The sequence below is a fragment of the Pinus tabuliformis genome, chromosome 4_1, assembly GCF_031772625.1.
Source record: "Pinus tabuliformis cultivar Carrire ecotype Pingquan chromosome 4_1, CPIR1, whole genome shotgun sequence".
In the NCBI taxonomy this organism is placed as follows: Eukaryota; Viridiplantae; Streptophyta; class Pinopsida; order Pinales; family Pinaceae; genus Pinus; species Pinus tabuliformis.
The window spans coordinates 696,791,077-696,858,166 of record NC_142303.1 but is presented as its reverse complement, the minus strand read 5'-3'; the positions used below and the strand labels follow the sequence as shown (position 1 = coordinate 696,858,166).

Genomic DNA, 67,090 nt, shown 5'->3' with positions numbered 1-67,090 from the left:
CTGTTCACAGGTCCCGGAATTCGTCCTCCAATGTACGGGAACGGGGCGATAGGGACGGTGACCAATGGTGACAAATTACTGTGTAATAGATGCCCCCTAAAGCATGAAGTCCGAGAGGGAAAGAGAGGGGTGAAATGCTTTATAGGAACACACAAGAACACATATAGCTGCCGCCGAGGATCTTCATTGAAGGACACGACTGATAGTTCAATTACATGATGTACGTGGTATGGTCGCAGCCATCCATAAGAGAGTACATAAATAATCTAGATCCATAGTATGGACGCAGCCACCTGGTTAGGATCAATGAATTGACTCAGGTATGGTTGCAGCCATCCAGTGAATGAGTCATGTATCAAGAATCATGCCTGGATTACAGCAGACACAATCCAGGGTATTGCGCTCCATCTCGACCCAAACAAGAGTACAAGTTCAAGCATGCAAATATATGAGCTAAAGTCGAGCATGCATGAACATCGTCTGATTACCAGTCAATAGTGGAAACTGTTAACAGACGCGAGAGGTACCACCAATAATGACAATGGCCCTCAAGGTACTATAGGTACAATCTACAACGTGCGAATTAATGAGCTGGCATCGAACACCCGTAGAATCATTCGATCGGAGGCCAAGATGAAAACCTCACGTCGAACAAGAAGAACCTGCCATTGAGGCATGCAGGCTCCAAGGCACCGGAAGGGAGTCTCTAGATCAGCTTCCTGGATAATGAGCTGAAGTCGACAGGAAGTGACCTTGATCAAAGGTGGGCCATAATGTTTCCCACATCATCGACACGAGACAAAGAGATAATGTTGTGAATCAAGATCATGTGAACTATCAGATGGAGGTTGTTTCTTTTCAGAGGTCAACTTCTCTTGAACATATCGGCGGCACGATAGTGGAATTGGCAGTATTTGACATCGATGGATCAAAGGTCATGATGACGAGGCAATGAGTAGATGAGAGGTCAAATAGGGTACCCAAGTCCATGGAAGCAAGTGAAAAATATGAGATGAGATATCCCCACCCTGGACACGAAAGCAGAGAAGTGCCATGTTCAAGAGCGACATACTGCCGACACGACGGTAACTATGGTTCCTTTTTTTTCCCCCGCCATTTCTGGCGAGTACCCCAATTATTTTTAACAAGCTTGATGGGGATAGCATATGCTTGTGGTACGTCATTTCGACAAAATCCGATGTCATCAGGTTTTAACGAGTCTGACAAAGGAAGAACTCGGAGTCTTTTCATGTTCAGAGAGTTTGAAAAGACAGCAGAAAAGGAAACTCCAGGGGTGTCCTTTTTCATAAAGTTGTGTCTCTCGGGCCCGAAAAAGTATAAAATAATGCCCGAAAGAACTGCCTGACCATTACGATCGAGGAGTACTTTTCATAAATAGTGATTCCGACCTGAAAAATTAAAAAAGCGGTTGAAATCACGTCGTTTCATGACCATTAACGAGTTTGAAACGACAAAAACCGGTACTCTTTTTATATTTTAACGGTCGATAAAAAAGAACTTAAAACGACCGCCCCTTATTAACGTTTAACGATTGAAGAGGAGTAACTCAGCAATCTTTTCCTATTTTACGAGTCTGAAAAGAGCTTAAAGGAGACTCATCCTAGAGGAACGAGTGGTATAAAGGGTAGCAACTGGTTCCGGCAATGGTGGAACTGCTCAAAACATGAAATGGTCAAGAAGCTGGCTAATAAAATCACTCATCGCTGCGGTTCCTCAGGAAAGGATAAACAACCAAGTGAAAGCATATGGTCGGCCAAAGAGATGGTGGCGATGGAATGAAACAACCAAGGCTCATCTAGTAGAATTTAGCAGATAAAAGGCAATCACGGGATGTAAATCAGGTATGGGTTCATTTTTACACAAGCTTGAACCATGGATAACTTTGCTTGGATTCGGTTTCATGTTTACACAAGCTTGAAACGAAAAAACTATGCTTGCTAAAATTTGCATGCCTCCAGCATGATAATGCAAATCGAGGTACATGCCCCCCAAGCTTCATGGCATTCACGGAGTGGATGAATTGAAGGTTCACTTGGAAAGACTCGATTTTGAAAAGGAGGATGCATGCCCCCCGGGTTTCAGTCACGCGCTCGGGTCAGCTGCCTTCATCAGGAGGACGGACTGGATGTTGAGGCATTTCCTATGGAAATAGGACCATTTAGTAATGGTAGATGACTATATGTGAAGTGTGAACCGGGGAACGAAAGTTGGTCTACGACCCTGATCGTCCTTCCTTCGTGCGGAAAGCACATCACTCTAAAGAGTGAGGACACAATTGCGCGGATGCGATAAATATAGTCTCACCCAAGGAGTAAATTGTAATCTAACGGACCTTGGACTACCATGATGCCCATTTGAACGGTCTTCCCTTCTAATGTGATAGGTACATTGGGAAGAATTCCTAAAGGTCGAATGGTTTCTCGATGAAAACCTATAAGGTTTCTCATCTCAGGCAGAAGCAGTGGCGAACCAAGTGCTTCCCAAGATGTTGAAGAAAGGATGCTCACAGGAGATCCCTCATCAATAATGGTACCGGCCATAACCATTCGGTAGACTTGAACTATAATTCGAAATGGTATGGAAGCTGGTAACCGGGGATTTCCTAGTTGATCCCAATTGAAGGAAACAACTAGGTTTCTTGGAGGTGGGACCGGATAAACGGCCGGATATGACTCTGATGAACTTCCTTCCTGCTGCGAAGGAATGAGAGGGATGCTCACTTGATCATAAGAGTCTGTGTTTATGAATAGAGTTTGGATGGTGTGGTCTTCATTCTTTACACTGATAATATCATCTGAGGATGGAACTTCTGAAGGCAAAACTGAGTCACTTGTCATCTGGACCTCTTGAAATACTGGGTCACTTGTCATCTGGACCTTTGGACTTTCGTCTGGTTTGGATTTAGATTCTGAAGGCAAAACCGGGTCACTTGTCATATGGACCTCTTGAAAGACCAGGTCACTTGTCATCTGGACCTTTCGACTTTCGTCTGGTTTGGATTCAGATGGTTCATCCTTGATGAGAAACATTCGCGAAAAAAAGTGGTGCATAGACGATGAACGTAAATCAACACTCTTTCCGACCAGGGACTGGTCTGGGACAGGCTGAGCACAACCAGGTTCGGGAAGAGAAGGCAAGACAAGAGAAGGCTGGACAAAAGAGAAATCGGAAAAGGGAGCCGTTGCAGCAATAATCTCAACGTAGTTGAGTTCGGCAGGACTCAACGGTATTTTGTCGCCCCAAGAATTTACTTGGTCAATGGGAGGGATGATCCACGGATCAGAACAAGTAGTGATCATATTAACAGAGGCGACGTTAGGAGGTGGGAGCGGAAAAACACCCATAAGGGCAGGATCTTTAAAAAGTCCGGCCCCCAAACTCTCGGATAATTTCGGAGTATGCTCCACAAAAGGGATGTTACCTTCAGAAGAAGAAGCGAAAAAAGATAGTTGGTCCACGGTAACAATCTTCCCTTGATGAGGGAAACAGATGATACGAAACAGTGATGAGGCAACAACTTTCATCGCGTAGATCCAACTACGCCCGAGAAGGAGGTTGTAGGTAAGAGTGGCATCAACGACTTCAACCTCCATCTCGACCGTCTTCCCTTCTAAAGTAATGGGCAAACGTTGGAGTATACCATAAGGATGAGAGGCTCTTCCATCAAAGGCTTCCAAGGTTGTGGGAGACTGACTCAGGGTAGGAGACCCAATAGCTTTCCAACAGGCGACAGACATGATGCAAGTTGAAGCACCTTCATCGATGACCGTACGGTGAATTGTTTTGGAATCAATGATAACCTGTATAAGGAAAGCAATTTGAGGAGGCAGTTTCTGCGTATGGCGTTCCAAGTCAAAAGTAATCAGATCCGAATTTGTCGGGTCTATGCTACCAATAGCAGATAGCAAGGACTTCCTCTGAGAAGGGCAGCTCTAGAGAACTTCTAAAGCGGACATAGCAGACGGAGTCTGTGCTAAGTCCTCAATGATATTGTAGTGCTAAGCGGCACGAGCATTAGGGTTGTAAGAAGATTTCCGGAGTACTCCTTTTGGAGGGGGTCGAAGAGGCGTCTCAGTTGTAGGTCTCTCAATATGGAGGGGACCCGAACTGAACGGAGGAGCACTAGAGGGTATCTCAGGCTCCTTCCCGGTAGATGGCGGATAATCTTTTGTTCGAGTACTGATATTGATGGGTATCGTTCCAGCCATAAATACTTGAGAACCAAAGGAAGAGGGAGGCTGAGAGGGGTCAGCCACCATTTGAGTTTTTTGAGTTTGCTGTGAGGGAAAGGGTTCTTTAAGCACCGCAGGAGTCCTGGGAGCGCCTTTCAACAAACGACTAACTTCGGACCGCCTAGGGTAGTCCTTTGTATAGTGATCCTCATCATAGATAAGACACAGATACTTGGGTTTGCGTTTGGCGCCCTCCTCGGGCGGAGGGTTAGGGGCTTCCTGCTTGGGTTGATCTAGCTTATTCTTTGGTTTCCCTTTCTTCTTTTCTTTCGAGGCTTTGTTTGCCGTGGTGGATTGGACGGCATTGACCTCGGAAGTAACATTTGAAGTAGGTATTACCTGGGAGGTGGGTTCATTCGAAATAGACGGTTTTTGTTTCCTAGGTTTCGCAGAATTTTTCTTTGAGGATGAACTAACAGTACCAATAATATCGTCGATAGTTGGTGTTGGCGGGGCTTTGGATGTTCCTGGTCTAGGGGCATTAGGTAAATAATCATACAATGTACCTGACTGAGAGTAAACCAAGTCAAGGTACTGAGCTCGCGCGATAGCTTGCTCTTCAGTGACACACGCTCCCATGGCGATATCCCGAGCTATTGGAGGCACGAACGAAGTCGTAAACCAATCAGTAAGCAGCTGGTCGGGAATCCAAAATTTGATCATAAGTCTACGCCGTCTCCATTCATGGATATGATCAGAGATATGCGTAGCCGTCGTTTTTCTCAAGGATGTGAGGAGGTGTGTACCCGTTTCACATCGAACGGGCAACTGAAAATGAGTAAGAAATGCCATAGCCAAGGAGTTAAAATCCTAAAAGGATCCGCGATTGAGTTCGATATACCACTTAGCGGCAGAGTGGGTGAGAGTCCTTTGAAAAAGACGCAGCCGAATGGAATCATCAAGCCATGAATTGGATGAGCACCATAGGTGATAAGTCATGACATGAGCTTGTGGGTCCTCATTAGGCTTACCATCGAATTTGGGATAGTCACCGGGAATCTTTGTTGGAACCGGAGGACAATATGGATTATGTAGGATAAGATCATTAGTTAATTTATAGACATCCGGTAATTCTAAAGTCGCTAAGAAAGGCAATTGAGGATTAAAGGACATCTGAGGCTGCTGTTGGGATGGAGCGCCAGGGTTCCACCCAACTGGCGGATGCCCCCAAGGGCTGGGTCCAGACGGATTTGGCCTCATAGGGTTTTGTCCGTAAGGATTTAAGTTTTTCCCCCCCGGCACTCCATGGATTACCAAATGGTCCCACAAAAGCACCATATGGTTGCGAATAATAAGGATTCGTCTGCGGTTGTTGGTAATTTTGATACGGGGCAAACATAGGTTGCCCTTGAGGTTGCTGATAACCATATGGTAGCTAGGCTCCAACGTGAGGCGGAGGAGTGGGCAGAGGTTGATAAGGCGGCTGGACTCCAAATGGAGGCGGAGGAGTAGTCGGAGGTTGATACGGTGGCTGGGTTTGAAACCCGGCTTGCGGTTGAAACCCCAACAGTTGTTGGGGTCCAGGATGTCCTGTAGGTTGGGCTATCTGGCCGGAAGGATAACCTTGTTGATATTGTGGTTGACCCCCTTGTCCTAACTGCTGGGATTGGAGCTGTTGTTGCGTAGCTGAAGGTTGTCCTAAGGAACCAGATGGCTGAATGGGTTGGGCAGTTGGTTGGCCTAACTGGATTTGAGGCTGACCGGATTGCCTAGAAAGTTGATTATACTGGACAGTAGGCTGACCATGTGGTTGAATAACTGGTCCAGATATTGAAGCATACTAGACATTGGGTTGGTTTAGGTTAATAGTTTGTTGACCAATTTTTCCAGTGGGATAACCTTGCTGGAGACCAGGTTGGGCTGGTTGAACAGACGACTGACCTGAGTTGCCAGAAGGTTGCACAAAAGAAGAGGAAAGGGGAGCACCAGTAGTGAAAGGGTTTCCACGAAAGGATTGCCCTTGTTGGTCTTGAAGGGGTTGTCTTGGCGACTGCGCAGATGAAACTTGACCACCATGGAAAGAGCTGGAGGTCCAATCAATTGACAATGGAACTGATACCCCAACAACCGGTTGGGATGACAAAAATGGATCGTATGGCCCATGTATGGGGACATTTGTCATGGGATCAAAAACTCCAAACAAGGAAACCGAAGGACGACTAAAAATAGGAGTCGAAGAGGCTGCACAGACCATTGGAGCGGTTGTGAATGAGGTAACAGCTGGACTGCGACTTTGCGGAGTAACAGGCTCCGTAGTAGGAAGAGTGTGTGGTGACCAAATGGAACCCGTAAAAGGAGTTCCAGAGGGCATAGTATCTCTTAAAGCTTTATAGCCTGGTGGGAAATCTGTAGTAGTAGGTGTACTACTAACATGTATAGGGTCCGCTGAGGTGGGAATTTCACCGCTCGTCGCAATGGACTCATCGGTCGTTGTAGGGGACAAATCATCCATGCCAAAGGAAAAAGGCGGGACTGACACACGAGGAAAAGTATAGTCCCAAAAAGGTACACTGCCCTCAGAAGGTTCCCACGTAGGGTTCCAATGAAATTGTTAAGTCTCGTCGCCTGGGGCACGAGAACTAAGTGGTTGTATACTTGGAACCACAGGAAGACTCACAACCGGTATCTCGGCAGAAGACGAAATTGGTAATTCCGCTAGGATGGAACTTCGCAAACCTAAGGAATCTACCGAGACAACCCCTACTCAAACTACCGCACACAAAAATTTAATCGGGTAGATGTTATCGTGGCCAGATAAATTTTAAGACGCAAAGACATGACTTGACCTTTTCATGTTTTAAGAGTCGAGAAAAGGACAAAAGATGACTCTAGTCTCCTTCAAATATTTAATGAGCACAAAGTGACAAGACGCTCACATGCACCTTTTCTTTTAGGGAGTCCGAAAAGGATCAAAAGTGACTGCTCTGGAAAACTAGGCAAGAGGTTTACCAAACAATCCGTAAAAACTGCTTATACACCTCGGCAATCAGATGAAAACCAAGGACTTCCCGTACTGCAGTCAATCTTCCCGAATGCTGTGTTCAGTGTATTATGGCTTGTAAGGCGGCAGACTCGGCTTCCTATGGATAAAAGGTTTTAGTCCTATAGGGGTCCCCCAATATATACGCGACGGTATGTGGGAGCTCAGTCCGTATTGGCACGTATCGTTTCACCGTGGAGGAATCACCCAACCACTCAACGGTAAGCTACCAGGTTTAAAGACGCCGGAACACGTCTCTAACCTAGACCTCTAGAATGTTTGCGTTAGGTTCCAATGCGTTGTTATGTTCATTGAGTTTATTTTAAAGTTTATCTTCAATTATGTTTCAGTTTTTTGGTCCTACCGTATGTGATATCTCAAAAGCTTCTTAGATGCAAACTACATGCCAAAATTATACCATTTCATTCAATGAATTCTATCTAAAGGAGGGTTGAGATCTTTACACAAACAAAATGATCAGTCAGCAAACAGCAAAGATCCTGATGCAGCTAATAACAAGAAATGAAAATTTTTTCTTTTTCTTTTTAATAGCAACAAATAACAATAAACGCTAACTAATATGATGCAAAAGATCTTTTGTTTTTCTTTCCTTTAAGATGGCATGATGCATTTAAACAAATCTTAAGAGATATTCACAAGTATAAAGAAACCAATTCTGAAACACCAAGATGAACTATGCAAGCAAGGAGAAACACAAAGACTTTCAATGAACCATGTAATCTAAGTTCAAATGAAGTCGAGCAAAATCTAGAGAAGCTAGAAGTGAATCACCCAAAGCATAGAAGACCAAGCTTTAACAATCACTAGATAGGTGCAGAACACAACCAACAAGTTGACTGGAAAATCAAAAGATCGAAACTTCCCACAGAAGGCTAGACATGCGAAGCCACTAGATGTTCTAGGGCTGAGACGAAAATCAATAGAAATTAGCAAACTACTGAAGTATAAAGGCCAAAACCAGTCAAACAAAGGTTCAACACACTTCCAGAGGCTGCAAGAGATATAAAAAGATAAAAATCTGGGTCGAAGGAGCTTCCAACCGACACACAGGCAAAATTCACAGGGCTTGCGCGACTGTCAGCCTGTAACTTGCGCTACCAAAAGATTGGCGCGAGTTGCTGTTGGGCAACATGTGCCAACTGACGCGACTGTCAGAATAAAAACCGCGCCAACTAAGCTTGCCCGCTAAAAAAATAAATAACACGACCCCAGGTCGGGTCGACAGTGCTCAGATGGATCAAACAGCAAATAACAATCTCAAAACTGACCCAGAAAGCTCATTCACTCAAGCAAGCAAGAGAAAATTAACATGCAATACAAATTCCTAATAGCTTTTCCCCAGCGGAGTCGCCAAATTGTTGGACAGGTAAATCCCCTGTGCAGACAGAGGCGATCCCACTAGCCTAAAACAGAACTAGCCACAATCGATTCACGCTGCCACGCAAGTTCCTAGTTGTACATTAAAGGTGAATTAAGAAGACCAACCTGGAATCCAACGCTATAGTCGAAGCAGAGTTGGTATTCCATCTCCCTCGCTCCGGCAGGTCACAATCCTTGCGATCCTTGCAAACGGACACCTGCACATGCAACGAAAGAAACAAATACAATCATAAAATCCACCAAGGCACAACTATATTTCAGTCAGAAAGGAAATAAATCAAACATCACTATAATAGACAATGAGATTGGAACTATAATAGCAGTCGTTCATTAATGAATAATAGACAGGAAAAGTTACAACCAAGGTTCTGATGTTGAACCTCTCCTCTAGCTGGGCGAGCAACTATATGTGTCTTGCAATGTACCTCCTCTCCGGCAGCATAACCTCTCTATGCTTCACTATCACTCACGACAAGCATAATCACAACTAGCATTCCTCCAAGAATTAAAAACTTCATGTCTAATGCATGAGGACAGATACTTATAGATGGAGAAGGGAGAAAGATTCGATGAACCAGGACACCCATTGTGGATTGGCATTATCTCTGAAAAGCCACTGTGGATAGATATCAAGGATAGATGATGACTCTCGACCTCTATCAGATGGATTTTTCCCTCAAAAGACTTCATGATCTGAAGGGAAAAAACAGACGGGCGTGCGTTTAGCAAAAATCATTACCAAACTGGGATGGCGCAGGTGTTGTTCTGTGACAAAGCACCAATGGTCATGCCCTCTTTTGAGGATCTCAGTGATTGGCGCGGGTAAGATACTTGTGGACCTGCGCCAATGGAAAAAGAGTACTTTTCAGGGATAATTTGCAGAAGGTGTCTTCAGGGAACATGAAGTACACACTCAGGGGAACATAATGCATGTGTTTTTGGGTTATGTCACTGTTCACAGGTCCCGGAATTCGTCCTCCAATGTACCAGAACGGGGCGATAGGGACGGTGACCAATGGTGACAAATTACTGTGTAACAATCATCTTTATTTCTAATACAATAAACCCATGTTTTTCTATTTACATCATCAATAAAAGTAACGTAATAGTGAGAGCCATGAGAGATGATACCTGACCAGGTCCCCATACATATATATGCACAATATCTAAGTTTTCACTCTTCTTTTCTTTCTCAAATCTGAGAAATTTGACTCTCTTCTATTTTCCATAAACACAATTCTCACAAAAATCCAAATCAACATACTTCAAACCCGGAAACAATTTTTTTGAGTGAAGAATTTTCATTCCCTTCTCACTCATGTGCCCAAGCCTAATATGCCACAATGTCATATATGCTTCTACATATGCTAAAACATTAGAAAAATTAGAAATAACATTGAATAAATACAATGTACTAGCCTTTTCTCCTTTTAATATTATTGAGGCTCCTTTAGTGACCTTGTAGGTTTTGTTTAGAAATTTAGTTATACATCCTCCACCTCCCAACTTCCCTATTTAAATTAGAGTTTTTTTAGATCTAAAACATGTGCTACCTCCTATAGCAACCACTAGTTGCATTCTATTTTTTTATAAGTACCTTTACCCATTCAAATAATTTTACACGGTTTATCATCACCCATAATTTTATTAATAAACACTTAAATAAAAGTTACAAAACACTTTTTAAAATATTATAAAATTCTTAGGGTTTAGGGTTTAGGGTTTAGGATTTATGGTTTGGGGTGTAGGGTTAAGTGTTTAGGGTTTATAACAATTTAGCAAATTCTTTGAATAAACACTTAAATAAAAGTTACAAAACCCTTTGTTGGGTAGGTAAATCCCCTCTGCGGACAGAGGCGATCCCACTAGCCTAAAACAGAACTAGCCACAATCAAACCACGCTGCTACGCTAGTTCCTAGTTATGCATCAAAGGTGAATTAAGAATACCAACTTGGAATCCAATGCTATGATTGAAGCAGAGTTGATATTCCCGGTCCCTTGCTCCAGCAGATCATAAACGAACACCTGCACATGCAAAGGAAGAGACAGATACCAACATAAAATCTACCAAGGCACAACTATATTTCAGTCAGAAAGGAAATAAATCAACACATCACCATAATAGACAATGAGATTGGAAATATAATAGCAATCGCTCATTAATTAATAATAAACAGGAAAAGTTACAACCATGGTTCTGACGTTGAACCTCTCCTGGCTGGACGAGTAACTATATGTGTCTTGCAATGCATCTCCTCTCCGGCAGCATAACCTCTCTAGCATTCACTAGCATTCCTCCAAGAACTCAAGAACTCAACATCTAGCACTCCATGACTAACGACTAGCTTGTCAAATGTATAAAGACAAGCTTATATAGATGAAGAAGGGAGGAGGATACGATGAACCGGGACACCTATTTTGGATTAACATTATCCCCAAAAGCCATTAAAGATGGAGATAGGATATAACTCGACATAAGACTGATTTTTTATCCTCAAAAAGCTCCATGTAATGAAGGAAACAACTGTCGGATGTGCTTTAAGGCAAAAAGAATGAACAAACTTGGTTGGCGCGACTGCTGCTCTAAGACAGAGCGCCAATGGTCGCGCCCTCTTTTGAGGATCTCCATGATTGGTGCTGGTAAGATACTGTGGACCTGCGCCAATGGAAAAAGAGCACTTTTCAGGGAACATGAAGTACATACTCAGGGGAACATAATGCAAGTGTTTTTAGACTTTGTCACTTCTTAAACTCCCGGGATGAGTCCTCCAAGGTACGACAAGAGGAGTAACAGGGATGGTGACAAATTACTGTGTAACAGATGCCCCCTAAAGCATGAAGTCCGAGAGGTGGAGAGGGGTGAAATGCTTTACAAGAACACATAAGAACACATAAGAACACATATAGTTACTGCCGCCGAGGATCTGTGTTAAGAGACATGACTGATAGTTCAATTACATGATGTACGTGGTATGGTCGCAGCCATCCATAAGAGAGTACATAAATAATCTAGATCCATAGTATGGACGCAGCCATCTGGTTAGGATCAATGAATTGACTCAGGTATGGTCGCAGCCATCCAGTGAATGAGTCAAGTATCAAGAATCACGCCTGGATTACAACAGACACAATCCAGGGTCTTGTGCTCCATCTCGACCCGAACAAGAGTACAAGTTCAAGCATGTGAATATATGAGCTGAAGTCGAGCATGCATGAACATCGTCTAATTAGCAGTCAATAGTGGAAACTGTTAACAAACGCAAGAGGTACCACCAATAATGACAATGGTCCTCAAGGTACTATAGGTACAATCTACGGCGCGTGAATTAATGATCTGAAGTCGAATGCCCGTAGAATCATTCGATCGAAGGCCAATGATGAAAACCTCACGTCGAACACGAAGAACCTGCCATTGAGGCATGCAGGCTCCAAGGCACCAAAAAGGAGTCTCTAGATCAACTTTCTGGATAATGAGTTGAAGTCGACAGAAAGTGACCTTGATCAAAGGTGGGCCATAATGCTTCCCATATCATCGACACGAGACAGAGAGATAATGTTGTGAATCAAGATTGTGCGAACTATCAGAGGGAGGTTGTTTCTTTGCAGAGGTCAACTTCTCTTGAACATATCGGTGGTACATTAATGGAATCGAAAGTATTGGACATCAATGTATCAAAGGTCATGATGACGAGGCAATGAGTGGATGAGAGGTCAAATAAGGTACCCAAGTCCATGGAAGCAAGTGAAAGATATGAGATGAGATATCCCCACCCCAGACACGAAAGCATAAAAGCGCCATGTTCAAGAGCGACATACTGCCGTCACGGTAATAATTATGGTTCAAAAATTTTCATTTCCCCCGCCATTTCTGGCGAGTACCCCAGTTATTTTTAACAAGCTTGATGGGGATAGCATATGCTTGTGTTGTGACAAAATCCGATGTCATTAAGTTTTAACGAGTCTGACAAAGGAATAACTCGGCGTCTTTTCATGTCTAGAGAGTTTGAAAAGACAGCAGAAAAGGAAACTCCAGGGATGTCCTTTCTCGTAAAGTTGTGTCTCTTGGGCCCGAAAAAGTATAAAACAATACCCGAAAGAACCGCCTGATCATTATGATCGAGGAGTGCTTTTCATAATTAGTGATTTCAACCTGAAAAAGTAAAAAAGCGGTCAAAACCACGTCGTTTCGTAACCATTAATGAGTTTGGAACGAAAAAAACCCGGTAATCTTTTTACGTTTTAACGGTCGACAAAAAGAACTTAAAACGACCGCCCCTTATTAGCATTTAACGAGTCAAGAGGAGCGACTCGGCAATCTTTTCCTCTTTAAATGGTCAGAAAAGAGCTGAAAGCAGACCTCCATTTTTATTTTCTTTAACGAGTCAAAAAGGAAAAATACTCGGCAATCTTTTCATATTTTACGAGTCAGAAAAGAGTGTAAAGGTGACTCGTCCTGAAGGAACGCGTGGTATAAAGGGTAGCAACTGGTTCCGGTAATGGTGGAACTTGCTCGAAACATGTAAAGGTTAAGAGGCTGGCTAATAAAACCACTCATCGTTGCGGTTCCTCAGGAAAGGAGAAACAACCAAGTGACAGCATATGATCGGCCAAAGAGATGGTGGCGATGGAATGAAACAACCAAGGCTCATCTAGCAGAATTTAGCAGATAAAAGGCAATCACGGGATGTAAATCAGGTATGGGTTCATTTTTACACAAGCTTGAACCATGGAGAACTTTGCTTGTTAAATTTTTTGTTGCATGCCCCCAGCATGATAATGCAAAATCGAGGTACATGCCCCCCAAGCTTCATGGCATTCACGGAGTGGATGGAATGAAGGTTTACTTGGAAAGACTCGATTTTGAAGGAGGATGCATGCGCCCCCCCCCCCGGGCCTCAGTCACGCACCCGGGTCAGCTGCCGTCATCAGAATGACGGGGTGGATGTTGGGGCATTTCCTGTGGAAATAAGACCATTTAGGAATGGTAGATGACTATATGTGAAGTGTGAACCAGGGAATGAAAGTTGGTCTACGACCTTGATCATCCTTCCTTCATGCGGAAAACACATCACTCTGAAGAGTGATGACACAATTGCACGTATGCGATAAATATAGTCTTGTCCAAGGAGTAAATTGTAATCTAATGGACCTTGGACTACCATGACTCCCATTTGAACAGTCTTCCCTTCTAATGTGATAGGTACATTGGGAAGAATTCCTAAAGGTCGAGTGGTTTCTTGATAGAAACCTGTAAGGTTTCTCATCTCAGGCAGAAGCAGTGGGGAACCAAGTGCTTCCCAAGCTGTTGAAGAAACGATACTCACAGGAGATCCCTCATCAATGATTGTACCGGCCATAACCATACGGTAGACTTGGACTATAATTCGAAATGGTATGGAGGCTGGTAACCGAGGATTGACTAGTTGATCCCAATTGAAGGAAACAACTAGGTTGCTTGGAGGTGGGACTGGATAGACAGCCGGATATGATTCTGATGGACTTTCTTCCTGGTGCGAAGGAATGAGAGGGATGCTCACTTGATCATTAGAGTCTATGTTGATGAATAGAATTTGGATGGTGGGATCTTCATTCTTTGCAGTGATAACATCATTTGAGGAGGTAACTTCTGAAGGCAAAACCGGGTCACTTGTAAGCTGGACCTTTTGACTTTTGTCTGGTTTGGATTCAGGTGTAAGATCATCTAAGGCTCGAACTTCTGAAGGCAAAACCGGGTCACTTGTAAGCTGGACCTTTTGACTTTTGTCTGGTTTGGATTGAGGTGTAAGATCATCTAAGGATGGAACTTCTGTAGGCAAAACCGGGTCACTTGTAAGCTAGACCTTTTGAAAGACCGGGTCAACTGTAATCTGGAACCATGGACTTTCATTTGGTTTGGACTCAGGTGGTTCATCTTTGATGATAGAGTGATGCATAGATGATGAATGTAAATCAACACTCGTTCCGACCAGGGACTGGTCTGGAACAGGCAGAGCACAGCTAGGTTCAGGAAGAGAAGGCTGGACCAAAGAGGAATCATGCTTGATCACTTGGTTAGTGGAGAGATGATCTGCAGTTGCAAAAAGACGCTGATATCCAGCGGGTAGTTGGGGTAAGGGAGCTGACAGACTTTCCAAAAGACGGGAGGCTTCATCCATAAGTGGACAAAGGCGAAGGAGATGATTACCTTCACAAAGTCGACAATGGAAACAAACCTTTACTTTTTTCTTACCAACTGACAAGGAATCGTCGATTTGCGACGACAAAGGGTGAGTCGGGTCACGGGACCATATATCTAGGATCCTGGGAATACCAGGACAATCAGAAAGAAAATGGTCCTCCTTGCATAATCGACAAGGAGACTTAGCCTTCCGCGGAGGAGCAGAAGGTGGTTCCACTTCAGATATTTTCGTGGTAGATGCGACCTTTCCCTTAGGAGACTTCTTCTTTTTGGTCTTCTTCTTCTTCTTCTTAGCCACCTGGTTACTGGAATCCAAGGTTTCACCAGGCGAAGTAGAAGATGAGGACGCAGCAATGGGCGAAGAAGGGAAGGGGTCCACCTTAGAATCAACATGGTGTTGTTCAGGTGGAGGAGGTGGTGGCGGAACAGGAGTTATCACACTTGAGACCACCGAGTTTGAAAACAACCATTCGGGTAAACCAATGGTCAACCCAGGCAACGACAATGTTGTGATATACTGAACACCGACATTTCCAACAGAAGGAAATGGACGAGGGTTCCCATCAGGAGGAACACCTTGGCCGGTGGGCGCCGGGAAGGCTGCCATTAAACGAGAAATAATCCTACTCAAGCTAACGCAAACAAAATCTAATTGGGTAGATGTTATCGTGGCCAATAAATTTTAAGACACTGAACTTAACCTTTTCATTTTTTAAGAGTCGAGAAAAGGATAAAAGATGACTCTAGTCTCCTTCGAATATTTAATGAGCACGAAGTGACAAGATGCTCACAGGCACCTTTTCGTTTAAGGAGTCCGAAAAGGATCAAAAGTGACTGCTCTGGAATTCTAGGGGTGTGCCAAACTTTTCGCAAAACCACAGAATACTTTTTAGGGTACGGGTGGTCAATCTTCGTGAATGTTGTGTTCACTGCATTGCGAATCGTAGGGCGGCTAACACGGCTTCCTATGGATAAAGGATTTTTTCCTATAGGGGTCTCCCAATATATACGCGACGGTACGTGGGAGCACAGTCCGTATTGGCACCTATCGTTTCACCGTGGAGGAATCACCCAACCACTCGACGATAAACTACCAGGTTTAAAGACGCCAGAACACGTCTCTAACCTAGACCTCTAGAGTATTTGCGTTATGTTCCAATGCGTTGTTATGTTCATTGAGTTTATTTTAAAGTTTATCTTCGATTATGTTTCAGTTTTTGGTCCTACCGTATGTGATATCTCAAAAACTTCTTAAATGCAAATTATATGCCAAAATTATATCATTTGATTCTATGAATTCTATCTACAGGAGGGTTGATATTTTTATAAACGAAATGATCACTCAACCAACAACAAAGATCCTAATGCAGCTAATAACAAGAAATGAAATTTTTTCTTTTTCTTTTTAATAACAACAAACAACAACAAATGCTAACTAATATGATGCAATTTTTTTTTTTTTGTTTTTCTTTCCTTTAAGATGGCATGATGCATTTAAACAAATTTTAAGAGATATGCACAATCCAAGTTCACTCAATGAAATAGAACCAATTCTGAAACACCAAAATGAACTATGCAAGCAAGGAAAAACACAAAGACTTTCACTGAACCATGTAATCTAAGTTCGAATGAATTCAAGTGAAATCCAAAGAGGTTAGAAGTGAATCACTCAGAGTATAGAAGATCAAGCTTTAACAAATCACTGGATAGGTGCAGAACACAACCAACAAGTTGACTGGATAATCAAGAGATCAAAACTTCCCACAGAAGGCTAGACATGCAAAGTGACTAGATGTTCTAGGGCTGAGATGAAAATCAATAGAAATAAGCAAACAACTGAAGGATAAAGGCTAAGACCAGTCAAGCAGAGGTTCAACACACTTCTAGAGGCTGTAAGAGATATGAAAAGAGACTGAAAGAGCTTTCCACCCACACGCAGGAAAAATTTACAGGGCTGGCGCGACTGTCAGCCTGCAACTTGCGCTACCACAGGATTGGCGCGAGTTGATTTTGAGCAACATGCGCCAACTGGCGCGACTGTCAGAGTAATAGCCGCGCTAATTAAGCTTGCCGGCTAGAAAAATAAATAATACGACCTCAGGTCGGGTTGAAAGTGCTCAGATGGGTCAAACAGTAAAGAATAAACTCAAAACTGACTCAGGAATCTCATTCACTCAAGCAAGCAGAAGAAAATTAACATGCAAGACAAATTCCAAATAGCTTCTCCCCAGCGGAGTCGCCAAATTTTTGGGTAGGTAAATCCCCTCTGCGGACAGAGGCGATCCCACTAGCCTAAAACAGAACTAGCCACAATCAAACCACGCTGCTACGCAAGTTCCTAGTTATGCATCAAAGGTGAATTAAGAAGACCAACCTGGAATCCAACGCTATTATTGAAGCAAAGTTGATATTCCCGGTCCCTTGCTCCAGCAGATCATAAACGAACACCTGCACATGCAAAGGAAGAGACAGATACCAACATAAAATCTACCAAGGCACAACTATATTTCAGTCAGAAAGGAAATAAATCAACACATCACCATAATAGACAATGAGATTGGAACTATAATAGCATTCGCTCATTAATTAATAATAAACAGGAAAAGTTACAACCATGGTTCTGACGTTGAACCTCTCCTGGCTGGACGAGTAACTATATGTGTCTTGCAATGCATCTCCTCTCCGGCAGCATAACCTCTCTAGCATTCACTAGCATTCCTCCAAGAACTCAAGAACTCAACATCTAGCACTCCATGACTAACGACTAGCTTGTCAAATGTATAAAGACAAGCTTATATAGATGAAGAAGGGAGGAGGATACGATGAACCGGGACACCTATTGTGGATTAACATTATCCCCAAAAGCCATTAAAGATGGAGATAGGATCGACATAAGACTGATTTTTTATCCTAAAAAAGCTCCATGTAATGAAGGAAACAATAGTCGGACGTGCGTTAAGGCAAAAAGCATGACCAAACTTGGTTGGCGCGACTGCTGCTCTAAGACAGAGCGCCAATGGTCGCGCCCTCTTTTGAGGATCTCCATGATTGGTGCTGGTAAGATACTGTGGACGTGCGCCAATGGAAAAAGAGCACTTTTCAGGGATAATCTGTAGAAGGTGTCTTCAGGGAACATGAAGTACATACTCAGGGGAACATAATGCATGTGTTTTTAGACTTTCTCACTTCTTATAACTCACGGGATGAGTCCTCCAAGGTACGACAAGAGGAGTAACAGGGATGGTGACAAATTACTGTGTAACACCCTTTTTAAAATGTTATAAAATGCTTCGGGTGTAGGGTTTAGGGTTTATAAGGCTTTAGTAAATTCTTTTAATAAACACTTAAATAAAATTTACAAAACATTTTTTAAAATGTTGTAAAATCCTTAGGGTTTATAACACTTAAATAAACACTTAAATAAAAGTTACAAAACGCTTTTAAAAATGTTATAGAATTCTTAGGGTTTAGGGTTTAGTGTTTAGGGCTTAGGATTTAGGGTTTATAACACTTTAGTAAATTCTTTTAATAAGCACTTAAATAAAAGTTACAAATAGTTTTTAAAATGTTATAAAATTCTTAGGCTTTAGCATTTAGGGTTTAGGGTTTATAAATAAAAGTTACAAAACTCTCTTTAAAATGTTATAAATTAATTAGGGTTTAGGTTTTATTTCTTAGGGTTTAAGGTTTATAAAACTTTAGTAAATGCTTTTAATAAACACGTAAAAAAATGTTACAAAACACTTTTTAAAATGTTATGAAATGCTTAGGGTTTAGGTTTTAGGTATAAGGTATAGGGTTTGGGGTTTGGGGTTTTGGGTTTAGGGTTTAGTGTTTAGGGTTTATAACACTTTAGTAAATTCTTTTAACAAACACTTAAATAAAAGTTACAAAATGCTTTTTAAAATGTTATAAAAGGCTTAGGGTTTAGGTTTTTCAGTTTAGGGTTTAGTGTTTAGGGTTTAGGATTTATAACTCCTTAGTAAATTATTTTGATAAAAACTTAAATAAAAGTTACAAAACTTTTTTTAGAATGCTATAAAATGCTCAGGGTTTAGGGTTTATAAGGCTTTAGTAAATTCTTATAATAAACACTTAAATAAAAGTTAAAAAATACTTTTTAAAATCTAATAAATTGCTTAGGGTTTAGTGTTAAGTTTAGTAAATGCTATTAGTAAACCCTTACCACCCAAACTCATTGCCCAAACTATCTTGTTACACAGTAATTTGTCACCATTGGTCACCGTCCCTATCGCCCCGTTCCCGTACATTGGAGGATGAATTCTGGGACCTGTGGGCAGTGACATAACCCAAAAAACACTTGCATTATGTTCCCCTGAGTATGTACTTCATGTTCCCTAAAGACACCTCCTGCAAATTCTCCCTAAAAAGTACTCTTTTTCAATTGGTGCAGGTCCACAAGTATCTTACCCGCGCCAATCACTGAGATCCTCAAAAGAGGGCACGACCATTGGCGCTCTGTCACAGAACAATACCTGTGCCAACCCAGTTTGGTAATGATTTTTGTTAAAATCACGCCCGTCTGTTTTTTTCCTTTCAGATCACAAAGTCTTTTGAGGGAAAAATCCATCTGATAGAGGTCGAGAGTCATCATCTATCCTCGACATCTATCCACAGAGGCTTTTTAGAGATAATGCCAATCCACAATGGGTGTCCTGGTTCATCGAATCTTTCTCCCTTCTCCATCTATAAATATCTGTCCTCATGCATTAGACAAGCTAGTTTGTAATTCTTGGAGGAATGCTAGTTGTGATCATGCTTGTCGTGAGTGATAGTGAAGCATAGAGAGGTTATGCTGCCAGAGAGGAGGTACATTGCAAGACACATATAGTTGCTCGCCCAGCCAGAGGAGAGGTTCAACGTCAGAACCTTGGTTGTAACCTTTCCTGTCTATTATTTATTAATGAACGACTGCTATTATAGTTCCAATCTCATTGTCTATTATAGTGATGTTTGATTTATTTCCTTTCTGACTGAAATATAGTTGTGCCTTCGTGGATTTTATGCTTGTCTTTGTTTCTTCCTTTGCATGTGCAGGTGTCCGTTTCCAAGGATCGCAAGGATTGTGACCTGCCGGAGTGAGGAAGCGGGAATACCAACTCTGCTTCGACTATAGCGTTGGATTCGAGGTTGGTCTTCTTAATTCACCTTTAATGTACAACTAGGAACTTGCGTGGCAGCGTGATTTGATTGTGGCTAGTTCTGTTTTAGGCTAGTGGGATCACTTCTGTCCGCAGAGGGGATTTACCTATCCAACAATTTGGCGACTCCACTAGGGAGAAGCTATTTGGAATTTGTCTTGCATGTTAATTTTCTCTTGCTTGCTTGAGTGCATGAGCTTTCTGGGTCATTTTTGAGATTGTTATTTACTGTTTGATCCATCTGAGCACTGTCGGCCCGACCTGGGGTCATGTTATTTATTTTTTAGCCGGAAAGCTTAGTTGGTGCGGTTTTTGTTCTAACAGTCGCGCCAGTTGGCGCATGTTGCCCAACAGCAACTCGCACCAATCTTTTGGTAGCGCAAGTTGCAGGCTGACAATCGCGCCAGCCCTGTGAATTTCGCCTGTGTGTCGGTTGGAAGCTCTTTCGGCCCAAATTTTTATCTTTTTATATCTCTTACAGCCTCTGGAAGTGTGTTGAACCTCTGTTTGACTAGTTCTGGCCTTTATCCTTCAGTTGTTTGCTGATTTCTATTGATTTTCGTCTCAGCCCTAGAACATCTAGTGGCTTTGCATGTCTAGCCTTCTGTGGGAAGTTTCGGTCTTTTGATTTTCCAGTCAACTTGTTGGTTGCGTTCTGCACCTATCTAGTGATTGTTGAAGCTTGGTCTTCTATGCTTTGGGTGATTCACTTCTAGCTTCTCTGGATTTTGCTCAACTTCATTTGAACTTAGATTACATGGTTCATTGAAAGTCTTTTTGTTTCCTTGCTTGGATAGTTCATTTTGGTGTTTCAGGATTGGTTCTATTTCATCGAGTGAACTTGGATTGTGTATACTTGTGAATATCTCTTAAGATTTGTTTACATGCATCATGCCATCTTAAAGGAAAGAAAAACAAAAGATCTTTTGCATCATATTAGTTAGCGTTTATTGTTATTTGTTGCTATTAAAAAGAAAAAAAAATTCATTTCTTGTTATTAGCTGCATCAGGATCTTTGTTGTTTGCTAAGTGATCATTTTGTTTATGTAAAGATCTCAACCCTCCTGTAGATAGAATTCATCGAATGAAATGGTATAGTTTTGGCATGTAGTTTGCATCTAAGAAGCTTTTGAGATATCACATGCGGTAGGACCAAAAAACTGAAACATAATTGAAGATAAACTTTAAAATAAACTAAATGAACATAACAATGCATTGCAACCTAACGCAAACATTCTAGAGGTCTAGGTTAGAGACGTGTTCTGGTGTCTTTAAACCTGGTAGCTTACCGTTGAGTGGTTGGGTGATTCCTCCACGGTGAAACGATAGGTGCCAATACGGACTGTGCCCCCACGTACCGTCACGTATATATTGGGGGACCCCTATAGGATTAAAACATTTTATCCATAGGAAGCCGAGTCTGCCGCCTTACAAGCCGTAACGCACTGAACACAGCATTCGGGAAGATTGACTGCAGTACGGGAAGTCCTTGGTTTTCATCTGATTGCAGAGGTGTATAAGCAGTTTTATGGATTGTTTGGTAAACCTCTTGCCTAGTTTTCCAGACCAGTCACTTTTGATTCTTTTCGGACTCCCTAAAAGAAAAGGTGCCTGTGAGCGTCTGGTCACTTCGTGCTCATTAAATATTCGAAGGAGACTAGAGTCATCTTTTGTCCTTTTCTCAACTCTTAAAACATGAAAAGGTCAAGTCGTGTCTTTGCGTCTTAAAATTTATTGGCCACGATAACATTTACCCAATTAGATTTTGTTTGCGATTAGCTTGAGTAGGATTATTTCTCGTTCAATGGCATCCTTTCCTGAGCCCACCGGCCAAGGTGTTCCCCCTGATGGAAACCCTCGTCCATTTCCTGCTGTTGGAAATGTCGGTGTTCAATATATCGCAACTTTGTCTTTGCCTGGGTTAACCATCGGTTTGCCCGTGTGGTTGTTTTCAAACTCGGTGGTCTCTAGTGTGATAACTCCTGTTCCACCACCACCTACTCCACCCGAACAACATCATGTTGATCCCAAGGTGGACCCCTTCCCTTCTTCGCCTATTGCTACGTCTTCATCTTCTACTTCGCCTGGTGAAACTCTGGATTTAGATAACCAGGTGGCTAAGAAGAAGAAGAAGAAGACCAAAAAGAAGAAGCCTCCCAAGGGAAAGGTCGCATCTACCCCGAGTATACCTCAAGTAAAGCCACCTCTTGCTCCTCCGCGGAAGGCTAAGTTTCCTTGTCGATTATGCAAGGAGGACCATTTTCTTACTGATTGTCCTGGTATTCCCAGGATCCTAGATATATGGTCTCGTGACCCGACTCGCCCCTCGTCGTCGCAGATTGACGATACCTTATCAGCTGGTAAGGGAAAAGGGAAGGTTCGTTTCCCTTATCGACTTTGTGACGGTAATCATCTTCTTCGCCTTTGTCCACTTATGGATGAAGCCTCCCATCTTTTGGAAAGTCTGTCAGCTCCCTTACCTCAACTTCCTACTAGTTATCAACGTCTTTCTGCAATTGCAGAACGTTCCCCTGCTGACAAAGGAATCAACCAAGATTCCTCTTTTGTCCATCCTTCTCTTGTCCAGTCTTCTCTTCCCGAACCTGGCTGTGCTCAGCCTGTTCCAGACCAGCCCTGGTCGGAAGAAGTGTTGATTTACATTCATCATCTATGCATCACCCTGTTCCGGGAGTGTTTATCATCAAGGATGAACAATCTGAATCCAAACCAAATGAAAGCCCAAAGGTCTAGATGACAAGTGACCCGGTCTTTCAAGAGGTCCAGATGACAAGTGACCCGGTTTTGCCTTCAGAATCTGAATCCAAACTAGACGAAAGCCCAAAGGTCCAGATGACAAGTGACCCGGTCTTTCAAGAGGTCTGGATGACAAGTGACCCGGTTTTGCCTTCAGAAGTTCCATCCTCAGATGACATTATCACTGTAAAGAATGAAGACCACACTGTCCAAATTCTGTTCATAAACACAGACTCTTATGATCAAGTGAGCATCCCTCTCATTCCTTCGCAGCAGGAAGGAAGTTTATCAGAATCATATCCGGCCGTTTATCCGGTCCCACCTCCAAGCAACCTAGTTGTTTCCTTCAATTGGGATCAACTAGGTAATCCCCAGTTACCAGCTTCCATGCCATTTCAAATTATAGTTCAAGTCTACCGAATGGTTATGGCCGGTACCATTATTGATGAGGGATCTCCTGTGAGCATCCTTTCTTCAACAGCTTGGGAAGCACTTGGTTCGCCACTGCTTCTGCCTGAGATGAGAAACCTTACAGGTTTTCATCGAGAAACCGTTCGACCTTTAGGAATTCTTCCCAATGTACCTATCACATTAGAAGGGAAGACCGTTCAAATGGGCATCATGGTAGTCCAAGGTCCGTTAGATTACAATTTACTCCTTGGGCGAGACTATATTTATCGCATACGCGCAATTGTGTCCTCACTCTTCAGAGTGATGTGTTTTTCGCACGAAGGAAGGACAATCAAGGTCGTAGACCAACTTTCGTTCCCCTGTTCACAATTCACATATACTCATCTACCATTCCTAAATGGTCTTATTTCCACAGGAAATGCCTCAACATCCAGTCCATCATCTTGACGACGGCAGCTGACCCGGGCGTGTGACTGAAGCCCGGGGGGCATGCATCCTCCTTTTTAAAATCGAGTCTTTCCAAGTGAACCTTCATTCCATCAACTCCATGAATGCCATGAAGCTTGGGGGGCCTGTACCTCGATTTTCATTATCATGCTGGGGGCATGCAAATTTATAGCAAGCATAGTTTTTCATTTCAAGCTTGTGTAAACATGAAACCGAATTCAAGCAAAGTTCTATATGGTTCAAGCTTGTGTAAAAATGAACCCATACCTGATTTACATCTCGTGATTGCCCTTTATCTGCTAAATTTTGCAAGATGAGCCTTGGTTGTTTCATTCCATCGCCACCATCTCTTTGGCCGACCATATGCTTTCACTTGGTTGTTTATCCTTTCCTGAGGAACCGCAGCGATGAGTGGTTTTATTAGCCAGCCTCTTGACCATTACATGTTTTGAGCAGTTCCACCATTGCTGGAACCAGTTGCTAGCCTTTATACCACTTGTTCCTCTAGGACGAGTCTCGTTTAAGCTCTTTTTAGACTCGTAAAAAGGAAAAGATTTCCGAGTTACTCCTTTTGACTCATTAAACGTTAATAAGGGGCGGTCACTTTAAGTTCTTTTTATCGACCGTTAAAACATAAAAAGATTACCGGGTTTTGTCATTTCAAACTCGTTAATGGTCATGAAATGACGTGATTTCAACCGCTTTTTTGCTTTTTCAGGTCGGAATCACTATTTATGAAAAGTACTCCTCGATCGTAATGGTCGAGCGGTTCTTTCGGGCATTATTTTATACTTTTTCAGGCTCGAGAGACACAACTTTACGAAAAAGGACACCCCTGGAGTTTCCTTTTCTGCTGTCTTTTCAAACTCTCTAAACATGAAAAGACGCCGAGTTCTTCCTTTGTCAGACTCGTTAAAACCTGATGACATCGGATTTTGTCGAAATGACGTACTACAAGCATATGCTATCCCCATCAAGCTTGTTAAAAATAATTGGGGTACTCGCCAGAAATGGCGGGGGGAAAAAGGAACCATAGTTACCATCGTGTCGGCAGTATGTCGCTCTTGAACATGGCACTTCTCTGCTTTCGTGTCCAGGGTGGGGATATCTCATCTCATATTTTTCACTTGCTTCCATGGACTTCGGTACCCTATTTGACCTCTCATCTACTCATTGCCTCGTCATCATGACCTTTGATCCATCGATGTCAAATACTGCCAATTCCACTATCGTGCCACCGATATGTTCAAGAGAAGTTGACCTCTGAAAAGAAACAACCTCCATCTGATAGTTCACATGATCTTGATTCACAATATTATCTCTCTGTCTTGTGTCGATGATGTGGGAAACATTATGGCTCACCTTCGATCAAGGTCACTTCCTGTCGACTTCAGCTCATTATCCAGGAAGCTGATCTAGAGACTCCCTTTAGGTGCCTTGGAGCCTGCATGCCTCAATGGCAGGTTCTTCGTATTCGACGTGAGGTTTTCATCATTGGCCTCCGATCGAATGATTCTACGGGTGTTCGACACCAGCTCATTAATTCACACGCCGTAGATTGTACCTATAGTACCTTGAGGGCCATTGTCATTATTGGTGGTACCTCTCGCGTCTGTTAACAGTTTCCACTATTGACTGGTAATCAGACGATGTTCATGCATGCTCGACTTCAGCTCATATACTCGCATGCTTGAACTTGTACTCTTGTTCGGGTCGAGATGGAGCGCAAGACCCTGGATTGTGTCTGTTATAATCCAGGTGTGATTCTTGATACATGACTCATTCACTGGATGGCTGCGACCATACCTGAGTCAATTCATTGATCCTAACCAGATGGCTGCGTCCATACTATGGATCTAGATTATTTATGTACTCTCTTATGGATGGCTGCGACCATACCACGTACATCATGTAATTTAACTATCAGTCGTGTCTCTCAATGCAGATCCTCGGCGGTAGCTATATGTGTTCTTGTGTGTTCCTATAAAGCATTTCACCCCTCTCTTTCCCTCTCGGACTTCATGCTTTAGGGGGCATTTGTTACACAGTAATTTGTCACCATTGGTCAGCGTCCCTATCGCCCCGTTCCCGTACATTGGAGGACGAATTCCGGGACCTGTGAGCAGTGACATAACCCAAAAAACACTTGCATTATGTTCCCCTGAGTATGTACTTCATGTTCCTTGAAGACACCTCCTGCAAATTCTCCCTGAAAAGTACTCTTTTTCCATTGGCGCAGGTCCACAAGTATCTTACCCGCGCCAATCACTGAGATCCTCAAAAGAGGGCGCGACCATTGGCGCTCTGTCACAGAACAATACCCATGCCAGCCCAATTTGGTAATGATTTTTGTTAAAAGCACGCCCGTCTGTTTTTTTCCTTTCATATCACGAAGTCTTTTGAGGGAAAAATCCATCTGATAGAGGTCGAGAGTCATCATCTATCCTCGACATCTATCCACAGAGGCTTTTTAGAGATAATGCCAATCCACAATGGGTGTCCTGGTTCATCGAATCTTTCTCCCTTCTCCATCTATAAATATCTGTCCTCATGCATTAGACAAGCTATTTTGTAATTCTTGGAGGAATGCTAGTTGTGATCATGCTTGTCATGAGTGATAGTGAAGCATAGATAGGTTATGCTGCCGGAGAGGAGGTACATTGCAAGACACATATAGTTGCTCGCCCAGCCAGAGGAGAGGTTCAATGTCAGAACCTTGGTTGTAACTTTTCCTGTCTATTATTTATTAATGAACAACTGCTGTTATAGTTCCAATCTCATTGTCTATTATAGTGATGTTTGATTTATTTCCTTTCTGATTGAAATATAGTTGTGCCTTGGTGGATTTTATGCTTGTCTTTGTTTCTTCCTTTGCATGTGCAGGTGTCCGTTTGCAAGGATCGGAAGGATTGTGACTTGCCGGAGCGAGAAAGCGGGAATACCAACTCTGCTTCGACTATAGCGTTGGATTCGAGGTTGGTCTTCTTAATTCACCTTTAATGTACAACTAGGAACTTGCGTGGTGGCGTGATTTGATTGTGGCTAGTTCTGTTTTTTGCTAGTGGGATCGCCTCTGTCCGCAGAGGGGATTTACCTATCCAACATGTCTTATTCAGGAAAATCATGTACAAAGGTTTGCATTTATCCTTAGAGCGCTTGAGGAGGAGTGTCATGCCGGAGGAGTAAGTATCGGGTCTTGTCATCACCGCAACATTAATATTCACATGGAGGGGAGGCAAGCCTGGATGGCCGATCTCATGCCATTTGTACCAATGCATGTGCACCCCCATCGGGGGAAGTTGGTAGTGTTATGAAGGGAACTTATGAACTTATTTTTGGAATCCACTGATATGCATTTTCACATGGAATACATGTGTCATTTTCCTTTTGGAAAACCACAATTACATACTATAAAATTCATGTAAAGTTTATTTTATATTTTAAATGATACATATTTTTCTTTTTAATTAAGTTCAACAAATAGCATACCTCTCAACATGTTCATGTTTCTAATTGGATTATGGTATGCCAAGCATCTATGGTGTCTTTTAGATAAGTATATTCTTCGGCTATTACAACTGTTGTGAGTTACCTAATTTATGATATCTTTGTTTATGGACTCATGTAAATGATTGGTCGCTGCAAAGTCTAGTGGATTGATTTCAATGTAAAAAATATTTTCCAAGTAATGTTACTAAACATTCTCTACAAGAACGTCATCTTGAGTTTAAATTATTTATAGAGAAGGTATACTACCATGGTTAAAAAAATTGTTGTAGTTGGAAAATTATATTGTGGGTAGTGTTTCAACTTTCCTATCTCATAAATTTTATATCGACCTACCCATATATTGTCATTTTTTTATCCTATAAAGACATTCTACATGAATCCAAAGTCTTTCAAAAGTATTAATTTAGAGTATTGAGCTATTTAAGTATTGAGGGGTTTTCGCAGTGCATTATATTAGATATCGTTTTTTGGGATTCAACTACATTAAGTAAGTCATTCATCTATGACCATTTCCATGAGGGGTAGTCATAATTGACTAAGTTCTCATGATTTTTGAATATTCCACTTAGTTCACTGTGATTTCAATGATTGCATTTTCAAATTGGAAGTTGATAGTTTTTCACATTCTCCCACTCTCTAAACTCGACTTGTTGAGCTACTTGATCTATTGTTAAATGTTAGTTTTGTTGTGCTAATTTCAATTTCAGAATTATAAACAAATTCTTTTCAATTTCTTCATGTGTATGGTTCTGTTATGGTGTTCTTGATTGGAAACATGTAAATTTTATCAAGTTTTATGTGAAATACATGAGACAAATCGCATTAAAAACAAGTGTTGAAAAAAATCAATGAAAAGTACAGTAAACCATCAACATGAACTCTTAACACATTGTTTCGATGAAGGATTTCACCCATCCTGGGCTACATCTCCTTGGTCCAACTTCCATGGCCTGGGCCTCTGCATTAGCTTAATATGGAAAAAAATGTTGTTTACAAAGCTCTACGGCTCCTTAAACCTTCTTCAATGTGTTCAGAATGCTCAAACTAGCTAGGAACACATTTTTTGTCAAATTTTGCTCCAGTTGTGGTAAAAATAGATTTCCCTAAGAAAACTCCTCTAAAACTGGAGGAAATCCAGTTAACTCCACTAAAACTTGAGTTAGCACCAATTCTGGAGGTCTACAAGTATTTTCGGCAAGTTAAACTGGAATTAATTAATTTTAAAACACACTTAATTAACCACTAAACGTGATTAATGCAAACCGTAGTTTTACTAACTGTTAACTCCGGTGGTGTTCTTGGAGGTAGACACATGCAATGGCATAATTCTAATGGTTATGGTTTATGCAGCACATTTTATGGTGACCATTGAATACATATAACCATAACCACCAACATAGCATTCAGATGGGAGGGTTGGCCTATGGGCTAGCCCTCCTAACCCCCAACTTTATTTACATTAAACTTGAAATAGGTGCAGTAAACATAATGGTTAAGTTGTAATGCGGTGGTGTAATGGAAATGTGTTGCAGTCATTTGGTACAGGTCCCGTGTTCGACCCCCTGGAATGCCACAAAATTTTTTGCACTGCACACTGAACTGACCTTTGGGGAGGGACATGTGGTGACCTCTAGGCTTGCCACTTGTCCCCTCCTCATTGGTCCTCCATTAACCAAACAAATCATGCCACGTCACCACATCTGATAACCAACCAAAACATGACACTTGTCAAAGCCTAATTGGATTGTTGACCAATGTTGACCTTGCACAGTCACTTGCCACGTCAGCAGTACAGACTGTTGACTGTGCATTTTTTTTAAATTTCTTCTGTTTGGAAAAGAAGACAAAACGCGATATCTTCCTCATACGAACTCGATTTTCAGTTAAACGAGTTGCGTTCATATCCTTTTTCCGAGACGGGCGCGGTCATTGAGGTTTTGAGCCATTATGAGAATTTTGATTTTTTAGCTAAATATTGAGCACCTGATTAACATTTAAGGGTGGTAGCCAAGGATGCGTGGAGCGAAAAAGAGAAGGAAAAATATCTTATCACCACCACTACGAATTTCTCACAAATGAGCTTAAACCCAAGGGGTGTAAAATTTTGGAGTAGGATCAATGGCATCAAGAAGTAGCATAGCAACAAGGGTGGTGGGCCTTACGCTGTTGGGAATCACTGGACATGACTGCTTTATTTTGAGGCCTTACTTTCTAGGCCCATGTTTCAATTTAAGATCAAATGCTTCACATCACCATAGTTGCTTCTCCCAACCTTTAGAGGCCAATATCTCTCCCATTCATGCTTATTTTCTTCTTTTCTTCAGATCAATGTGTTGGTTTCCTCCACTGAATTATACCTTTAGGTTACAATGCACATATGACAAAGGATTTTTCTTTTCTTCAGCATGGAATCCATGAGTTCGATATGAGGTTAGATGATATGAACATCGTATTGAATATAGGGTTTGGTAACTTGGGATGGAGGAAAGCAAGGCCAAATCATGACGAAGAATATTGGTATCAGTGTTATGGCAGACAATTTTCTTGTAATGGGGTCGAGAATTATAACAAATGTAATCCCCATCAAATGGCAGTAATCAAATGGAAGAGAGAAAATTGGAACATGAACAAGGATAATCTCGTTCCACTGACATTTGAAATTTCATCTAATGGGTATTTGCAAGCCAATCACCATAAAACTAGACCTATTACCGGCTCACTCATATGGACATCACAACGCATGTAGAATATAAGATTCTTCATTTTCTTAACTTAGAAGTGGTGAGTGATGAAAATGGTTGTTGTTGATGTCAAAGGTTGTCCAAATGAAATAGGAATTACATAGTCAAATAAGATATTATGATACTTTTCCAACGGTATATGGAACTCCCTCTAATTCCATAGGAATGAGGAGATATCAAATATTTTTCAATATGACCCAACTGATTAGGTACTCTATCTTCAAAGGTTAATTTTCTCCAAATACCCGTCTGAAATGGGAGTGTAAGATATATGGTTAGAAATTTGTTTCCAAGACCTTTCCAATTATATATGGCACTTTTTATAACTCCTCAAGGTTGAGGATAAATGAATTTTTTGATACTCACTATATGTTATGCCAGTTGAACAAGTCATCCCAACTAGTGGACAATTCAACCCTGACCCAAAATCTAAACACAAATAAATAGGTGTGAAAATGAGCTTCTCTAACCACTCGACTCAATAATTTGGTTCTAGTTTTAGTAGATCCAGGGAGAAGGTCTGAAGTTCATACCTCATGAACTAAGAAGAAGTGAAGTATATCTATGTTGAATTAGTTTTCTATGGAAGGTCTTTGGCAAATATTTTGAAGGATTTTTGGATTTTTCCTTGGGGAGGACTTTTTCTATGTTTGATTTATGTTTTTTAGGGATGAATACTTTCATTTCGAAAGCCGAGTTTAAGGGGATGAGTTATGTGGTTTGAAGGTTGAGTTTCAGAGGACATGCTCTGACCTTTGAAGGCCATGTTTCAGGGATGAGTTATGTCTTTGAATATCTAGCTCAGGCCTGATTTGAAGTCCATGTCCTGGTTTATTGAAGGTTGAGTTCATGTTCTAGCCAACAGTTACTATATGTTGGTGCTTACAAAGGATTCATGTCTTCGCAAGAGAATGCAATAAATTAAATATTGTTGTCCCTCTTACCTCCTTGAAGATTAAGGAAAAGAAGTAGTATAGATTCTTATAAATTTTATAATTGGCCACAATGCTATCATCTTCTCACTTCTTTCTAACAAATATCAATCTTTTACGATCTCAAGAAAATGTTTCCTTGTATTGAACTTTGGCTTGAACTTTGTTAAAGGTATCTAACCTCTCAACCTCAAGAGTAATTGTCTTCCTACTTGTAGTTTTGACACGATATGAATTTTTATCTCTCAGACATAAAACCAAGTGAAGAGTTGATTCATTTTAGATGTTATCATAACCTAAGCAACAACCATCATCTACTTTCTTTCTAGAAAGTTTAAACATCGCCAAGAAATATATATACCATCGTGTCAAATATTTTCCCTCACATTATCAATGGTGTATGAGCTCTCCAACTCAAAATAATGGTTTTGCTACTCCAAATCTCAATAAATCTTTTTATCCCACCTGCAAGATGAGGTAGAAAATAAGGCATAAAATGATTTTGTATATTTGATCAATTAAGGCCCATCCACGCTGCAATTGATTTCTAACAAATTTTGTTGTTGAATCTTGACTTTCACATAGTCAATAATGTTATAACTCACTACATTTAGAGTTATAGTATTTCCAGTGAATTAATTAATTCCCTAACTATTTCTAGAAAATGTCTTCACAAATATCTACTTGTTAGCAACTAATGATACAGAAAAAACCTAACCTATAAAAAATGGTATGATATAGTCTATATATATATATATATATATATATATATATATATATATATATATATATATATATATATATATATATATATATATATATATATATAGATATAGATATATAGATATATAGATATATATAGATATAGATATAGATATATATATATATACTGTTGTGATATAGTTGAACAATAGTGTCAATAAGAAATTCAGAAAAGTAAGAGATGCCATTTCCTTCTTTATCCGTAGAACTATAAATAAACTGCATTTCGAATACCCGGTTTAAAGGTTGAACATCAATGTCTACAATGACCATTGAGTACCACACTAGTTTGCATGAATATTAAATAGGAACATGCAATCAAGTTAATTCAATCTGATTTTAATTTAAGCACGTGTAATGTTCATGGTGAAATGCATACTTTGATAAAACTATTAAGAACATACCTAAGATCAAATTAAAATGTGGGTATGAAAAAAACATAAGTTTCAAGAAGCCATATCAAAATGGGACGTTGAGAATAGTAGCCATGCAAAAGAGGGAAATCTCGCATGCTAAAAAATGTTCAAGTCTTCTATAGTGCTACATCTTGTTAGCAAATTAAGCACAAAAAAATGTTTTTCACTGGGCTAACTATAACAATGGAAGAGTAGAAGAAATTTAAATACTAAATAATAATTCATAGAAACATATATCTGACTTGCTGTGGAAACAAATTGGTTTAATAGATTCCCATCCATGCAAGCCACTCATATGCTATTAGATCTCAAATCCAACTACATTAGGGTTGAGTTGACACAAATTGGTTTAAAAAATTCCCATCCACCCAAGCTCCTCATATGTAGTTAAATATCAAATCCAACTACATTAGGGTTGATAAACAATATTTAGTTACATTTCTAAAAGCCTTTAGTAAGTTTATTTCCTAGAAAAGTAAAATGGACAAGAATCCTACTCCAGTAATAAAGAGAAATTTTTTATGGAAGACACAAATTAATTATGAGTTTTGAGATGTTCATGATTTTTTTTTGGCTTGGCTATGTGAAATATATCATGAGGTGAGTGTTTTGATGTTCATTTGAGTTTGCTAGCCATTTCATTTATATGGCTACACTAATTCTTATATTCTTATATGTCAAGAAGGATGCTCCTCGTTGTAAAGATTCGTACACAAACAATTTTCTACTTGCCCTTTAAAACTTATTAAAAACAGTTTTGCAAATTTGTCAAGACACTTACCCTAAATACATATTGCTTTGAAATTTTAAATAAAAAAATAATATTAATATCCAATAAACTTCATCTAACAAGTATTAAATAAGATAAAAAATAAATAACATAATATATCCATCAAACTCTTCAATCTTAAAGCTTTCAACACCATACTACAAACATCCCCAAAATAAATAAAATTTTAAAATAAAAATTAAATAAACCCTAAATTATAAACTGCAAATAAATAAATAAAAATATAAATTGAAACCCTGCGAGCAAGATGTGAATTTGATATTTCCCTTCGGAAAAAGCATGGAAACAAAATGAACCTCACAACAAAAGAATTGGCCCAACGTGGATGGAAAAAGCATGAACCCGAATGCAAAAACATTTACGTGACATCTTTTTCCGAAAATAGAAAGCACAAGAACATAAATTAAAAAAAAACAAAACAAAAGCATAAACCAATCCTTTTCCAAAAAGGAGAAAAGAAAAAATTGAAATTTAAAGAAACCAAAAAATAATGAACTCTCGATTCAAAAATGGACGGGAGAATTCGGACGAGGGCAGCTCAAGCATTTTGTGCTCTCCAGTAGCGCATGGACTCTGGAGGCCTTTCATACAATGGTCGTGATTTTTGCAGACTATGAGCCCAACTGGCACTGCAACATTTTCCTTTCCATGAAGCGCAGGTTTGAATCCTGCAGTTCCATGGGATCTGTGTGTTCCATGGATCGGGCGTCATTGGGCTGGGAGGGAGGGAGCGGAGTTTCGACGGTTTCTGAATGGGGTCTCGTTTGTGATCAAAAATATAAAGTTGGGGTTCTGCAGTCTGCGTTTTTCATCGGGTGTTTGATCGGTAATTTTGATAATTTCACCTCTGAAGCTTTATATGCACTTTGCTGCCGCTAGATCATTAAGAATTTCAAGTAATTGTTAAGAATTTGCTTGGTTACAGTTATTGGATCTTGATGTTTATTTACTGATGCGGGTGCAGGGATATTTGGGCAATTGTCTGATTCTTCGCTGGGAGGGAAGGGAGTGCTGAGGTTGGTCTGTATTTGCAATGCCATCCTCAGTTTCTTGACGGCCTTCTCACCCAATTTCTGGGTTTATTTGATTCTCTGTTTATTGATAGGAATTAGCACTGGCGGCGTTGGGCTGTCTTCATTCGTTTTGGCAACAGAACCCGTCGGGCCGTCTAATAGAGGACGAGTTGGCATGTCGTCTTTGTATTTCTTTTCCCTCGGCATAGCTCTGCTTCCAGCTCTCTCCTACTTTTCTGGCAGCTGGAGATATACATAGTCACTTCGATTCCTTCAGCCTTGTATTGAATTTTCGTTCTTCCATTTGTATCAGAGTCCCCGCGATGGTACCTCGTCAAGGGCAGGCCGGAAGATGCCATGAAATTCATGAGATCGATTGCGGCCAAGAATGGGAAATCTCTGCCGGTGGGAGTATCGTTGGCATTGGACCGGGACGAGCAAGATCCTGCGGAGCCTGAGGAACCATCCGGAAGCCTGGTGGACGTATTCAAGTCGCCCGTGACGTGGACGAGGATGGTTTTAATGGCATTCATCTGGTTGGTCTGTGGTCTGGGGTACTATGGATTAAGCCTGAACGTGGTAAATCTGAGTACTAATTTATATGTGAGCGTTTTCCTCAACGCAATCGCAGAAATACCGCCTACGCCCTCACGGCGGCCATGCAGAAAAAATTCGGAAGAAGAGCGATCCTCGTCTCCACCATGCTGTTGAGCGGACTGGCTTGTCTGTTGGTAAGCCTGACGTCGACGGTACTCAACGTTCAGGGTTCGAATCCTGATCCAACACTGGTCACATGGAATTCTTCACTGGTGTGCAGTTAGCGAGTGGAGTCGTCGGAATATTCTGTATGGCGAGGGCGCATCACTTGAATGCAGCTCCACGTTTAATTCAATTCTATTTAATTTCATTTCAGAGTTTATTACGTTCATCTTTGCTTTGGTGCAAGAGCTAATTCCATTTTATAACCTTGTGTTTTTGTTGGGTGTATTGTAAAAATGAAGCGCTGGCATTGCAGGGAATAAATGAAAGAATAAAAGAAGTGGTTGTTGTTCCCAGCCTAATTTATCTAGATAAAGAAACAAAATCGAATGAAATCACAATTCCAGGTATTTGTATCGTTTTTATTAGTTTAAACTACTTGCTTTAGCCATTTTTATTTTGAATTTAAGGGTCTAATTGTCAATAAATCCTATTTTTTCTTCATTGCTTCAATTGGCCATTGCATGCATGTCTCACACTCTAGCTTGAACAGTTTATCTTGTCCCTTAGGAATTCAAGCATCACTGGCTCTGTAATATATGGATTTGATTAGTTTGTAATTTCCCAGCCTAATTTATCTAGCTAAAGAAATAAAATCGAATGAAATCGCAATTCCAGGTATTTGTATCTTTTTTATTTTTTTAAACTATGTGTTTTAGCCATTTTTATTTTGAATTTAAGGGTCTACTTCCTTGTCAATAAATCCTATTTTTTCTTCATTGCTTCAATTGGCCATTGCATGCATGTCTCACGCTCTAGCTTGAACAATTTATCTTGTCCCTTAGGAATTCAAGCATCACTGGCTCTGTAATATATGGATTTGATTAGTTTGTAATTTTCCTGTATAACACCTTTTCTTCTTTATTAGTTTAGCCCATGGTTGTGTTTTGTTCTTTTTGTTCCTTTAACCTGTGGTTTGATTGTTGTTTTTTTCCCTTTTGGTATAACTCGTTAGTTGTGTATTGTTTTAAGCATCAGGCATGGATTTAAGGCTCTATTTTCCTCAATAATTTTACCCTTGTGCCGAGTGCACAAGGCATGGATTTAAGGCTCTGTTTCCTCAAAAATTGTATCCTTTTACCGAGTGTATCAGACATGGATTTAATACTCTGCTTCCTATTCAATAATTTTATGAGTTTGATTGTTGTTTTTTTCCCTTTTGGTATAACTCATTATTTGATTGTTGTTTTTTTCCCTTTTGGTATAGCTCGTTAGTTTTGTATTGTTTTAAGCATCAACCATGGATTTAAGGCTTTATTTACCTCAAATAATTTTACCCTTGTGCCGAGTGCACAAGGCATGGATTTAAGGCTCTGTTTCCTCAATAATTGTATCCTTTTACCGAGTGTATCAGACATGGATTTAATACTCTGCTTCCTATTCAATAATTTTATGAGCCATGGATTTAAGCCTCTGTTTCCTCGTCAGATGTGTCCACCATACTACCTCCATTAAATGGAATGAATTTTTCATTTAAGGCTCTGTTTCCTCTGTAGTAATATTACCCGGTATGAATTTAATGCTCTTTTTCCTCCTTTACAAACCATGGATATGTCCACCATACCAATGAATTTTTCATTTAATGCTCTAAAAGAAGAGAGGGGGAGGGAGAGGGGGAGAGAGGGAGGGTGTGAGATAGAGGGAGCGTGCGAGAGAGAGAGAGGGAGATATATATATATATATATATATATATGAAGGGAGAGAGGAGGATAGGGAGAGGGAGTAGGGAAGAGGGGAAGGAAGAGGGGTAGAGAGAGATAGGTGGGGTAAGAGAGGTGGAGAGGGAGAGGGGAGCGAGAGTGGGAGGGGGAGAGAGCGAGATAGGGGGATGGGGAGAGGGAGAGAGAAGGAGAGGTAGAGGGGAGAGAGAGAGTGGGAGACAAAGTCAAAGAGGGTAGCATGGGGTGAATAGAGCGAGAGAGGGGGAGAGGGAGATGGAGAGAGAGGGAGAGGAGGAGAGAGTATGATAGGGGGAGGGGGAGAGGGATAGTGAGGGAAATAGCGAGAGAGCGGAGGGAGGTAGGAGAGGAAGAGAGAGAGAGAGACAAAGGGAATGGGGGTAGGAGGGCGAGAGAGAGGAAGGGAGTGAGAGGGAGAGGGAGAGAGGGAGAGAGAGGGTGGGGGGGAATGGATAGGTGGAGAGAGATGGAGAGGGGAAGAGGGTGGGAGTAGGGGAAGGCGAGATGATGGGAGGGGGGGAGAGGTAGAGGGAGAAGAAGAGGAAGTGAGAGGAAGAGAGAGAGTGAGAGAGAGGAGGGAGGGTGGAGAGGGAGAGAGATGGAGAGAGGGATAAAGGAGGGAGGGAGGAGATCGAGAGAGAGGGAGAGGGAGAGAGAAAGAGATAGGTAGAGGGAGAGCGGGGGAGGAGAGAGAGACGGGGGAGGGAAAATGAGAGAGATAGGGAGGGAGAAGGAGAGAGGGAAAGGTGGTCGAAAAGTGGAAGAGAGAGTGAAAGAAAGAGATGGGGAGAGAGAGGGAGAGATAGAGGTTGAGGGAGGTGGGGAGAGAGAGTGAGAGGGGTAGGGGGAGAGCGGTGACGGAGAGAGAGGGAGAGGGAGGGGGAGGAGGAGAGAGAGAGAGAGGAGGGGAGAGAGAGGGAGAGGGGGAGAGGGAGGGTGGTATAGGGGGAGGAGGAGAGAGAGAGAGAGAAAGAGGGGGGAGAGAGTGGTAGAGGGAGAGGGGGAGTGGGAGAGCGACAGGTGGAGTGGGAGAAGGAGGGGAAGAGAGCTGGAGCGAGGAAATGGGAGAGGGAGAGGAAGAGAGAGAGAGGAGGAGAGGGGGAGAGAGGCATAAAGGGAGAGAGGGTTAGAGAGAGGAGGAGGAGGAGGAGAGAGGGGGGGAGTGAGAGGATGATAGGGTGATGGGGAGGGAGAGGAGTCGAGAGGGAGATGGTGGGGAGAGATAGGGGGAGGGGGAGAGTAGGATTTGGAGAGTGCGAGCTAGAGAGGGAGGGGTGATGGAGCAGAATGGGAAAGGGTGAGATGGAGACAGAGAGAGAGAAGGAGAGGGAGGGAGAGGCGGAATTAGATGAGGAGAAGGTAGGAGATGGAGATAGAGAGAGAAAGGGTGAGAGAGGGAGATAACAAGAAGAGAGAGAGAGGGAAAGGGAGAGGGAAGGAGATAATGAGAGGAGAGGGGGAGAGAGAGAGAGCGAGCGGGAGGTGGAGTAGGAGGGAGCGAGCTAGAGGGAGAGGGGGAGAGGGAGGGGGAGGGAGAGAGGGAGGCAGAGGGGGAGGGAGAATGGGAGAGAGAGGGAGGGAGCAAGATGGGGGGATTGGGATAGAGAGAGAGAGAGGTGGGGTAAGTGAGGGGGAGGGAGAGAGTGGTAGAGTGGGGGGGGAGAGAGAGTGAGAGAGAGAGAGAGAGATAGAGAGAGAGGGAGTGAGGGAGAGATAGTTGGAGAGGGAGATGGGAGGGGGAAGAGAGAAAGAGAGGGGGAGTGGAAGAGGGAGAGGGAGAGAGATAGTGAGAGGGGGGAAGGGGGGAGGTGTAGGGAGAGGAGGAGATAGAGAGAGAGAGAGGTAGAGCGATAGAAATAATGTGTGTGAGTGTGTGTGTGTGTGTGAGAGAGAGAGAGGGAGGGAGAGAGAGTGGTGTGGGTATGGAAGGTGGGGGGGACATGGAGAGGGGGAGAGGGTGGGAGAAGGGGAAGGGGAAATGGTACGAAAGGGGGAGAGAGAGAGGGAGAGAGAGAGAGGAAGGGAGAGAGGAAGGGAGAGAGCGGGAGAGGGAGTGGGGGAGAGTGAGAGAGGGAGAGAGGGGGAGAGAGAGAGAGGGAGAGGGGGGAGAGAGAGAAAAGGACCAAGAGGAAGAGAAACAAAGGAGAGAGAGAGAGAGAGAGAGAGAGAGAGAGAGTAGAGAGGGGGAGGAAGAGTGGGAGAGAGAGGGATGGAGGTGTGGGGAGAGCGGGGAAGAGGGTGACAATATATAAAGTTCCAAAAGATATTAAGTTCGCAGAAACTAGCTCAAGGATATTTTACTAAAAACTAGTACTCCTCAAGGCTGCTTCAAACAAAATGAGAATTGAAATCGGTATCATCAAGTAAGGCATACCAAGATATATGTTTTTCTTTCTTTTGAATTTTCCATCATGCATAGCCAAAGTGCAAAATATGTAAATGTTTCTAGTATTGAAAAATTTCACGAGTACTAAGTTAAGGATATTTTAGCGTAAATTTCTACTCTTTGGGCTATTTCAAATAACTAAAAATCAAAATAAGTACCATATGGTAAGACATACTAAGGTGGGTTTGTTGACATTCAAGTGTGCAAAATTTCCTTGTGGGGATTGTTACACAGTAATTTGTCACCATCCCTGTTACTCCTCTTGTCGTACCTTGGAGGACCCATCCCGGGAGTTATAAGAAGTGACAAAGTCTAAAAACACTTGCATTATGTTCCCCTGAGTATGTACTCCATGTTCGCTGAAGACATCTTCTGCAGATTATCCCTGAAAAATGATCTTTTTCCATTGGCGCAAGTCCACAGTATTCTACCCGCGCCAATGGTGGAGATCCTCAAAAGAGGGCACGACCATTGGCGCTCTGTCTTAGAGAAACAATCGCGCCAACCAAATTTAGTCGTGCTTTTTGCCTTAATGCACGTCCGATTGTTGTTTCCTTCATTACATGGAGCTTTTCTGAGGATAAAAATCTGACTTTTGTCGAGCTTTATCCATCTTTATGGATTTTGAGGATAATGCTAATCTGCGAAAGGTGTCCCGGTTCATCGCATCCTCCTCCCTTCTTCATCTATATAAGCTTGTCATTATGCATTGGACAAGCTAGTGTTAGTGCTAGTGATTTAGTGATTGAGTGATAGTAGTGATGATTATTGGTCATGGAGTGTTAGATGTTGAGTTCTTGAGTTTTTGGAGAAATGCTAGTGAGTGCTAGAGAGATTATGCTGCCGGAGAGGAGATGCATGGCAAGACACATATAGTTATTCGCCCAGCCAGGAGAAGGGTTGACGTCAGAACAATGGTTGTAACTTTTCCTGTTTATTAATTGATGAGCGACTGCTATTATAGTTCCAATCTCATTATCTATCATGGTGATGTGTTGATTTATTTCCTTTCTGACTGAAATATAGTTGTGCCTTGGTAGTTTTTATGTTGGTATCTGTCTCTTCCTTTGCATGTGCAGGTGTTCGTTTGTGATTTGATGGAGCAAGGGAGCGAGGATATCAACTCTGCTTCAATCATAGCGTTGGACTCCAGGTTAGTCTTCTTGATTCACCTTTGATGCATAACTAGGAACTTGTGTAGCAGCGTGGTTTGTTTGTGGCTAGTTCTGTTATAGGCTAGTGGGATCGCCTATGTCCGCAGAGGGGATTTACCTCTCCAACAAATTGGCGACTCCGCTGGGGAGTAACTATTTGATTTTTGTCTTGCATGTTAATTTTCTTCTGCTTGCTTGAGTGAATGAGCTTCCTGAGTCAGTTTTGAGTTTATTCTTTACTGTTTGACCCATCTGAGCACTGTCAACCCGACCTGAGGTCGTATCATTTATCTTTTTAGTTGGCAAGCTTAATTGGCGCGATTATTCCTCTGACAGTTGCGCCAGTTGGCGCATGTTGCTCAAAAGAAACTCGCGCCAATCCTGTGGTAGCGCAAGTTGCAGGCCGACAGTCGCGCCAGCTCTGTAAATTTTGCCTGTGTGTGGGTGGAAAGCTCTTTCAGTCTCTTTTTATATCTCTTTCAGCCTCTGGAACTCTGTTGAACCTCAGCTTGACTGGTCTTAGCCTGTATCCCTCAGTTGTTTGCTCATTTCTAGTGACTTTGCATGTCTAGCCTTCTGTGGGAAGTTTCGGTCTCTTGATTATCCAGTCAACTTGTTGGTTGTGTTCTGCACTTATCCAGTGATTTGTTAAAGCTTGATCTTCTATACTCTGAATACTTCACTTCTAGCTTCTTTGGATTTCACTAGTCTTTGTGTTTTTCCTTGCTTGCATGGTTCATTTTGTGTTTTAGAATTGGTTCTATTTCAATGACTAGACTTGGATTGTGCATATCTCTTAGAATTTGTTTACATGCATCATGCCATCTTAAAGGAAAGAAAAACAAAAAATCTCTTGCATCATAGTAGTTAGCATTTATTGTTATTTGTTGCTATTAAAAAGAAAAAGACAAAATTTCGCTTCTTGTTATTAGCTGCATTAGGATCTTTGTTGTTTGTTAAAGTGATCGTTTCGTTTGTGAAAAAGATCTCAACCCTCCTGTAGATAGAATTCATCGAATCAAATGATTTAATTTTGGCATATAGTTTGCATGTAAGACGTTTTTGAGATATCACATACGGTAGGACCAAAAAACTAAAACATAATTAAAGATAAATTTTAAAATGAACTCATTGAACATAACAACGCATTGGAACATAACACAAACACTCTAGAGGTCTAGGTTAGAGACGTGTTCCGGCGTCTTTAAACCTGGTAGTTTATCGGCGAGTGGTTGGGTGATTCCTCCACGGTGAAACGATAGGTGCCAATACGGACTGTGCTCCCACGTACCGTCGAGTATATATTGGGAGACCCATATAGGAATAAAGCCTTTATGCATAGGAAGCCGTGTCAGCCGCCCTACGATTCGCAATGCAGTGAACACAGCATTCACGAAGATCGACCACCCGTACCCTAAAAAGTATTCTGTGGTTTTGCGAAAATTTTGGCACACCCTCTACCTAGAATTCCAGAGCAGTCACTTTTGATCCTTTTCGGGCTCCCTAAACGAAAAGGTGCCTGTGAGCGTCTTGTCACTTCGTGCTCATTAAATATTCGAAGGAGACTATAGTCATCTTTTATCCTTTTCTCGACTCTTAAAAAATGAAAAGGTTAAGTTCAGTGTCTTAAAAATTATTGGCCACGATAACATTACCCAATTAGATTTTGTTTACGTTAGCTTGAGTAGGGTTATTTCTCGTTCAATGGCAGCCTTTCCGGTGCCCACCGGCCAAGGTGTTCCTCCTGATGGGAACCCTCGCCCATTTCCTTCTGTTGGAAATGTTGGTGTTCAGTATATCACAACATTGTCTTTGCCTGGGTTGACCATTGGTTTACCCGTATGGTTGTTTTCAAACTCGGTGGTCTCAAGTGTGATGACTCCTGTCCCACCACCACCTCCTCCACCCGAACAACACCATGTTGATTCTAAGGTGGACCCTTTCCCTTCTTCGCCTATTGCTGCGTCCTCATCTTCTACTTTGCCTGGTGAAACCTTGGATTTCACTAACCAGGTGGCTAAGAAGAAGAAGAAGAAGACCAAAAAGAAGAAGTCTCCTAAGGGAAAGGACGTATCTACCACGAAGCTATCAGAAGTGGAACCACCTTCTGCTCCTCCGCGGAAGCTTCGGTCTCCTTGTCGATTATGCAAAGGGGACCATTTTCTTTCTGATTGTCCTGGAATTCCCAGGATCCTAGACATATGGTCCCGTGACCCGACGCACCCCTTACTATCGCAAATCGATGATACCTTAATAGTTGGTAACAGGAAAGGGAAGGTTCGTTTCCCTTGTCGACTTTGTGAAGGTAATCATCTCCTTCGCCTTTGTCCACTTATGGATGAAGCTTCCCGTATTTTGGCAAGTCTGTCGGATCCCTTACCCCAACTACCTGCTGGATATCAGCGTCTTTTTACAACTGCAGAGCATCTCTCCACTAACCAAGTGATCAAACATGATTCCCCTTTGGTCCAGCTTTCTCTTCCTGAACCTACCTGTGCTCCGCCTGCTCCAGACCAGCCCCTGGTCGGAACGAGTGATTTATATTCATCATCTACGCACCACTTGATCATCAAAGATGAACCACCTGAGTCCAAACCAAACGAAAGTCCACAGTTCCAGCTTACAAGTGACCTGGTCTTTCAAAAGGTCCAGCTTACAAGTGACCCGGTTTTGCCTACAAAAGTTCCATCCTTAGCTGCTCTTACACCTGAATCCAAACCAGACAAAAGTCAAAAGGTCCGGCTTACAAGTGACCCGGTTTTGCTTTCAGAACTTCCACCCCTAGATGATCCTACATCTGAATCCAAACCAGAAAACAGTCGAACGGTCTGGATTACAAGTGACTCGGTTTCGCCTTCAGAAGTTACCTCCTCAGATGATGTTATCACTGCCAAGAATGACGAACCCACCGTCCAAATTCTATTCATTGACATAGACGTTAATGATCAAGTGAGCATCCCTCTCATTTCTTCACACCAGGAAGAAAGTCCATTAGAGGCATATCCGGCTGTCTATCCAGTCCCACCTCCAAGCAACCTAGTTGTTTCCTTTAATTGGGATCAACTAGTCAATCCTCGGTTACCAGCCTCCATACCATTTCTAATTATAGTTCAAGTCTATCGCATGGTTATGGCTGGTAAAATTATTGATGAGGGATCTCCTGTGAGTATCCTTTCTTCAACAGCTTGGGAAGCACTTGGTTCCCCACTGCTTCTGCCTGAGATGAGAAACCTTATAGGTTTCCATCGAGAAATCACTCGACCTTTAGGAATTCTTCCCAATGTGCCTATCACGTTAGAAGGGAAGACTATCCAAATGGGTCTCATGGTAGTCCAAGGTCCATTAGATTACAATTTACTCCTTGGACGAGACTATATTTATCGCATCCGTGCTATTGTGTCCTCACTCTTCAGAGTGATGTGTTTTCCGCATGAAGGAAGAACGATCAAAGTCGTAGACCAACTTTCATTCCCCGGTTCACACTTCACATATAGCCATCTGCCATTCCTAAATGGTATTATTTCCACAGGAAATACCCCAACACCCGCCCCGTCATTCTAATGATGGCAGCTCACCCGGGCACGTGACTGAAGCCTCGGGGCATGCATCCTCCTTCAAAATCGAGTCTTTCCAAGTAAACCTTCATTCCATCCACTCCGTGAATGCCATGAAGCTTGGGGGGCATGTACCTCGATTTGTATGATCATGCTGGGGGCATGCAACAAAAATTTTAACAAGCAAAGTTCTCCATGGTTCAAGCTTGTGTAAAAATGAACCCATTTACATCCCGTGATTGCCTTTTATCCGCTAAATCCTGCTAGATGAGCCTTGGTTGTTTCATTCCATCGCCACCATCTCTTTGGCCGATCATATGCTTTCACTTGGTTGTTTTCCTTTCCTGAGGAACCGCAGCGATGAGTGGTTTTATTAGCCAGCCTCTTGACCATTACATGTTTCGAGCAAGTTCCACCATTACCGGAACCAGTTGCTACCCTTTATACCACTCGTTCAAAATATGAAAAGATTGTCGAGTATTTTTCCTTTTTGACTCGTTAAAGAGAATAAAAATGGAGGTCCGCTTTCAGCTCTTTTCTGACAATTTAAAGAGGAAAAGATTGCCGAGTCGCTCCTCTTGACTCGTTAAATGGTAATAAGGGGCGGTCGTTTTAAGTTCTTTTGTCGACCATTTAAACATAAAAAGATTACCGGGTTTTTGTCGTTTCAAACTCGTTAATGGTTACGAAGCGACGTGGTTTTGACCACCTTTTTACTTTTTCAGGTCGAAATCACTAATTATGAAAAATACTCCTCGATCGTAATGATCGGGCGGTTCTTTCAGGCATTATTTTATACTTTTTCGGGCCCGAGAGACACAACTTTACGAAAAAGGACACCCCTGGAGTTTCCGTCCTTGCTGTCTTTTCAAACTCTCTAAACATGAAAAGACGCCGAGTTCTTCCTTTGTCAGACTCGTTAAAACCTGATGACATCGGATTTTTTCGAAATGACGTACCACAAGCATATGCTATCCCCATCAAGCTTGTTAAAAATAATTGGGGTACTCGCCAGAAATGGCGAGGGAAAAAAGGAACCATAATTACCATCGTAACGGCAGTATGTCGCTCTTGAACATGGCACTTTTTGCTTTCGTGTCCGAGGTGGGGATATTTCATCTCATATCTTTCACTTGCTTCCATGGACTTGGGTACCCTATTTGACCTCTCATTCACTCATTGCCTCATCATCATGAAATTTGATACGTTGATGTCAAATACTTCCAATTCTGTTAATGTGCCGCCGATATGTTCAAGAGAAGTTGACCTCTGCAAAATAACCTCCCTCTGATAGTTCGCACAATCTTGATTCACAACTTCATCTCTCTATCTCGTGTCGATGATGTGGGAAACATTATGGCCCACCTTCGATCAAGGTCACTCCCTGTCGACTTCAACTCATTATCCAGGGAGTTGATCTAGAGACTCCTTTCCGGTGCCTTGGAGCCTGCATGCCTCAATGGCAGGTTCTTCGTGTTCGACGTGAGGTTTTCATCATTGGCCTCTGATCGAATGATTCTACGGTTGTTCGACTTCAGACCATTGATTCACACACCATAGATTGTACCTATAGTACCTTGAGGGCCATTGTCATTATTGGTGGTACCTCTCGCGTCTGTTAACAGTTTCCATTATTGACTGGTAATCACACGATGTTCATGCATGTTCGACTTCAGCTCATATCTTCACATGCTTGGACTTGTACTCTTGTTTGGGTCGAGATGGAGCGCAAGACCCTGGATTGTGTTTGTTGTAATCCAGGCATGATTCTTGGTACTTGACTCATTCACTGGATGGCTGCGACCATACCTGAGTCAGTTCATTGATCCTAACCAGATGGCTGCGTCCATACTATGGATCCAGATTATTTATGTACTCTCTTATGGATGGCTGCGACCATACCACGTACATCATGTAATTGAACTATCAGTCATGTCTCTTAATACAGCTCCTCGGCGGCAGTAACTACATGTGCTCTTATGTGTGTTCTTGTAAAGCATTTCACCCCTCTCTACCTCTCAGACTTCATGCTTTAGGGGGCATCTGTTACACAGTAATTTGTCACCATCCCTGTTACTCCTCTTGTCGTACCTTGGAGGACCCATCCCGGGAGTTATAAGAAGTGACAAAGTCTAAAAACACTTGCATTATGTTCCCCTGAGTATGTACTCCATGTTCCCTGAAGACATCTTCTGCAGATTATCCCTGAAAAATGATCTTTTTCCATTGGCGCAAGTCCACAGTATTCTACCCGCGCCAATGGTGGAGATCCTCAAAAGAGGGCGCGACCATTGGCGCTCTGTCTTAGAGCAACAGTCGCGCCAACCAAATTTAGTTGTGCTTTTTGCCATAATGCATGTCCGACTGTTGTTTCCTTCATTACATGGAGCTTTTCTGAGGATAAAAATCAGTCTTTTGTCGAGCTTTATCCATCTTTATGGCTTTTGAGGATAATGATAATCCGCGAAAGGTGTCCCGGTTCGTCGCATCCTCCTCCCTTCTTCATCTATATAAGCTTGTCATTATGCATTAGACAAGCTAGTGTTAGTGCTAGTGATTTAGTGATTGAGTGATAGTAGTGATGATTATTGGTCATGGAGTGTTAGATGTTGAGTTCTTGAGTTCTTGGAGAAATGCTAGTGAGTGCTAGAGAGATTATGCTGCCGGAGAGGAGATGCATGGCAAGACACATATAGTTGTTCGCCCAGCCAGTAGAAGGGTCGACGCCAGAACAATGGTTGTAACTTTTCCTGTTTATTAATTGATGAGCGACTGCTATTATAGTTCCAATCTCATTATCTATCATGGTGATGTGTTGATTTATTTCCTTTCTGACTGAAATATAGTTGTGCCTTGGTAGTTTTTATGTTGGTATCTGTCTCTTCCTTTGCATGTGCAGGTGTTCGTTTGTGATCTGTTGGAGCAAGGGAGCGAGGATATCAACTCTGCTTCAATCATAGCATTGGACTCCAGGTTAGTCTTCTTGATTCACCTTTGATGCATAACTAGGAACTTGCGTAGCAACGTGGTTTGTTTGTGGCTAGTTCTGTTATAGGCTAGTGGGATTGCCTATGTCCGCAGAGGGGATTTACCTTACCAATGGGGATGTTCATTGTTTGGAGTTCCTCTACACAATGATTCTTTGGCACAATGAAATTCAGAGTGGTGATTGTAAATTTTATTAAGTTTTTATATAAATAATTATATGTATTTTATAAAATTTTAAAGGGCATTTTGTAACTTTTATTTATATGTGTTTATTAAAAACATTTACTAAATTGCTATAAACCCTAAACCATAAACCTTAAAACCTAAGCATTTTTTAACATGTTAAAATTTATTTGTAACATTTATTTAATTGTTTATTAAAATAATTTACTAAAGTGTTATACACCATAAATCCTAAGCCCTAAACCTCAAACCCTAAACCCTAAACCATAAATCCTAAATTTTTTATAACATTTTTAAAAGCGTTTTGTAATTTTTATTTAAGTGTTTATTAAAAGGATTTTCTAAAGTGTTGTAAACCCTAAAACCTAAACCCTAACCATTTTACAACAATTTGAAAAACGTTTTCTAACTTTTATTTAAGTGTTTATTAAAAGCATTTACTAAAGCCTTATAAACCGTAAACCGTAACCCCTAAACACTAAACCCTAAAAGGAAGCATTTTATAAAATTTTGTAACTTTTATTTAAGTGTTTATTAAAAGCATTTACTAAAGTGTCAGAAACCCTAAACCCTAAACCCTACACCCCAAACCCTAACTCCTAAACTCTAAACCCTAAACCCTAATCATAAAAGATAAAAGCATTTACAAAAGTTTTATAAACCCTAAACATAAACCCTAAACCCTTAAGAGTTATATAACATTTTACCAAGGGTTTTGTCAATGTTTTTAAAGTGTTTATTAAAAGTATTTACTAAACCATCCTTAAACCCTAAACCCTAAGCATTTTATAATATTTTAACAAGCGTTTTGTAACCTTTTTTAAGTGTTTCTTAAAAGCATTTAATAAATTCTTATAAACCCTAAACTCTAAACCCTAAGCATTTTATAACATTTTAAACCCTAAACCCTATACCTTGAGCATTTTATAGCATTTTAAAAAGCGTTTTGTAACTTTTTTTCAAGTGTTTATTAAAGGCATTTACTGAAGTGTTTTAGACCCTAGACCCTAATCCCTAAACTCCAAATCTAAGCATTTTAAAACATTTTAAGAAGTGTTTTATAACTTTTTAAACTGTTTATTAAAATCATTTACTAATGTCTTATAAACCCTAAACCCTAAGAATTTTATAACCTTTTAAACCCCAAACCTCAAACCCTAAACTCTAAACCCTAAGTATTTTATAACATTTTAACAAGTGTTTTGTTACCTTTTTTAAAGTGTTTATAAAAAGAATTTATTGATGTTTTATAAACCCTAAACCCTAAACCCTAAGTATTTTATAACATTTAAAGCCTAAACCCCAAACCCTAAGCATTTTATAACATTTTAACAAGAATTTTGTACCTTTTAAGTCCAAAACATTAAACCCTAAACCCTAAATCCTAATCATTTTATAACATTTGAAAAACCATTTTTTAATTTTTTTTAAGTGTTTATTAAAAGCATTTACTAATGCATTATAAACCCTAAACCATAAACCCTAAGCAATTTAAAACATTTTACCAAGCGTTTTGTAACTTTGATTTAAGTGTTTATTAAAAGAATTTATTAAAGTGTTATAAAACCTAAACCCTAAACCCTAAAACCCAAACCCAAAACCACAAAACCTAAACCCTAAGCATTTTATAACCTTTTAAAAAGTGTTTTGAATCTTTTATTTAAGTGTATATTAAAAGAATTTACTAAAGTGTTATAAAACCTAAATCCTAAACCCTAAACCTTAAACCTTAAACCCCAAACCCTAAACCCTAAAAATTTTATAACATTTAATAAAGTGTTTTGTAACTTTTTTTAAGTGTTCATTAAAAGCACTTACTAAAGTGTTATAAAACCTAAACCCTAAACCATAAACCATAAAATCCAAATCCTAAACCCTAAACACTCAAACCTAAACCGCATGCCCTAAACCATAAGCATTTTATAACATTTTAAAAAGTGTTTGTGAAATTTATTTAAGTGTTTATTAAAAGAATTTACTAAACTGTTATAAACCCTAAACCCTAAACGTTAAACCCCAAACCCTAAACCTTAAGAATTTTATAACATTTTAAAAACCATTGTGTAAATTTTACTTAAGTTTTTATTAAAAGCATTTACTAAAGTTTTATAAACCTTAAACCCTAAAACCTATACCCAAAACCCTAAACCCCAAACCCTAAACTGTAAACCCTAAGTATTTCATAACATTTTTAAAAGCATTTTGTAACTTTTATTTAATTGTATATTAAAAAAGTTTACTAAATTGTTATAAACCCTAAGCCCTAGACCCTAAACAATAAACCCTAAACCCTAAGCATTTTATAATCCCTAATCCTTAAACCCCAAACCCTAAGCCCTAAACCATAAATCCTAAGCATTTTATACTAGTTTAAAATAAACTTTTATTTAAGTTTTTACTAAAATAAATTACTAAAGTGATATAAACCCTAAACCCTAAGCCCTAAACCCTAGGCATTTTATAACATTCTAAAAAACTGTTTTGTAACTTTTATTTAAGTGTTTATTAAAATCATTTACTAAAGTGTTATAACCATTAAACCCTAAACCATAAATCCTAAACCCCAAACCCTAGAGCTTAAAGCCAAAAGCCTAAAGCCTAAACATTTTATAACATTTTAAAAATCATTTTGTAACTTTTATTGAAGTGTTTATTAAAAGCATTTACTAAATTGTTATAAACCCTAAACCCTAAACATTAAACCCCAAAACCCAAACCTCAAACCCTAAAACCTAAACCCTAAACCTTAAAACCTAAATCCCAAACCCTAAAACCTAACCCTAAACCTTAAGCATTTTATAAAATTTTAAAAGGTATCTTTTTAACTTTTTTTAAGTGTTTATTTAAAGAATTTACTAAAGTGTTAGAAACCCTAAACCCGAAACCCTAAAACCTAAGAATTTTATAACATTTTAAAAAGTGTTTTGAAACTTTTCTTTAAGTGTTTATTAAAAGCATTTACTAAAGTGTTATAAACCCTGAACCCTAAATGCTAAAAACCAAACCCTAAACCCTAAATCATAAACCCTAAACCATAAACCTTAAGCATTTTAAAACATTTTAAAAAGCATTTTGTAATTTTTATTTAACTATTTATTAAAAGAATTTACTAACATTTTATAAACCATAAACCCTAACGCCTAGAATCTAAACCCCAAACCCTAAACCGTAAACTCTAAACCCAAAAACTTAAAACCTAAATCCTAAAGCCTAAACCCTACGCATTTTATAGCATTTTTAAAATCGTTTTGTAAGTTTTATTTAAGTTTTTATTAAAATAATATACTAAAGTGTTATAAACCCTAAACCCTAAGCTCTAAACTCCCAACCCTAAACCCTAAACTCTAAACCCTAAGAATTTCATAACATTCTAAAAATCATTTTGTAACTTTCATTTAAGTCTTTATTAAAATAATTTACAAAGGTTTTATAAACCCTAACCCGCAAACCCTAAAACAAAAACTCTAAAATTCAAACCCTAAAAACCTAAACCCTAAACCCTAATCATTTCATAACATTTTAAAATGTTTTTTGCAACTTTTATTTAAGTGTTTATTAAAATAATTTACTAAAGTGTTCTAAACCCTAACCCATAAAACCTAACCCTAAACACCAAACCCTAAAACCTATACCCTATACCCTAAATCCTAAGCATTTCATAACATTGTAAAATGTGTTTTGTAACTTTTATTTACATGTTATAAACCTTAAACCCTAAACCCTAAAACCTTAAACCCTAAACCCTAAGTATTTTATAACATTTTAAAGACCGTTTTGTAACTTGTATTTAAGTGTTTATTGAAAACATTTACTAAAGTATTATAAATTGTAAACCATAAACCATAAACCCTAATCATTTTATAACATTTTAAAATTTTTTTGTAACTTTTATTTAAATGTTTATTAAAATGAGTTAATAAAGTGTTATAAACCCTAAATCCTAAACCCTAAACCCCAAACCCCAAACCCTAAACCATAAACCCTAACAATTTCATAAAAAAATTTAAACTAGTTTTGTAACTTTTATTTAACTGTTTATTAAAAGCATTTACTAAAGTGTTATAAACCCTAAACCCTAAACCCTTAGCATTTTAAAACATTTTAAAAAGTGTTTTGTAACTTTTATTTTAATTGTTTATTAAAATAATTTACTAAAGTCTTATAAACCCTAAACCCTAAACCCAAAAACGTAAACCCCAAACCCTAAACACGAAGCATTTTACAACATTTTAAAAAGAGTTTTGTAAGTTTTAATTGAGTGTTTATTAAAATAATTTACCAAAGTGCTGTAAACCCTAAACCCTAAACCGTACACCCCAAACCCTAAACCCTAAGCATTTTATAACAATAAACATTTTGTAACTTTTATTTAAGTGTTTTATCAACCATAAACCATAAACCCTAAACTCTAAACCCTAAGCTCTAAGACGTAAACCGAAAACCACAAACCTTAAACGCTAGCCCTGAACCCTAAGAATTTTATAACAATTTAAAAAGGGTTTTGTAACTTTTATTTAAGTGTTTATTAAAATAATTTAAGAAAGTGTTATCAACCATAAACCTTAAGCCATAGACCCTAAACCGCAAAGCCTAAACCTTAAACCATAAACCCTAAGCATTTTATAACATTTTAAAAAGTGTTTTGTAACTTCTCTTTTAAGGTTTATTAAAAGAATTTACTAAACTGTTACAAACCTTAAACCCAAAACCCAAAACCCACAACCATAAACCCCGAAACCCTAAACCCTAAACCCTAAGCATTTTATAACATTTTAAAAAGCGTTTTGTAAACACTAAACCCTAAACCCTAAAATCTAAACTCTAATCCCTAAACCCATAAACCCAAACCCTAGACCCTAAACACTAAACCCTAAAATTTAAACCCTAAACTCTAGGCATTTTATAAAATTTTAAAAAACGTTTTGTAACGTTTATTTGAGTGTTGATTAAAAGAATTTACTAAAGTGTTATAAGCCCTAAACCCTAAACCCCAGGCATTTTACGACATTTTAAAAAGTGTTTTGTAACTTTTATTTAAGTGTTTATTAAAAGAGTTTACTCAATTGTTATAAACCTAAAGCCAAAACCCTAAACACTAAACCCCCAAACCATATACCCTAAACCCTAAACCCTAAGCAATTTATAACATTTTATAAATTGTTTTGTAACATTTATTTAAGTTTTTATTAAAACTATTTACTAAAGTGTTATAAACCCTAAACCCTAAACCGTAAACCCCAAACACCAAACCCTAAACCCTATACCATAAACTGTAAACCCTAAACATTTTTGTAAGTTTTATTTAAGTGTTTATTAAAAGAATTTATTAAAACATTATAAACCATAAACCCTAAACCCCACAAATCAAACCCAAACCCTAAACCCTAAGCATTTTCTAATATTTTAAACCCCAAACCCTAAACTCTAATTATTTGCTAAAATTTTAACAAGTGTTTTGTAACTTTTTCTTAAGTGTTTATTAAAATCATTTACTAATGTTATATACCCTAAACTCTCAGCATTTTATTACATTTTAACAAGCGTTTTCTAACTTTTTAAAACACTAAACCCTAAGCATTTTATAACATTTTAATAAGCATTTTGTATTTTTTTTTAATTTTTTACTAAAAGCATTTACTAAAATGTTATAAACCATAAACCCTAAACATAAAACCCTAAATCCCTAAACCCTAAACCCTAAACCCCAAAACCTATTGCCTAAACCCTAAGCAATTTATAAAATTTTATAAAGTGTTTTATAACTTTTATTTTTGTTCATTAAAATCATTTACTAAAGTCTTATAAACCCTAATCCGTAAGCCCTAAACCCCAAATCCTAAACCCTAAACCCTAAACCCCACCAATTTTATAACATTTTAAAAAGTGTTTAGTAACTTTTATTTAAGTTTTTATTAAAATCATTTAATAAAGTGTTATAAACCCTAAACCCCAAACCTTAAGTATTTTATAACATTTGAAAAAGAGTTTTCTAACTTTTATCTAACTATTTATAAACCCTAAACCATAAACCCTATACAGTAAACCCTAAACACTCAACTCCAAACCCTAAAACCAAAACCTAAACCGTAAGTATTTTATAGCATTTTAAAAGGTGTTGTATAACCTTTATTTAAGTGTTTATTAAAATAATTTACTAAACCATAAACCCTAAACCCTAAACCCCAAAATGCCAAACCCTAATCCCTAAACCCTAAACCCAAACCCTAAACCCTAAGCATTTTATAACATTTTAAAAAGCATTTTGAAACATGTATTTAAGTGTCTATTAAAATAAGTTACTAAAGTATTATAAAATCTAAACCCTAAATACTAAACCCCAAATCCTAAACCCTAAATCATAAGCCATAAAACTTAAACCCTAAAAACCAAACCCTAAACCCTATGAATTTTATAAAATTTTAAAAAGTGTTTTGTAATTTTCATTTAAGTGTTTATTAAAAGAATTTAATAAAGCATTATAAACCCTAATCCCTAAATCCTAAACTCTAAACCCCAAACCCAAAACACTAAACTCTAAACCCTAAACCATAAACATTTTATAACATTTTAAAAATCATTTTGTAACTTTTATTTAAGTGTTTATTAAAGTAATTTACTAAAGTGTTCTAAACCCTAAACTGTAAACTCTAAACTGTAAAGCATAAACCCTAAACCCTAAAACCTAAACATTTTATAAAATTTTAAAAACATTTTGTAATTTTATTTAAGTGTTTATTAAGAGCATTTACTAAATTCTTATAATCCTGAAACTCTAAACACCAAACCCTAAACCCTAAGAATTTTATAACATTTTAAAAAGCATTTTGTAAGTTTTTTCAAGTGTTCATTAAAAGCATTTACTAAAGTATTATAAACGCTAAACCCTATGCATTTTATAACATTTTAAGCCCTCAACCCTAAACATTTAATGGCATTTTAATAATATTTTTGTAACTTTTTAAAGTGTTCATTAAAAGCATTTACCAAACTATTATTAACCCTAAACCTAAACCCTAAACTCTAAATCCTAAGTATTTAATAACATTTTAAAGGGTGTTTTGTTATTTTTTTAAGTGTTTATTAAAATAATTTACTGAAGTGTTATAAAACCTAAACCCTGAGCCCTAAGAATTTTAGAACATTTTAATTCCTAAACCCTAAACCCGTAACATTTTATAACATTTTAAAAAGAATATTGTAGCTTTTTTTAAGTCCTTACAAAAAGCATTTACTAAAGTGTTATAAATAAAAAACCCTAAACCCTAATCCCTAAACCCTAACACTAAACCATAATCATTTTATAACATTTTAAAAAACATTTTGTAACTTTTTTCAAGTGTTTATTAAAAGCATTTACTAAAGTGTTATAAACCCTAAACCCTAAACCCTACACCCCAAACCCTAAACCCTAAACCTGAATCTTTTTAAAAACATTTTAAAAAACGTTTTGTAAATTTTATTTAAGTCATTATTAAAACCATTTACTAACATTTTATAAACCCTTAACCCTAACACCTAAACCCCAAACCCTAAACCCTAAACCTTAAACCCTAATCCCTAAACCCTAAATCCTAACCATTTTACAACATTTTAAAAACCATTTTGTAACTTTTATTTAAGTGTTTATTAAAATAATCTATTAAAGAATTATAAACCATAAACCCTAAACCCCACACCCCCAACCCTAAACCCTAAGAATTTTATAACCTTTTAAACCCACAAGCGATTTGCAATTTTTTAAAAGTGTTTATTAGAAGAATTTACTAAAGTGTTATAAAACCTAAACGCTAAGCATTTTATTACATTTCAACAGGCATTTTATAACTTTTTAAAACCCTAAACCCTATAGCTTAAGAATTTTATAACATTTTAAACCCTAAACCCAAAACCCTAAGCATTTTATAACATTTTAATAAGCCTTTTGTAAATTTTTTAAAGTTTATTAAAACCATTTATAAAGTGTTGTAAACCCTAAAACCTAACAATTCTATAACATTTTAACAAGCATTAGGTAACAAGTATTTATTAAAAGAATTTATTAAGCTGTCCCTAAACCCTAAACCCTAAGAATTTTATTAAAAGAATTTACTAACATTTTATAAACCATAAACCCTAACGCCTAGAATCTAAACCCCAAACCCTAAACCGTAAACTCTAAACCCAAAAACTTAAAAACTAAATCCTAAAGCCTATACCCTATGCATTTTATAGTATTTTTAAAATTGTTTTGTAAGTTTTATTTAAGCTTTTATTAAAATAATATACTAAAGTGTTATAAACCCTAAACCCTAAGCTCTAAACTCCCAACCCTAAACCCTAAACCCTAAGAATTTCATAACATTCTAAAAATCATTTTGTAACTTTCATTTAAGTCTTTATTAAAATAATTTACAAAGGTTTTATAAACCCTAACCCGCAAACCCTAAAACAAAAACTCTAAAATTCAAACCCTAAAACCTAAACCCTAAACCCTAATCATTTCATAACATTTTAAAATGTTTTTTGCAACTTTTATTTAAGTGTTTATTAAAATAATTTACTAAAGTGTTTGAGAGATGAATACTTTCAAGTGGGGTATTATTAAAAAAAATAAGTAAATAATATATATAAGTATATTCATGTGAAGAAGGAAAGTCTTATGACTAAATAGGGTAAATGATATAAAAACTAAGGGTTAGGTGTACCTGTGTTAGTATTTATAATTACTATTACTTAAAGTATGTTTTCAGTGATTTAACTAAAAGGGTGAATGATAACCATGGTTTGAGAGAGTTGTTAAAATAAATATTAAATTAAAAAGAAAAGAAAAGAAATTTGAGCAATGTTTGAGATTTCAATCTCTTTATTTTTTTTTTACAGTTATTCTACGAGGAATGTTGGGATGTCGCAATTTTTATCAGGTGTTTTTTATTTTTAAGTAAAAAAATAAAATCTATTTTACATTTTATTATAAAAGATATTGCTATATTTTATGTTTAATAAAATTAAAAATTAAGATATACAATATATCAATATTAATATTATTAATATAATAATAATATAACTTAACAAATAATTATTATTAGTAAAAAAAAAATTAAATATGTGGCAATGTGTAATTTTTTAAATCTTTATAATATATATTTTAACAACTTAACTTTTTATTTTATTTGATAAATTAAATTTAAAATAAATTAATTTTTTGGAAAAAAACCACTCAATTTTGAAAACCAAAACACTAAATACATAAGTGCCAACAACAAAATTAATATAAATTAAATATACATTTAATTAAGTATATATTTACTTTTAGAAAATAAAAACTTAAAAAAAAATATGAGAACAAAGCAAAAAATAAAAATAAAAAAATCACAGTGAGAAAATGGAGAATGCACAAAAGCGAATGGGCGAGGATTTTGAAAGCCTTCTAAGTAGCCGCATATACAAATATTACAATAAAAAGATAACAGTGAGAAAATGAAAAATGCACAAAAGCGAATGGGCTAGGATTTTGAAAGCCTTCTAAGTAGACACAGATACATATATTACAATAACTTATGTGGGTTTAAAACCTTTTTAAAGGCTATAACAATTATATGAAGCCTTTCTCTTTGGATCTCAACCCGCACTTTTTTAAAGGCTATAACATTTATATGAAGCCTTTCTCTTTGGATCTCAATAATGAGAAAATGGAGGATGGACAAAAGTGAATGGGCGAGTATTTTTAAAGACTTCTAAGTAGCCGCATATACAAATATTACAATAAAAAGATAACAGTGAGAAAACGAAGAATGCACAAAAGCGAATGGGCTAGGATTTTGAAAGCCTTCTAAGTAGACACAGATACATATATTACAATAACTTATGTGGGTTTAACACCTTTTTAAAGGCTATAACATTCACATGAAGTCTTTCTCTTTGGATCTCAACCCGCACTTTTTTAAAGGCTATAACATTTATATGAAGCCTTTCTGATGCGGGAGCATTCAACCCAAAGATAAATTATTGTAAATAATAGACATAGGGGTCATGCAATTGTGGAATTAGTTTCCTAAATTCCAAGTCACTTTAATATTTAGGCTTTTTATTAGATATTTTCAAAATAAATAAATGAGGAAATAGGAATTAAGGAGAGATTTTAGGCATAAAGGAATGGATGTGGATCATAAAGAAGCTTTTCTATTTTAGAACAGGGAAAAAAATGGAATGAAGCTGAAAAGATGCTTTTGCCATATGTATGCATTGCATGTAGAGTCTTAGAGCTTTAGTTGAGTGATTTTAGGATTTTTAGATCATGCTAAGTTTAATAAATTATGGAGCTCAAAGGCATTGAGAAGAAAGAGTGTGAGGAGTAAGTGAGAGGAGTGAGGAAGGGTTCTCCTTGGGAGCCTTCAGGCAGTTTGTAAAAGGACCGTAGATTTCCATATCTGGCCATGAATAGAACTTTTGTGAATGCTTGTTTTATGTAAATATGAGTATGTTGAATTCATTTCTGTATGAGCATGTTTGCGTTTAATGAATTCTGAGATATGATACTATGCATGTATCCAATAGTTGATTTTAACTGTGGATTGGAAGGCGTGAATGGTATTTTTATTTCTCCACTTATTATTTGACTGTGTGTCTTAGAACCGACGTTCTAATTTCATTACACTACAACCAGATCAAAACCCTCTGTTTTGCGCAGAATAATGTTTCAACATTATAGTGGCGTCAAGAAGACCTCAGGAGCGGCCGTTGTGTATTCAGTTTGAGAATACCTGCAGTTCGAATGGAGACCTATTAAAACAGAGCTGAGTTCCGGAGATTGAGAGTGATTTAATATAAATTACAGTATATATGTATCGCCTGAACCGTCGTGCGAAGGTGGAACAATCACTCATCAAATCCCCGCGGAAGTGTTAACCATCGCATAAGAGGATATCAGTTCAGGAGGAACGAATTTGTGTCAGAGGCGCAGAGGCATATATATGCCTTGCCTATACAATATATGCACATGAGCTTTGGTTATAAGAAAGTCCATACTATAACCTGCGGTGATATCGAAGAAAGAGGAGAACATCCTATGGATGTGCGTAGGTAAATACATCGATATAAATATTGTATGTGCATGTCTATTTTTATATGCATGGTGATCAGAGGATCTTGGTAGAAGCGGCCTGGGAGCGGTCAGGGCTGCATCAGGTGGTATCAGAGCGGGAATACCTTGTTGAATAAGTTTGTTTTATTGAATGAGTACAGTCGAGAACTGAAGTGTGTTTCTTTGAATGTGTGATAAATGATTTTTTTTTCTTGTGCAAACTACACGAGTGAACAGGATTGTAGAAAAAAATGGAGGACAAGATCATGTAAGATCTTAAAGGTAAGATGATTTCCTAATTTGAAATTTGTGAATTGAAGTTTATGGTTGCAGAGAAGTGGCAGTGAACCTGAAGAATCCAATAAGGAATTAGATAAAGAAGACAACTGAAGTGTTCTCAGGAGAGAGAAGGAGATTGCAGAAGCCTAGAGGGAGCAAAGGTGTTGCTGAGGAGAAGGTTCCAGACAAAGGACCATGCTTACCAAAAGACTAAGTAAGGAGAGCTTAGTGAGGTAAGATTGCAGCCAGGAGGACTAGTTGTTGCAGAGGCTTGTTGCAAAGGAGAATCAACAGAGGTTGAAGAAAGTTGCAGATAAGAGAAGCCTGAAAGAGCAGTGGAGAATGCTCGAAAGGTTCCAGCAGAGGACTGGTGATTACCAAAAGACCAGATCTGGAGGAAAGGATTGGTGAGGTAAGTGGCAACAAAAGAATTTCCTGTTGTAGAGGCTGGATGCAACTCATGGGTGAGAAACTCATGGCGGAGAAGATGACTACTGATAGTCATAGCAGAGGTTCAGGAAAAAGCCACGGTAGAGGACATAAGAAAGAGGATGCCAAGGTAAATGGCAAGAATATAAGTCCAGAGGAAGTTGAAATGGAAGAATACATCTGTGAACCAAAACAAGGAGAATTTCTGGGAGATAGTGAAGATGAAGGCTTGAAGACTGAAACTTCAAGTAAGACCAAAGGGTCATATATTTTTAAATCTGACAATTTGTGGATGTTTGCAGGTCAAAGACAACTGGATGATATTGTCATGAAGAAGGAAAAAGACCAGCAAAATCAAAATTCTATTCTGGAAAAGCAGAAGGTAGATGGGTCTTATATACAGCTGGAGAAGTTGATCATGGAGAATCAGAGAAGAGGTCTAGAGAAATGGCACAGAAATGAGATGACTGCAGGAGTTCGAGAAAGAGAGATTGCACTAATGAAGGTACAATTGCAGGTACTGGAAGAATGGCTACAAGAGCAGAGAAATCAAAATAGAAAATGGATCTTTCCACTGAAGGGAAAGAGAGTGATTTGGTAACAATTGCAGAGGAAGTTGGGGAAAATTGAGATTGCCTTACTAAAGAGGGTGCTTAGAGTTCTTATGCCAGAGATGGGAATTAAAGATTCCAAATGCAGATTTGTTCGAAAAGAAGCAATGGAAGAAGAAGTCAAGATTGAAAAGTCTCATGATTTAAAAACTAATGAGTTGCGCATGTTTGCAGGTACAGAGCATGAATATAAACAAGCTTTAGAGTTTGTGCAAGAAGAATTGAACCTGAAGGCTGTTCAGATCGATAATAAGTTAGCAAGATCTCAAAAGCAGATGGGGAAGAAGGATTCTAATTAGGATGTTGATGCAGAAAGAGAAGAACCAGCTGATGATTGGTCAACCACTAGTGGAGGTATGGAAAATCATGTGAAATTTACAAGGTCTACTCCTAATGAAGTTGTTGAATTGTATAGGAAACTAGATCTCCAGAGAAGACATTTGGAGAGACAGAGGACTTATTGGATGAAGAAACAAGGGAAGAGAGTCTTTATGAATGACAATCATAAAGCACGAGATGGTAAGAAGGAAGGACTAGATAACAGTCTCATGGTGAGGGTAAATCAACATACTAATGTGATGATAGAGAAGTGGGAAAAGGACTCAGAGCAGCGTATTGAGGAGAAAGCTAATGAAGATTTCTTGAGTCCTGAAAAAGACTTGGAACTACAGAGAGAAAACTTGGTAACTGAATCAACAAGTGAGACCAGTGAGCCCTGTGATTTTAATGCTGACAATTTAATTGTGTTTACAGGTAATAAAGAAGAGAGTCCATCATTTGGAATTGTCTTGAGGGAAGAAGACAAAGATTATAATTTACAACATGTTAATGAAATACTTAAGAAGAAGTGGCTGAAAAGTTTGCGAGAGACATCTGAACCAGAGGAAAAAGTTGCAAATGAAATTGCGGATGAAATTGCAGGTGACAAGCAAATGAATGTTGCAGGGGGACACGAAGTTTGGGAGGCAACAACATTCATAGTGACAGCTAGAGAAACATGTGAAGCGACACTTATGATAGCAGTTGAGACAACACTAGTAGCAAAAGAGGCACTGATGCCTTATATTTTTTATTCTAACAATTGTTTTGCGAGTACAGGTCTTATTGAAGAAGCTGGAGAAAATCTGCTAGACAAAGAAATTGAAATGATGAGGCAGATGATGATGAAGGAATTCCGAAAGAGACCAGCAGCAGTGAAACAAAAGAGAAGCAGCAAGAGGAAGACAACAAAAGATTGCAAGAGTACAGCTAGTGGAGCAAAGCAGCATAAAGTGTGGAGACCTGGAGAAGAACAACAGAGAAAAGCAGTGGCAAATGCAAAGTTACAGTATAAGATATGGGATCTGGGCAAACATAGATCTGAACACATGATCAGGAGATCATGAAATTTTTCTACCTTGGGAGTATGATGCGGGAGTATTCAACCCAAAGGGAAATTATTGTAAATAATAGAGATAGGGGTCATGCAATTGTGGAATTAGTTTCCTAAATTCCAAGTCACTTTAATATTTAGGCTTTTCATTAGATATTTTCAAAATAAATAAATGAGGAAATAAGAATTAAGGAGAGATTTTAGGCATAATGGAATGGATGTGGATCATAAAGAAGCTTTTCTATTTTAGAACAAGGAAAAAAACGGAATAAAGCTGAAAAGATGCTTTTGCCATATGTATGCATTGCATGTAGAGTCTTAGAGCTTTAGTTGAGTGATTTTAGGATTTTTAGATCATGCTAAGTTTAATAAATTATGGAGCTCAAAGGCATTGAGAAGAAAGAGTGTGAGGAGTAAGTGAGAGGAGTGAGGAAGGGTTCTCCTTGGGAGCCTTCAGGCAGTTTGTAAAAGGGCCATAGATTTCCATATCTGGCCATGAATAGAACTTTTGTGAATGCTTGTTTTATGTAAATATGAGTATGTTGAATTCAGTTCTGTATGAGCATGTCTGCATTTAATGAATTCTAAGATATGATACTATGCATGTATCCAATAGTTGATTTTGACTGTGGATTGGAAGGCGTGAATGGTTTTTTTATTTCTCCGCTTATTATTCGACTGTGTGTCTTAGAACCGACGTTCTAATTTCATTTCACTACAACCAGATCAAAACCCTCTGTTTTGCGCAGAATAATGTTTCAACATTATAGTGGCATCAAGAAAACCTCAGGAGCGGCTTTTGTGTATTCAGTTTGAGAATACCTGCAGTTCGAATGGAGACATATTAAAATAGAGCTGAGTTTCGGAGATTGAGAGCGATTTAATATAAATTACAGTATATATGTATCGCCTGAACCATCGTGTGAAGGTGGAACAATCACTTATCAAATCCCCATGGAAGTTTTAACCATCACATAAGAGGATATCAGTTCAGGAGGAACGAATTTGTGTCGGAGGTGCAGAGGCATATATATGCCTTGCCTATACAATATATGCACATGAGCTTTGGTTATAAGAAAGTCGAGACTATAACCTGTGGCGATATCGAAGAAAGAGGAGAACATCCTACGGATGTGCGTAGGTAAATACATAGATACAAATATTGTATGCGCATGTCTATTTTTATATGCATGGTGATCGGAGGATCCTAGTAGAAGCGGCCTCAGAGCGGCCAGGGCTGCATCACTTTCTCTTTGGATCTCAATAATGCCTTACGGCTGAAGCCTTTCTCTATCTTTTGCAGAGATGTTTATTTTGTGTAAGAAATGGACTTATAAATCTACAATGAAGATTGGAAAGTAAAATTGCTTACAATTTCCATATGCTTTTTAGTTTTTTTTGGTAATATATTCTTCTATTTTTTCCATTCTTTTATTATTTAGAGTATATTGTCATAGGTGTTTTCCACTTTTTTATTACATTATGTCTAGTAAATTTCCAGGTAGTATTGCTAATTGATGTTTTTTAAAAAGGTTATGAGATTACATAATGATCTTTTTGATCTGATGTTTTTTAAAAAGGTTATGAGATTACATAATGATCTTTTTGATCTAGTATCTCTCATCTCTGCCAAAGAATTTGAGCTAGTATCTCTCATCTTTGCTAATATATTTTTATGGCCCGACTCCAGTTTACGGCTTGACTCTAGTTGAGAGAGACGTGATTTTTTGGTCAGACCAACTTACTCTATGATTAAGGTTACGTTATGTTTGTGGATGTTTTCATTTTTTTTCTATTTTTCTTTTGGAATTTTCACAAAATGGAAAAGGAGAAATATGAGTTATACTTCGTTTCAATAGATTATTGAAAATTTTAAATGAGGAGGAAAAAATATTTAGGTTCCATTTGATTCATTTGTTTTTAACTTATCTATTTTATTTTCATTACCCTTTAATATTTCTAATTTTATTTTCATGACAAGGATGAGTATGATAGAAAATACATCAATATTTTCATAGCATGAGTGAGTATGGGGTTTCGTTTAATATTCTCCATTTTTGTTTATAAGAATATAAACAAAATTTTGGCTGTGCATTTTTTGTTTTTGCATAACATAGTGAAATATGTTTTACATTTTATTATTAAACATACTCATAAATATATTTTATGTCAAACTGAATCAATACTATATATTGAATTAAATTAAAAATAAAATAAAATAAAATAAAAAATAAAAAATTTGGCACAATCTGAGGCCATCACAAGAGATGCCGAAATTAAGCAAGAGGTGGACAATGCTTGCAAATTAAGAAAGAGGTGGATTCCTACCCTCTCCTCTTCATGGCCGTTAATTACCTTTATTTTTATTTCTATTTCAGTTTATCTTACTTTATTCTATTTTATTTTTATTTATTTAAATAAAAATTTTAATCCTTTTTAGATTTCTTAAATAATTATTGCCTTATGGTGTAATATTTAATAATATTATTAGAATTATTTTTGGATTTATTTTTCTTATATTAAATATTAATTTTATCTAATCTTAAAAACAAAATAATAATAATAATAATAATAATAATAATAATAATAATAATAATAATAATAATAATAATAATAATTATTATTATTATTATTAAATAGTTTTCTATAATTCCAATTCCCCATAGTTAATTCCTAACCGACACCAATGACTTTTTATTTTTTCTATAAATAAATATTACTTTGTTCTATTTTAATAAAAAAATACAATAAAAAATATTAAAATTATTAATATAGTAATAACATGAATTAAATAATAATAATGATTAAAATTTGTGTCTTCTATGATCCATAAATTAAAGTTTGTATTCAAACTTCTGTGATTATTATAATATAAAACATAAAACGTAAATATTTTAAACATATATTTATTTATTTTTGTAATATTTAATAAATTTAAATTAAGATCAATTTTAAATTTGAAAAAAAACCATGAAAAACAAAATAAAGAAACAAGAAATTAGAAAAGTAGATGAGTGTGACGGAAAACACCAAAAAATCAAGAAAGCAAAAAACACACAAGTTGATAATTTTATCATTATAAAAGAAGAAAAGAAAAAAAGAGCAAAACAAAAAAATTGATAATCTTGTTGTTATAATAAAGTAAAAAAGTCAAATCACAAAAGCTAATGAGCTTGCCCTTATAACAGAGAAAAGGATGAGAGATCACAAAATTTGATGAGCTTGCGCTTATAACAAAAGTAAAAACCTTAACGGTCAGGGAGCCATTAGATGAGATTTTGAAGTTCATACAGCCATTACAGATGTCATACAACCACTACAATGTGTTCCACACATTTATGAAGGTCTTAAAATCTATGCATCTGCGTGTTGAGGATTATCTTTATCCATGAATGCTCCTACCAAACTTGCAAAAAATGTCAATTGCATATTTATGTGTAACATCCCTAAAATAACTCGGCTTAAAATCAAACAATTATGAATAGTAATTTTAAAATTTATGTTGATAATCATCCAACTAAATGAGGATGAAGATAGAAAGAAAATGAGAATCCCAGGGAAGAAACGAGGGAACTCTCCTAGGCAATGGCTAATTATAAGGAAGAAAATGATTACACGTTGGGTTCAAATCCGTTTGCCTCACATCGATGACATTACGTGGAAGCTTGCATATGTTTTCGAGTCCATACGTATCGTCTTGTTTCTTTCCCTTTCCTTCTTTTGCGGTGGGTGTAAGATGTAGCCAGACCTGCTAATTGCATTGGAATTTCACTGACATTTCTGTCTGTACTTTTGCTTATTTGTTTCGAATATTCAAACTGTGGTTCTCAAGAAACGCGAAGGTGAGAGAATGCATTGGTTCAATGATCCCGTTTCAGTTGCACATGATAGATGAAGCATCGTATTTGCTGACATAATTTTAAATCTGAAAATCATGTGATAATAGGATATTGTGCATAGAGAGAGGTCACTCCTCATCGACCTCAGGGGACAATTTCAAAGAGTATATGGCCCAAAGGGTGTTGAGAAGGTGGAGAGAATCGGTAATATGTGGACCTGCACATGAACTTGGTCAGGTTTTACTTTTCAATTAAAGAAAAGGAAAGGGCGTGTAGTTCTTCTTTCTGAAAGGGGCGTACAGTGCTTCTGTCCTGCCTTGCTGATTCTAAACATGCAATCGCTTTTGTTTTGATAGCAAAGACAACAAGCAACGATCAGCGTTTTTCATTGACTAATTGCACGGTGAAATTGGGTGGCCAAGTAAACTATTCACTACTGTGGATGTTTCTTGAACGACAATGCAATGAGGGAAGAAAACTTTTGCACCCCGAAACAAAAGTATTAAATGTTCAGACAATTGAGATTCTCACTTTTGGTTCCCTCTGCAAATTCCTACATGATACCAAGTATTTTTCATAAGGTTTTTGCTTGAATAATATAAAAAGGGTTTTTACTTAAATAACTTTAGTATGGGTAATTTAATATATTACTACATGTATATTAAGGTTATATATGTTTTCTTCCTAAAGAAAATATATTAATGCATGCAATTGAAGATTGATTGTTTTATATGTTTTCTTGGTAAATAAAATATATTAATACATGTAGTTAAATATTGATTATTTTATACATTTTCTTGGTAAAGAAGATATATTAATGCATGTAGTTCTTAATAACTACCTTATGTGTGAGTAATCTTTCTTGCTTTTATAAAACATTGCAAATACCTTTTATCTAAAAAAAGATAGGATGCATGCTCTTTTCTTATCTAGGTTATTTTCTTTGAAGTGAATATTTATCCAAGTTATTTTCTTGGAAGTGAATATAGATTAAAGGGGGTAATTTGGGAAATATTCTCATGGGTAGAGAGTTCTCTTGAAAATCAATACTTAGTTATGAGAAAATATAATAACCTATCCATAGATGAAATGCACAAAGATAAGTCATAGGAACCTTCTTTGGAAATAATAACATTGCAAATACCTTTTATCTAAGAAAAGATAGGATGCATGCTCTTTTCTTATCTAGGTTATTTTCTTTGAAGTGAATATTTATCCAAGTTATTTTCTTGGAAGTGAATATAGATTAAAGGGGGTAATTTGTGAAATATTCTCATGGGTAGAGAGTTCTCTTGAAAATCAATACTTAGTTATGAGAAAATATAATAACCTATGCTTAGATGAAATGCACAAAGATAAGTCATAGGAACCTTCTTTGGAAAGAATATATCCTTTTATGTGGGAAAGATAATTTAATGGTGTTAGTCCCTTCACAAGAGTTCACAAAAGTTACATTTTTCGGTGAGTAAATAGGTAAAGGACTAGATTGTTGCATATTGGGTATTTTAATTTATTTGCATGATTTAATGCATAAACGGTTACCATTATTATTATCCTAGTTCTTATGTGCAAATGAAAGGTTGATTATGAGACTTTGTTGAAAACAAATGCATAATAACTTTGTACATAAATGAATAGAAGAACTATGTTGGGTTCTTGAAAAATAACTATGTGAAAAGAACACATGCAAAAGCATAGAAATAGTAGTTTATTACATGTATGGAGATATAACTATTGTGTTATATATTTTAAAGAGAAACATGGATTTGTAGAACTATTGGGTTAGATTTTTTAAAGAGAAATGTGCTTTAGTATGAAGAAGTATTGTGGAAAGTAAAACAAGTATTTACTTGAATAAATGTACTATTAATTATTATGACATGGTGGATAATTATTTGTGCATATCGTTAGAAGAAGCATGTTGTGATATTCTATTTACAACTCACGCACATGAGTAGATGTTAAAGATCACTTTTACAGGCTGATTATTGATTGATCAATATCGTATCTAATCTTGTTGCCAAAGCTTGTTGATGACAACAATGACAGGAAACGATGGTGGTTTGTGCCAAGGAAAAATGATGTTTAAAATTGTGCTAGGTAAAGAACTAATGGTCCATGCTCATGAGTAAGAGTTTCAAGATGTACTAGTTAATTATTATGACATGCTAGATAATTATTTGTGCATATCGTTAGAAGAAGCATGTTGTGATATTCTATTTACAACTCACGCACATGAGTAGATGTTAAAGATCACTTTTAGAGGCTGATTATTGATTGATCAATATCGTATCTAATCTTGTTGCCGAAGCTTGTTGACGACAGCAATGACAGGAAACGATGGTGGTTTTTGCCAAGGAAAAATGATGTTTAACATTGTGCTAGGTAAAGAACTAATGGTCCATGCTCATGAGTACGAGTTTCAAGATTTTACATTGATCGAACAATCATGCCATAAGGAAGTAGAGAGTAGTGATATGTAGGTAAAAGGTTTCATATAAAATGTAATAGCTTTTAGCTAGTTATGTGACATTTAATGTTATTTCATTGTAATATTTTATGACAATGGAAATGGATGGAATCCCTTATAGGCCATTGAGTGGAGGGTGAAAACCATCACGAGCATTTAATAATAAAATTAAACCATTTAATAATAAAGTTAAACGTTTGTTGGTTTTCACCCTATGGGGTTTCCAGGGTATATTGGTGTTCAATGATGTGATTGCTTATTGTGTCAGAATGATGGTGTTACATCCTTATGACGTTGATTCCTTTTGTGATAATCATAATGTCAAGTATGTGATTAATTAGTATGGTTAAGGGAATCATGAAATTGATGCAAGGTTCATCAGACAATTTATGTTAATGTACTACAATAGTGGTTGACAATGGTTATGCAACTTACTATCCTCTATTGAAATTTACTTTATGTACTAATTAAAATTATATCTAATGGTTAATGAGGAATGTGGAGTTGTGATTTGGATAATTACTTGTGGGTAATTTGTGTAAAAAATTCTAACTCCCTGCTTTTACATGTGAGGTTA

At 38.2% G+C, this 67,090-nt stretch overlaps 1 pseudogene; it reads left to right on the top strand.

Annotated features, from left to right (window-relative positions):
- The first annotated feature begins 6,358 nt into the window (after positions 1–6,358).
- LOC149178051 (organic cation/carnitine transporter 4-like) lies at positions 6,359–59,131 on the top strand (annotated as a pseudogene).
- Positions 59,132–67,090: the final 7,959 nt, after the last annotated feature.